We start from the raw sequence: 72089 nt of genomic DNA, 5'->3' as shown, positions 1-72089 counted from the left end.
CAGGTCATAATCCTCCCTGACTCCTTCTGGGAACATGAGAGCTTAAATAATGAATTTCGAAGTCTCCTTTGTCAGGCACAGTAATGTGACACCTCTAGCTCTCCTCAACTCATCCTCTGCAGCCAACTGATTCCCAAGGAATAGCAGTGAACTTTCAGATTCTCCTCCAGTACACAGAGGGCCAAGGAGCATCCACCAAGGAGCTGTTCTTACATTTTCATTTGCCTCCTGTCCTGCCCACGTCAATTATGCAGCTGTAATAGAGGCAGCTAGAAAGTGACAGTGTTGTGCCCCAGAGCTTGCTCCATTCATAGATGTGAGTGAAATCTGGGCTTCTTTCAATTTTAGCATCCTCTAGATTAAATTAAAGGGGAGATATTTGTGTTAACTTAGCTAACCTGAGGAAGGATTTAGAACAATTTGAAACCTCAGACAAGTTCAGAGAGTGATTCTGCAGTTATGCCTCATAACCTGAAGAAGACAGTGCAAAGGCTTATAATAACAAGACTTTTACATATAGAAATGCTGATTCTAATTTCCCCTACCTTTACAATGGCATGGGACATCAAGGTGAAAGCAAATACTATTTTTGCATAATTTTTCTTGCCGTTATGACAGGGACAGACACAGGGAGAAGGGCTGATGGGGCTATAGGTCTGATTGCAACATATACTGGCTGGCATGCAGTCTCTTAGCCACAGGTTTGGGAGTGGCTGCTCCTTTTCCCCACTTTCTTAGATAGTGGTCACATTCCACTCAACTCTACACTACTAAAATTTGGTTGAAGACCTTTCTGCAAATGAGAACAAAGGGCCGTACACATTTTCTTCGACCAGTCCCTCTTTTGTTTTGTTTTGCAGTGAACAAAATTATTTCTATGGTTCCTGTCACATTCCAGAGATCATTTTGGAAACTTTCTAGAGAGGGATTAGAAAGTAGAAATTATCTTCTTGTGATCAATAGAACTTGCATGCTCGAGGGTGCCTCAAAGGCTTTTGTCCTCGTTATATGAATTAGTGACTAGTTCTTTAAGAGGCTTCAATAAACTATGTCCTCAAATAAAGGCAAGTGTACAGCATTACTAATTTCCTTTGTACGAGAAGGAAAAACATTAAGCAGTGGTATGAAGGACACCTACAGTATCCCTCCTTTATGACTCATGTCCACCCATCTTTACAGCCTTTTATTATGCACTTACTGTTTGAAGTCTTTTTTGCTCTTCCCTTTCCAGAAAATATTCACTCTCTGAATGGCCTGGCTTGATTTGTTAGGACAAATTAATCTAAATCACTGCTATTAGGAACATGGTAAACTTCTACTCGTGTACAAAAGATGAAAGGTAACAGCTAGGAAGTGATTATTTCTATTACTGGGTTTCTATATCAAATTTCACACAAAGCATTCCTGCTCTTAATAGTTGAATGTCCGAAAAGAAATCCATGGTAACTTCATCAACATTGTCTGAATCTTTTCACAGACTGGATGCTTTTCAAGAAATAATATTTTAATCATCTTTCTTAATGAAGAAGAGAAGATCAGTACAATGTGCCCATTCTGTTGCTTAGGCACTCAAAGTTGGCACTGGCTTCACATTAGCGTTGTTCACTTGGTGACTGCAGGATCCTGAGGCCCCAATCCAAAAAGTAATGAAGCACTTGCCATAAACGTAAGCCTGAAGGTAATTTTTCAGACTGTCATGTGTTCATTGGCATAATCCTGCTCCAAACACCCTGCAGAAACAGTATGGGAAAACAGAAGGGAAGGGAGACAAAGTATGGAACAGCTGACAGTACATAGCACCTGAAGTGGTGGTCTCCTGAGCAAATCCATGGGATGTGAATCATTTACATCACTCTCCTTAACTTCCTGGGCAAAGCCATTGGACTGAAGTGCACTTCATTGGGCTGCTGTAACCGGCAACTCTGAGCACAATAAGCCCATTCAAGGAGGGATCCTGTTATTTGTTCTGCTTTTCTTCCTGTGACAATCAGTTCAAAATTACACAGTTAAAATAATCCCTGCATCCACTGAGAGAGGCAAGTGGGAACTACAGACAGATGTGGAGCACAGGAATTTTCTAAGCCCAAGTTCACCCTTGGCCAGAGTCTGGCAGGCTGTTCAGGCACCCATGCAGCAACCCCAGGCACGATGACATGTGTGGGCAGAGAGGGGATTCATCTCCCTCCAGTTTCTCAGGATCAATGGCCAGCAGAATCTGATTTGCCCTGTCTGCAAGTCTTCTGGTGTGAGAAAATAAGAAACTTTGGCTGAAAGGACTGCAAGGCTCCCTCACTGAGAAAATTCTATGATAATTGTCAGGACCTTGTAAAGCTTACTTTACCCAGTAAAGTAGGCATGTGCCCATGTACAAAAAGGAGGATGTGAGGGTTTGGGTGCAGTAAGCTAGGCACACCTCAATTTGTGGGGACAGGCTTAAAAAAGAAACTGTTGCATTTTATTTCAAGTTAATTGTGTGCATATTTCTCATCAGTATCCCATCATCAGTCTAGACTATTGGAAATGGGTTTGGGTTTTTTTTCCTTCAGCTGCATTCCTATTCTTTGCAGAGGCAAAATCACTCATGAATCTTAAACAGCTTTTGCACGGAATCAGCTTAGCTAATGAAAAAACAGAGAAGATTGCCATAATCTTTTGAATCTAAGGAGTAATATAGAGAACTGATTCTATCAGGATGAGGAAGAAAGGAAGACATGAGAAAGATGGCCAGGTGCATTATGAATTTTTTGCAATATATTTCTTTAAAATATGTGGGGGAGGGAGAGGTGACAGTATTTTAACAATACCATTATTTTACATCATCCTTCTCCTTATTACTTATGGACAGGCTGATGCTGAGATTTAGCACAGGAAACAGTTTTAAGAATCCATATATTCTTGGCTACAGTTCATGCCCTCAGACTGTGCCAGAACACCAACTGAATGTTAAATATCTAACCCAGCTATGCATTTTTAATGCAGACTTTACCATTATGTTGAAATAACACTAAGCACTAATGGCAAGTCTTTTTCTTTTTTAACACAAATACAAGGCAGTATCCAGAAACTGTATTGAAACAGTAGGTGTAGTCAAAACCAACATACACTGCAAAAACTTATGGTTTCTTCCCAGAGACAATGTGTCATTCACAATGACAATGGCATGAAATTAGATGTGACCACACTCATGAATACGGTTTGCTGGACTGGGAGCTTTTCATTTAGAAGATTTAGGCAGGTCTGCAATTTATTCTAGTGCTGCCCATCTGTATGCCTCAGCTATGCCACTTGAGGTGTGTTTGCCACTGAAGACAAAATGAGTCATGGCTCTTCTGCCACGGCTCTTCTCCACAGACTTGCTTTAGAAGCAAAGGTGGAAGTCACATCAGCCTGTCAGCCCTCCCACACCAATCTGGTGGCCCAGCACCTCACCAAGTGAGGCTTTTTGGATCCAGGCTTTGTTCTAGGGTCTCTGCACAGCAATGCCCTGGGGTGCTTTCAGGCACTAACTAGGTCAGAGATCTCTGACCAAGCACTGCCTTGAGAAAATGTTCCTTTAGAAACTATGAGGATTGTTACATGAAATTAATCACAGGAGACATCTCCTCTTTCTTTGCATGGGTTCTCTTGTTCAGTTAAGCACTGATGGCTTCAAGGCAGGGATTCTTCCAGTGTTTGTGTGGATAGGGCACCTCCAGTTTCAGTGGCAGCTGCTAAGCACCAGTGCAACACACAATAATTAATATGCATTAATTGTATATACCAAAGAAATCAGCTGACTGGCATGTCCTATGTACCCACTTCTGAAAAGATGATTAGATCTTTATTATTCTCTTTGCTCTTAAATACATACACAACTGTATATACATATTTCTTCTCTATGGAAAAATTTAAAAAAAAAAAAGGACAATTTTAAAAATAAGGTATATAAGGCCTGAGATCTGAAAAGAATGAGAGGGATGTTCCTAAGCCATGAAATTTTCTGGATTTTGAAATGGTGTCTTCAATTTTTAAAATTATTTATGGAACAAACATACTAGGCTTTCATTACTGCCCAAGTCTTTGATTCATTATGCTGTTCTATTGAAAACAGAAAAAAAACCCTCAGTGTAAGGGGAAGAACTGGAGATCAGCTGCTACATAAGCAAATTAAAAATAAAAAAAAAGGAGAGACAATCTATATCCCTGTAAAAGATTCCACTATACCTAGTCTTCTTCTTCTGCCTTCCTAAAACATAAAGCTTAAAGGATTCTTTCATTGGTATTGCCTTTTGCAATATTCTGCTTTGGGTTTGCCTGGTACTAATTTAAAATGCTTAGCCCAGTAGTCAAGACCAATTCTGAGAAGTGATGCTTCCTCACTGCAGAAGGTCTTTCTCCAGTAGACAGGGATGAAACCCTGCAGGAGGAAGCAGTTTGAGCTCTGCAGCAGTTCACCAATGGCCCTGAAGTGGGACCCCTACTCAATAATCAAGCACCAAACAGAGATATTTCTGTTTCTAATGCAAAGAACATTTCTGGGTTTTGCTTACTCATTCTGTCACTGAGACACCTGAAAAGGATGGGTGCTCTGTTATGTACCAAAAGCAAACAGTATCACATTTATTTTCCTCAGAGAACTCAAGTTCTCGTCTCATGTCTTTACCCCAAAGTGTCCAAACACCATCTTAATTTCCTATTTCAGGTGGTAAAGAGCAAGTAAGGTGCTCCTGATGCCTTAGTTGTTTTTCTCTGGAACATGCTATGTATTTTGTCATTGTTTCCTCTGTCAAAACTTGTACCATGGACACACTGTGATAGGAAGAAGTACCTCAGTTGCCTAAAGAACCAGCACCTAGTTCTCTCCACCAGCTAAAGTTAGTTGAAATGAATCCCACTCACTGCTACTTTCTGGGCAGCTCAAAGATACCTGTTATAAGCTGCTCATGCTGTGCCAGCAGTCCTGCTTCAATCAATGCAACACCTCACACAGTGAGACATGACCCAGCTACAGGCAGAACTGATTTTCCTGTTCTCGAAATCAATGAATTCTGCCATTGATTTTCCTTAGGACCAAAATATTTCTTTATCTTCAGGATAATGATATAAGTATGGCCTTGATGGTTAAAAGCAAAGGTCTGTGCAGCCCAACAGATTAAAAAAAAAAAAAAAGAGCAGAAGCAAGGCTGGGATAGAGTGATCATCCCCATTCCTTTCCAGCAGCTAGAAAGTATGTTTTTACCTGAGCTTGTAGGTCTGTCTACATCACTCAATGCAAACTTTTTTTACCTAATGCCAACACATTTATTTAATTGTTGTTTTAATTTATTTTATTTGAGCTTTCACAATGTCCTGTGGCAATGAGTTCCACAGTGTCGTCTCTATAAAACATATGGTGCTTCCTGTAAACTGTCTAAGAAATCGTTCCCTCCCTGGCATTAAGATGTGAGCACTGCATTGGTTTGAATGGTAAAAAAAAAGTATGTTTTTATCATGTTATCTATTTATTTCCTAATAATTTCTAATGCCCCATTTGTCTTATTGACCACTGCTAGCTTTGAGGTGATTGTTTCTGAAGAATTATGTGTAATGATTCCCAAATCTGTTTTCTGAGTGGCAATAGCTCATTTAGAGTCCATCACTGCAAATGTATAGTTAAGGTTGTTTTCCTCCATGTGCATTACTTTGCATTTATTGACACTGAATTTAATCTGCCATTTTATTACCCAATCACTCAGTTTCTTGAGCTCCTTTTTAAAGCCTTCACAAACAGTTTTATCTTTGACTGTGGTAAATAATGGGATGTCAGCAGCTGGATACAACAATTGATATTCACCTCTTTTCAAGGAGAGTATTTAGAGGCATGCTGTGCCTGTGGGACCACACCAACAATCTTCCTCTTCTGTGAAGCTGCCCCTGCCTTTTAACATCTACAAACTGAGTGTCCAAAGTACTCAATACCTCAGGAGTACCTAGGCCATGTGACTTTTCCCTGCTCCTTTGCAGAGACTCATGTCCACCCACAACTTTTTTCTATACTAAAACTCCCTTTCACAAAGCCAAGCCTCCTGGTCCCAGCCCATCGCGGGGAGGTGACGCCCGTAGTTCCACGGCTATTTTTCCCGCTGAGGCTCACCAGAGAAGCTCGTCCCGCCCTCCCACGGGCGCAGTCCCCGGCGCCCGCCGCCCTCCCGGAGCTGCTGCCGGCGCGGCCGGGGCGGCTCAGCCCCTCGGGAGCCTCCGGCCGGCCGTGCCCAGGGCTCCACCTGGCGGCGACCCGGCCGGCACGCTCCCAAACCCCTGCTAAGACCGTCAGTCGTTCCCTTCTGCTCTCGCTGCCACAGTCCTTCCCAAGCCACGGCACTGTCACAGAAATGATGCAAGTCCCAGCATCAGTGGGATATGAATGTTTTTACAGGGAAAAAAAAAAAACCAAAAAAATGCTGCTTACTATTCTGTTCCCATCTTCTCTAGGAGAGGTGAATGAAGAAAAATGAGCTGAAGGTCATGAAAAGATATAGCTGATGAACAGGGAGCCCAGGACCCTGCCAGGGTAGCACACTTCACCTGGGAACTTACCTGCTGTAACTCAGAGCTCAGTGCTTTTGCTAGCATGCTGCTAACTCATGGTAGACTAGCTGCGTCTGTAGAGTGCAGAGTCAGAAACACTGAACAAGAAGTTGCTTTGTACTTTATTCTTCACTTGCTCAGAGAAAGGGCACTGAGAACAGGGAGTTTCCCTCACTCTGGGCAGCACTGTGTGTTGAAACAAAAGCCAGTGCTGAAAAAAATCACTGTCTTCTCAGGCTCACACCCGAGGACTAAGTCACTTGTTTGGCAGTCTGTGTTAAAAGAGAGTTCCACAGCAGAAGCAGCATCATGAAAACAGTTTGGATACAAATATTTAAAGTACAGCCATGGTTTAGCTCATCTCAGTTCAGCCCAATTCCACAAATGGCAGTGTGAAGACATAACGAGATTTTTGTAGCTTTTTTCCTCTTAAGATGACTGCATTAATTGGACACTTCTCATCTTACACAGAGAAGGGTTTCCTAGTTCTATACTTTTCCAGCATCTAGCACAAGGAGGTTCTTAGGTGTTAAAAGCGAGTGAGCTGCAAACTCAGTCTAGTGGCTTGAGAAGCCCAGCTGAAAGCTACATTTTGGAGCATTGAATGAGCACAGAACACAAAATCAATGAATAATATCACTACAGTATCCACAATTAAAAAATGTGTCAGATTGAAGCATATTTCCAAGCAAACAGCTTCCACATTTACTCACGTTTGCAGGCTATTGGTCTGAAAGACGCACGCCTGAGCTGCATGGAAAGGACCCACTGAAGTCATGGTGTGCAGGAGTGACTGGGAAGACTCAGAGCCATTCCCTTTTCCTCTGATCTAGCACGTATACTATTTGGCCTGGGGGAAACTTCAGGTGCCAAATGAGGCATTAAATCAACCTCAGTTGGAAAGCTTTGTTAACAGTTGCAATTCTAAGCCAAAAAGAAAAACCCTCACCTGATCAATATTCCAGGCCAGCCAACACCTGAATCATGTACATTGCACAATTTATAAATGTAAACTCTTTTTGTCTGTGTTCCTCCAACTGCTGCCACTGCACTTCAGTAGCGTGATCCAAAACCTAGTGCTTTTTTCAGCTGTGAACTAAATCCATATGAGGAATGCAGAAGAGCATTAATCTTATTTCCTCCATGTGTAAAGGTCTTTATTGCCCTTGAAATCTAGTACTTGAGCTGTGTGTGGTCCACGGATACTCAGCCATGATCACAGGCAGGAAGCCTGACTGCATGGATCATAAAAAGCACACAGATTATTTGTTAGCTGTGTTTTGTCATTGAGAGGGTGGCTGAGCATACCATGGAATCATAGAATGGTTTTGGGTTGAAAGGGACCTTAAGGATCAAAGGGACCTCAAAGATCATCCAATTCCAGTCCCCCTGCCATGGGAAAGGACTCCTATTAGACCAGGTTGCTCAAATCCCGATCCAGCTTGGCTTGTTACAAAAAATTACTTGTTATCACTCTCTTTATCTCTCACAAAGCAAAAATACTCTCAAACTGCATTTATCACAGCATCTTCAAGACAGACTCAAGGCTGTGCAAATTCTCTTTCTCTGTATCTTTAAAACATACTCTCTGTATTTGGTCTTCTAAAATGTTACCAAGAAGACTTATCAACATGGTGGGAGGAGAAGCTGACCATTAGCACTGAAAAGCAACTGCAAATTGGGTAGGTACAAGCCAGGTAAAGCAACCAGCTTGTACTTAAGGTTTAACATGTTTCCTCATCTTTCTCCCTGCTGCAGCTGCAAATAGAAGAAACCTGCAAGTTAGTTTAATCTTTGTTATAAAAAAAATGGGGAGTCTGTCAGGGTCCACACATAAGGACCCATGCACTCTCTCTGGATTGAAGTATTCTGGATTTGGTTAGCTCAGTTACAGATGGTGAAAAGTTCTTAGTAAAAAGATTTTTGTGGAAGGCAGAGACTATCCTTTTTGAGGACGAAGAAAATAAAAAGATTATGCGGCATCTCTTCTTGATCTTCTGTATGTCCATTATCCATAGGCTGGATACTAACTGTGCAGTCACTTGTGGATGCTCCACAAAAACCACTATGCTATTTCCACACCCAAAGGGAACATCAGCAGGGTGCTGCAGTGTCCCAAGAGGGACTTCGGTTCTGCTGGACATTAGCTTCAACATGACTGCACTGACAAGGTCCCTCACCACATTCTTTGTTCTACTGTCTCCTGGCATGTTGTCCACACTATTTCAAATGCATTCAGTGCCAGCTGTCTTACTCCTTTTTGTGAATTGTGTTATGGCTTTCTGTATTACTATTACCTTGCATAACCAAGAGAAAAAAGTCCTTGCCTTTGTATGACTGTTTATGTGTGAGTAATTATTTTACTGCTGTGTAGCTGTGTTGTATTGAGGTGATGCCAACTGAATATTTAGCGATTTAGCTTGTTACACCTGAGGTGGATTTTTATTGAAATGTGATGTTTCTATTGTGAGCTATAAGCCGCAAGTCCAAAATGTGCATCTTCAGAACTCTTCTCAGAATATTCTCAGAAAATTAATTTCAGATGTATTTGGTAGTTGTAACACTTCTGTAATAATGATAAAACACAGACATGCTGCAAGCTTGATCCAACCAGCATTTCAATCAAAGGAACTTTTTCTTTTACAGTTATGGCAGTCAAGGTGGGTCCATAACTTTTTAAGACGATTGAAGTGAAACTGGAGGTCTTCATGTATAACCAGGAGGATGCTTGAATGCAGCATTCAAATTACTTGGCACTACACTTTGGTTTATGGAGCACAATTCCTAAATAACCATTGCCAGAACATGAAGCGGGATCTACAGATACTTCTCATGTCACTATTGCTAGTCAAGTGACATTACATGTGTTCTTAACTGAGCACTGAACTAAATGTGACAGATTTGGAGATGTAAAAATAATGTGACTTTGCTCTCCATTTTCTTCATTGTTCATCAAAGAAGTAACAGAAACTTATTCTTTAAAACAGAAAGTGATACATAATAACAAGCTGATTCTTAACCACATTTCACTCCTACCATTAGTGTACTATCCTGTAAAAAAATTTAGAGGGTATTTATCAAAAAAACCCTACCAAAGCTGGCAGTGACTGCCTCGTGTCTCCAGTACAGGGATGGCAATTAGTATGTAGTCTGCAGGGAAGATCCAGTAGATAGAGCACAAGGCTGTACCTGCCTTTGCAGATCCAAAGGAATAAATCTACATGATGCCCAAGACAGATTAATGCATAGGAGTGTGCCTGGAGGTCCAGCTCTGCTTTGATGTCAACATTTGTGTTTTCCTTATTAAGAAATGCTTTTACCCCTCCTGGCCATAAAAGAAAGCTGGAAATGACAACCTGTATGTCATGAATTGTTGAGAGTTTTTTGCAGATTGAGGAGTTTTTGCAGGACAATGGCCATATTCAGCCGATACACAATCCAGCCTGCTTGTAATAATGGACAATGGACACGTTCACAAACAATGAATAATGGATATATTCAGAAATGGGGTCGGTATATCCTTGAAAAAGATACAAGAAGAAGAGTCATTACGACTCAGAGGTTTGTCAGCGAGCTTGGGAAAGCAAGAAAAAAGAGAAGTCATGGGTGGGCCAGACGACCCCAGCAAGACATGTGAAAAATTAGATGATCCAATCAGCATCCTATTTTAGACATGTAAACAGCTAGGGTTAACCAATTGTGCACCCTGCAATGGACAGAGCAACATCTGCTTGAATCTGCTGTCAGTGTCCAGCAGAGAGAAGGGCTGTACCTAAAGCTAAAAGGAAATCACAGGGACTTTTTTTTCCCCTAAATAAAAAAAGAAGACAGAGAAGATTTTTCATTTTTGAAAATTCCATTTTCATGGATTCCATAACAAGAGCACTGACAATCTGAAAATGTCTTCATTTTTCAAAGCTTACTCCCATAATAAGGCAACTAAATGGAATATTTCAGACAATTGGTTTTATTTTTGGCAACCTAAACTGCAAATAAGCTTCAGTGTTCAGCCAGAAAGGAAATTAACTGTCCTGTTGCATTACCACTATTGTAGGCAGGGGTGGGGGGAGAGAGCCAGACCCTGCACAAGCTGCCCCAAACAACCCTCACCAATGTGTGACCAGATTTCTCTTTGGCTGTGCAGGGGCTCCTCAGTGCCTCGATCTGGCCATACAGAGCTCAGTTCCCCTGTGCTATATTGATGTGTGGTGGAGGTAAATTTTCACTTTCTCCTCAGAATAGTCTGTGGAAATACTTAGTGGATAATAAAATAACACTACTCTCGTAGTCCTTTTCAGTGTCTCACCAGTGACTGAGAACTCATCACCAAAGGAGGCTGAATGAGTCAGGAAAAAACCACAGGGAGGGGTGATCTATCAAGCAGCTCTTGTCTTTTGCTTTTTGGGTGAGAAGATGCTCTTTCATCCCCTCAGAAGTTGTCTGAACTAGACAATCCTCACCTACTTCCTCCTCCTCCTCTTTCTCCATCTGTGGCAGTGCCATAGTCTGTCACAGCCACGGTGGTTTTAGCACCCACTGGGACTTGCTGAGAACACAGACAATGGACCAAAACGAGCACGGGGAAGGGGGCTGGGGGCCACAGCTGAGGAAGAAGGAATTCATGCAAATGAACCACTTTCCAGGTGATTCATCAGTCCTGCCTGTGAGACAGAACATCCCACCTTCTGCAGAGACTCTGGCCATCTATAAAAGCTTTTAGTATGTCCTAATGCATCTGCCCCTTAAAGTATGAGCAGAAGCAATCTCAAGTCTGGCATTGCCTTAGCTTTCCAGTACTTGACTCTGCAGCCTCAGCTAATAATGTTCTTTAGCCAGACTTTCTGGTGTGTGATGTTATGGATAAAAAGCAGACAGTTCACTTGAAGTGAGGCTGGGTTGGCACAAAGCTACAGAAATTTTGTTTTCCTATAACAAACTGCAAAAAAAGAAAAAGAAAAAAAAGTCCAACTATATATAGCCCAAACAATTTTCATAGCCTGTGCCAATGGCACATCAGAAAATACAGAAATATGTTTGAAATGTCTGTGGTTATAAAAACATGAGATGGCTTCTTGCAGGAAATTTATTTGAAGTGCATGAAAGTGGCTGTGTTAGATGTCATCCAGAGGAACTAAACTAGGGCTTTTCTGCCTCAAAGGCATAGACAGCTTTAGCAGCTGGATCTAAATTTTGGCTGAAGAGTGGGCAGTTCGTGGGTGAGACCACAGAAGGATCTGCAGTTAGCTGCAGGTCAGAAGTGCCCACTTCTCTGAAGTTTGAGTTCTGGTGCCACTACATAAGTGGAAATACCATGATTCAAAGAGCAACTTCAGAAGAAAAACCATGCAAACCATGCATTTGCCCTGTAATTGGATGGTTTACTTTGGTATGCAACCCAATTTCCCAGCAGACCCCCATGGGCCCGTCCAAACACTAACAGTGACTTGCTGCTCTCCTCCAAAGATCCTTGAGTCACAAGAGCCTCCTTCTACCCCTGCTTCTGCCACTTCAGCACTTGGCCTTTCTCTGGAAGGATGCAGCAAGGAAGCTCTTAATGGGTCCCAGTGGGGCATCACAGGAAGTCCAGGAGTGAGGAAGAGCATCAGGCACATAATTCATGACCTGCCTCAGGCAAAAGGGGGCAAACAACAACAGCAACAACAAAACCAAAAAAGCTCTTCCCTCCAGAGTAGAGTAATAGGAGTTCCCACAGGAGCCCATTAAACAAAACAAAATGCTGAGAGCCTAGGAATATTGTGCACTTCATTGTTTTCTCAGGATCCCCATGGATAGGACAGGAAAAGTTGCAATGCTGTCTAAGTGGAGGGAAAAAACCTGGGAGGTGTGTGGGCTCTGCCAGGCAAGAGGGACTTGTACCTCCTTGGCAAGTGGAGGAATGTCTCCTTTGTGTGCCTGCAGGTGATATTTTTCCTTCTCTAGTCTGTACATGGATATCTTGTGCTCTCCCAAGATTTTGCAGGGCCTCAGTGGACTGTTTGCTTGTTCTGCCATTTTGCCATCTGGCCAGCCTAACACGACTGTCCCTGGCAGAGGTTGAAATTTTGATGTTTTGTCTAAATTTGGAAGTGACATTTTCCTCAGGTTTTGGAATTAGAACTAATGAATTGCTACAGTGCAATCTGTTTTACTTTCTCTTCATGGAGTTTGACCTGAATTTTAGCACTGACAAAGATGATGTGTTGACAGGATAGGCTGCAAGGGTAATATTTCCAGTCTGCTCTGCAGATGTGTCTTGCCCCTGCCCAGAATCTTCTCCTGCTATTAAGACTTTTATTATCTATTGCCCTCCCTCCTCTGTTAGCAAAGACATTATTCTCCTCTTGGGACTACATTTGTTATGGCTCTGAGGACATATCTTCATGTCCTCCTGGCATTCCTATTCAGGACCTGTAGAGAAATTAATACAAACCATCCCAGCTCATCCTGAAATAATACTTAAGGTCTTGTCAGGCAAGAGAATTCAGGACCAGTTCACTCCCTTCACTTTGTGGGATAAGTATGGTTTGGGATATTTGACAGAAAAAATCACAGATTATTTTAATCTTCCTCACTATAAACTTCTTTAAAAATGCATGTATGGGTGCTGCAAAGACTGAAGTTTAAAGAAGACAGGAAAACTCTCAACTTCTCTTGTGCTTTCTAGAATAAGTCACCTGAAAAACAGGTTTTTGCAACCAGCCTTTAACTGATTTTAGTTTACTGGCTTTCCTTATAGATATTGGATGCTCTCTAAAGTTTCCTGAAGAGGGAAAGTGGAGAAGAAGGTGCTGATCTCTTCACCCTGGTATCCAGTGCTAGGCTGTGTAGGAATAATTCAAAGCTGGGCCAGGGAAGGTTTAGACTGGATGTTAGGAAGCATTTATTCACTGAGAGGGTGGTCAAACACTGGAACAGTCTTCCTAGAGAAGTGGTTGATGCTCCAGCGTTTAAGAGGCATTTGGATAATTCCCTAAATAACATGCTTTAATTTGGTCAGCCCTGCATTGGTCAGGCAGTTGGTCTGGGTGGTCACTGTAGGTCCTTTCCAACCAAAATAGTCCAGTCTATTCTATTATTCTATTCTATTCTATTCTATTCTATTCTATTCTATTCTATTCTATTCTATTCTATTCTATTCTATTCTATTCTATTCTATTCTATTCTATTCTATTCTATTCTATTCTTTCCCACCCTGAAAAGCTGCAGAAACCCTTTTATGCATAAAATCAAGGTTGCTCTTGGCTTATAAATCACAGGCTTTACTGTATGATATAACTGCAGGAGAATCCTTGCATGCAAATCAGATGGGTAAGACCACCACTTCTTATTCTTTGCAATCTTTTCATCATGGGAATGTCTCAGCTTGAAGTGGAAGATGAGGATGTAAGACAATTTGCCCTTCCTCACCTGGGCTGTCACAGCCCTGGTGTGCTTATCCCACAGGACATGCTGCCCTCTCCTGCTTGGCTTTGAGAGGCAGAAATAGTTCAAGCAGTGATCCCCTAATGCTGGCTCTGTCAGCCTGAACATTGAATTAATTAGTGGTAACTAAAGCACTGTTTCACAACACTGTTTGCAAAGCCTGTCACGTGAAAGGTGGTTAAAATCCATGTAGGGTGTCAGAGCCAGTTGGGAACTTTATGGGAACTTTTTCCTTGTGGAAATCACAGCAATTTTAGAGAAAGGTAAGATTGGCAAATCCATACACACTGAAATCTGTGACCAGCCCAGACAGATAAAAACCCTCTTACACATGCAGTATAGAATTTCTTTATTCCCACATAAATTATCTATGCAGTAACTGTTTTCCAGGATACCTCACAGAGCGGACTGCTGAATTGGAGAAAAAATATCTACAAAAAAAAGTGGCCTTAACAACATAATATTATAGTTAACTATGCATCCTGTTAATCAGGACAGACAGCACCCTTAGGAAAAACATACATATTACAACTTTCCCTAAATGTTTTTTTGCATCTATGAGACCAGGAAACTGGGTCAGCTGCAAAAACGTGCATTTGCTCTGTACACACAGAGCTCTGCACTACCAGGCTGGGGTTGTTTGGATTCAGTGTTCATTAAAATAAAATAAATTTTGAAAATTCTTCATGTTCTTGAAACATGCTGTTCCAATAGTCTTTAAAAGGTCATTTTGCCGTGTTCAAGATTACTGCTTTATTTAAAAATGAATTGATTACAGTCGAAAAGTAATTGAAAGTTCAACAGCAAGACAAAACATTTTACTATGATAAAAATGAAATGTCTTTATTGAGCTGAGACTAATAGACTGAAAAAAAAAAAACCACAAAAACACTAACCCAAAACAAAAATTACGTTCTTTTTTGAGTCTTTTAGAGTTTGACTTTTTGTTCTGGTTTGGTGTGGCTTACAATCTCAAAATCTTCCCAGCGTGGGAAGGCTGCTTCCCATGAAACTGTACCCAGGCTGTGAATTACTTCTAGACCAGGCTTCTCAGGAATGAGACAACAGATGCCAGCTCCACCCCATTACTGTAACATGAACATTTCCCTCCCAGCCAACACACTGATGGTCAGCTAAACCTCGCTGACTTCTGCCTAAGACTCACTTGGTCTGTCTGTGCTTTTTTTTTTTCATACAAACACACTGAAAAAAGCACATGTGGTTAAGAACACAGAACAAAAAATACCTTATCTCACACTCCCAATCTGTGCATTGAACAGTCGGTTTGGGAGTGGAGGATGTATGTACTGTACTCCAGGCATGTAACTTTTAGATAATTAATCTACACTACTTCTTGAGGCTTTTTCTCTTGAAAATATAGGAAGAGAAGTGCATCCTGAGGGGTGTTGGGTCCATTTCCCTCAGACATTTGCCTTAGGATACCTTTAATTGCCCATTGGCAGAGCCAGTCGCCTTCTCATTGGCAAATAAGAGTTTGCCATTCCACTGTTTCAAAGAGTATCTTCTGCTGCATCTCCTTAATGGATTGCGCAGTGAAAGCCCAACCCTTTAACTGCAGGCACCACTGCAGGACAACAGCAGCTCAGCATAGCACCAGTGATTCCCAGTAGCACTCAGTGCCTCCTCCTTCATCACCTGGATGATGAAGAACCATTCCAGGTCACCGGAAGTTCATTTCCATGCATCACCACAGACATATATTCACTACCAAGCTACAACCAATTTGAAATAATGAGCTGCAGGTCATGGACTTTATGTTTTACTCTGGTATTGATTCCTTGGGCTTTTCCCTCCCCTTTTTTTCCCTGGAGAATTGGTTTCATTTCTGTACGTAGGGATGCTGTAGCCTTCTTCAGTAGGTGGGGAGAGAATTGTTGTTCTCCCCCATGTTTGCAAGGATGGCCCTCATTAAGCATATTCCTTCTTTATTTTTAGCTTTCCATCAGGCAAACAGCAAAAAAAATCAAAGCTTGTTTATAGCCATGCTGGACAGTTCTCCATGTCAATTGCTGCTCCATTGCTGCCTGAATTGTTATGAAAAGGACAACCTTTGATCTCTCCAGCCCTTCCTACATATAACAGCTCCTGCTCCATTCAAAGCAAATTGCTCCCTATCATGGACTAACTAAAGATTTTTCATAGAAAAACCTCTGCAAAGGGCTATGGGGAGCTGGCAGTGGAGAAGAAGCATTATGAAATACAAGAATGGATTAAACAGATGGTGAAGTTGGTAAAAAAACACCTCTAAATTATGTGACCTGGGCTCAAACTGTTTGTGTCCTTCCTCTCTTGCAATCCTGCTGCTGCTGCTATGGGTTTTGGCTCAGGAGAAATATTTTTCTGAATCCGTTTCACCTTGATGGATTATGATGCCATTTTAAATGTCAATTGATAATAACTGTGCCATTCAAAAAATCATAAATGTTATCTGTTTAAACCTACAGTGTCCCTTTTATTAATATTTCTAATTTACGAGCAATTTGAGGAACCTACAGAGACCACAAGGCTGATAAATCTGAGGTGAAAGGGGCTCCAGAAGCAGGCTGTGTGAGTTTTACGCTAGATCACTGCCAGCTGCTGAACTCTGAGGAGACCAGAGCTCAGATGTCACTGGGGAGATTGGTAGAGTCCAGTAAGGCATAAAGGATGGAAGACAGCCCTGCAAAGACATGAGGCTCCAGAGGTGATGTGGGTGATTTGCAGGTGCAGGTGCACCATGTGTCTCTGGCTGCCTGAGCTCGCTGACTCGCTCTAACCAGCTGGCTGAGCACAGGCCCTGGGAGATGGGCTGCTGCGAGCTGCAGCATCCACGCTGCGCATAAACACCGACAGCTCTGAGTCACATTTGTGAAGGGAATTTAAAGGAGATGCTTCAGAGGCATTGGGAGGAATATCATCCCATTACTGCCTTTATCCAGTGGAAGTGACCAGTGGGCCAGGAACAGTCCTTCTCTATGACTGACGGGATAAAGACAATTCTTCTTCCTCCTTGAGATAGGCAGTATAGGACAAAAAATTCCAGTACTGATCCCAAGTTGATTTTAAATCTATGCACCCAGAATTTTTCACTTTCTGAAATTCTTTAATTTATAAACCTCAGGGGTTGAGTGGACCTCTAGATTTGCCTGGCACTGAGAGAATGAGTTGGGAAAATCAACATGGAACAATTTTGTTCTAGACAGCCGCCTTCTGCTGTAAAGGGTTTCCTTCAGAGCTCAGCAATCCCAGAGGAAGATGTGTTTCCTGCCTCAAGGAATTTATAGACTAAATTAGATGGGTAGCACAATAATTGTAACAAATGAGAGTCATCTGCATTTCCAGGTCAAGCAGAAATATAAAAATATCCCCAAACTACCCTGCAAAAGCCAGCATATTAGAACTTGGCAGAAAAATAACTTAATTCTCCGGTAATTTATAAGTAAATAATTTCTTGTTTTGAACTTAAATAATTTGTTCCATTTCAGCAACTCAATCATTTGAGAAAGGGGGTCAACTGAACTATTTTAATTTGCAAAATGTTCATTTGCATTTCAAGGGTGTATTTTTTGCCACTCATCTTTATTTTAACATAATACAAAGCAAGGAAATTCTGGGCGAGCAGTCATTCCAAAGGCAGTATTTAATTTTTTTTTTTTTAATTAATGAAATTGTATTTATCACTATTTTTCCACTCGTGTATTAAAAGTAGTAAAATGTTCAAGTCTTTTGGTACTACTTAAACATTTTGATATCAAACCTGCCTTTTTTCTGAAGAAACTTTTGTACACAAAACATGGGATTTATGCATCATTACACTGCTGCTTTCTAATCCCCTTTCAAGAGTTGTCACTTATTTATCCTATTTCCTCCTTCGTGCTTGTTTTGTTTTCAAATATAGAAGAACAAAAATATATTTCTTAGTTGACATTGCCTTCAGTTTCAATAAAAAAGTACAATACAATCAGACAGAACAAAAATAAAGCCTTCACAAGGACACTTTCAAGTTGTAAATTTGCATATGAGCATCTAATTTAAGCACACACAGAAAATCAACTTGTCACTGCAAGCAGCAGGGAGGTTTAAAGTTGCAGGCTGAGACAGAATAGTTATACAAACATGCACAATTTGATTTTGTGACATGGGACTACAGAATCATCTCAGCAGGTACCTGCACAGAGCGAGCTGGTGGCAGTGGAGGCAGGCAGTGCAGGCACTCTGAGTATGGGGTAATGGTGAATTCACTCGTGACCATAGAATAAGTGTTCATTCTATTCTGAGATGGAAACTTGGAGTCTGCCTGTCTCAACTGTCTTTAGTTCAGAAATTTTTTAACATGAATGCACATGTACTTCTGCCAGAAGGCTATGTTTCTCCCTTTCAAAACTGTGTGTGTTTAACACAGCAAAAGTGGAACTGGAGCAAGGACAAGGGATAGGAGGTTTATTTTTTACCCTGAGCGTCTCTAGGCTAATTTACTCAGCTATTTTATCCAAATATAGGGATCCTCTTATGAGCAGTACTGGGATCTATCAGACTTTCCTGTGAAATCCTTCTCTTCCTCCTCCTCCTGCCCCTGCAGCAAGATATGAACACCTAGGTTTTAATGACAAACAAAAGCTAAAGTTTTCCATTGCAAAGGAAAATGTAGCCTTGCTTCATTTAATAACTGAAACAGACAAATCCATAGGCTTCACTCCTGCACCTATATAGATCCTTTAGAAAAATGGACAGCAGGGAAGGCTTAAAACACAAATATCCTTAGATCTGATTTTCCTGTGCCTGAAACTTACAGGTAAAAGGTAGCACAGTAAACATCAGAGAATTCAACAATGTAATGTACACTAAATTAATACAATGAAGGCTGATCAAGGACTCTCAGCTTGAGGCATCTGGGAAGTAAGATTTGAAGCCATTGCTGTATAGGAAGCCAGAAAGCAAGAAAAGTGGCTCCCTTCTTAATGCCTCAGGCAAACAGAGTAGGGGAAATAGAGTGTTTGTAAAAGAATGTACTAGGTTGCTCCTTGTGCTTTTTCATGGGTTTTGAATCAGGAATCACAAGTAAAAAAGGGAAACCCTCTTATTAAATAGGCAGTTTTAATCCAGGATATGGATTCAGAGCACCTTTCTTTCCCTTCTCTCTGCATACAGACAGCAGGCTCACCTGTTCTCAGCCCATAAGTTACCCACTCTCTCATTCTGCCTGAGCAAAGAAGCAGGACACATCCCTCTCTGTGTGCCCAGCCGGGATTACGGACTCCGGCAGCAAAGCTGGAGAGGACAAAGCTTGGCTAGAGGGACATTCCTCCAGTGCAGGCATTGAAACAGGAGGATGTTCCCTGCTTAATGGAGAGGGCAACAAGAACTTCTGCACCCACGCAACAGCTGCCACCTCATCACATGGCCAGGAAGGCACAAGAAACAGCAGGGGAATATGAAGGGAACAAATGAAAACACTTCCCACTCTACACCATGAGTTACTTGCCTGTTTTGCCGCTGGTACTATTGGAGGACTGGAGCATTTGGAGGTTTCCTTAAGCTGCTTTTGCCAACTGGAACTGGACAGCCAGTGTTGTCAGTGTGAAAGACGCTCACTGGTCTATCCTGTCACCTGGGGAGAAGTTTGATTCATAAAATCAGATAATTAAATGTTCTTTATCACAACTGGCTGCATCATTTTGAACCTCTTCCATTGTTCTTTTTCTCATCAGCCCCCACTGTTTTTCCAGTATCTAGAATCTGGAAAAAGCCGAAAGCCTTTCATCTTATCAGGTGTGGTTTATTGCCCCTTGGTTACACAGTAATTTTGGTCTCCACTCCATGAAAAGGTCATATGATGGGATATCAGCTCAAGAATTGTCAGTTCGCTGGACAAATAAGGCAGGGACTGCCAATACAATTATAAGAGCCTGATAAGGAAGGCACAGAGAAGAACCAGCAGGAAAGGGAGAAATGACCATAGCAATTTAAAAGGTGAGGGGCAATCCCAGAAGAAGGCAAGAAATGCCGCTGGGGGGAGGGAGAGAGAAGAAACAGGAGTGTATCTAATCACATTCTTCCCAAAATAAAAATTAACAAGAAGATAGAAGTGGCTCAGGAGAGGAATCACAGGTATTCACCCTCATTAACCGGGGAATCTCCCGCTGTGCTAGATGCTTAATTGGGAGGCTTAAGCAACTGGTAGGATGATTATCAAGCTAGCTTGCCTCATAGCTTAGGATGGAAAGAAAATCATGTTTTCTCTTTACAAGTATAGGTGGGGGGTAGAAGACACTAATTCCTATTCCTACACGTGTTGCAAGGGCCATCTCTTTTTCTCTTGTGACTGATAAGATGGGATGATGTTGAAAAGCACCTGCTTGGAAAGTTCAAAGGGTTTTCACAATGGAAGAAAAGAGAATCTGAGCCAAAGTTGACAGCTAGGAGGGATGGCTGAAGGAAAACCTGGGAACTGCTGGTGAGGAAGCTTTTCATATGTGACACCTCCCTGTATGCGAGAGAAGTTTACAGGTTGTCTCTCTTGCTAGTAAACGGCCCGAAGGTCAAGCATTTGTCCTGCCAATTATTTTCTTAACTCCATAATGGTACAGATCCAGTGGGCTTTTTGCAGGTTTCAGCCCGAAAGCAGAAAAGGAAGATAACTATCCCACAAAGAGGATTTACCAACAAGAGGCAACCCTTCCCAGGGCATTTTTCTCCTGGCTCTGCAAGGAGCACACCTCCTCCTGGAGCGGCCATACGATGTTCAGAGCTCCGTAAACACGGAGAGAGGCAGGGGGAACGCTTAGCAGTGGGTGGGGTTGGTAAGACTTTCACCCCCCCCTTCTGCCACTGCCTTCCCCAGACTGAGGCAGTGCAGGTGATCAGCAGCGAGGAGCAGGCGTGTGTGCTGACTTGCGGGTGGCCTTTTTCTCCTCCCAGGCTGCCGCGGGTGACCCGGGCATGGGTGGGGAGGGACACGCACCATCCCAGCCGCGTGTCCCGCGGGCTGCTCCGGGACCCAGGGCAGCGCCGCAGCACGCCGTGTCCCACGGCCGCTGTGGCAGGAATATGACGGACCCCCGGGTGTGTGCTGGACAGAGGAAGCCCAGCCTGTCCTTTTCCATTGAGGAAATCTTAAAGAAACCGTCTGGCAGCACTGTCCCGAACAGTGAAACCAGGAACAGGAGTAGCTATGCTGAGACACCTCCGTCCCTAAAAGCAGGGTCACCGGTGGCCTTCGGTAAGTACCAGTCATAAAACTGAATGAAAATAAATGCTCCTTTCTTTTTGATCCTGAAGGCTGTCAGGCTCAGTCATCTAGAATTTTAATTCTTTAACTTTTATAGGAATTTGAGATTTCCCTTATCAGGTACAAAATCTTTCATTATACACGCAGAAATGATATTTTAAAAATAATTTGCTTTCAACCTCTAAGTAGATTGGACTCTGGGGTTTGGTACATTGTAAAGCCTCAATGTCATTGGAGAGGTGAGTATGCAACCTAAAAAGTTATTTCAGGTAGGTCTTTTCAGTGAGGAGTGCTTATTGTAAAAAATACAGCATCTTTCCTTTTAAAAAACAATACTCTTGTTATCTGGTAGGGGGGGAAAAGACAAATAAATATGTTCCGTAAGGACAGGTATTCAGACTCAAGAAGTGAGCCTGAGACTGCTGCAACTTAACAAAATTTTTTGAGTTTCACTTATACCAGGAGTTGAACTATTGTCTGGAATTACAGCCAAATCTTATATCAGCATCCTTTTCTGATAAATTTGACCACTCACCCTCAAGCAGGAGAAATGATCTGTAAGGGTAATGGTAGCTACCGGAGTGTTAGAACCCAGTTGCTGGAATAAGAAAAGAGAAAGCATATATGTTTAATAATTTCTTTTTATCATCATGGACAGTAGCTTCTTTCATCAACTAAATAAAAACAGCTAGGAAAAAATTTGCATGACTTTGATCTTAGCAAACCAGCAAGTGCATTAGACTTTTTGACTTCAGTTTTCACAGTTTAGTTACTCTGGCCTTGAGTGAACTTTTACTCCCACAGAAATTGCCTCCTTCTTTCATTAAACAAAGAACAACGTCCAGCATTTCTGGATTAAGTAGTTATTTATCTTTTTCAATCTGCATTTTCCATAAAAAACAGATATGTATACAAGCAGGTCCACTTAAACAAAAAATGACCTATCTTTTTGGCACAAAATTTTCACTCACCTGTCACTCAACTGCGTTCAATAAAGCTTAATGCTACACTTTATTTTTTGTAATATAGAGCGATACTTTCATGAATCAGGACCCCATTTTCCAGGACCCTGGATGAGCCACCCATTAGTAAGGGAGAGAGTCTTTTGCCAAAAGCCTGTCAGTCCAAGAAACCATTTGCATAGAAAGCAAACAAGACCTAATGGCGAGGCTAACTACTCACTACTGTAACATTAGTTACTGGGCTTGGACTCAAGCACCCTAACACTGACTCTTAGTCATGCTTTGCACAAGATTTGGACTTCTTTTTGTTCATCTGTGACACAGGATGACTTGTCTCCTCACTGTGTGGCAGTCAACCCACCACTCACCTCGCAGCGCTGGGGTTGAACATACTACTGCTGCCTTTGTGCCAGTAACTGCAGCTTTCCATGGAAACTTGTGTTTGGGAAAGAGAGATAAATTTTGCTGGTTTTTCCCAGAACCATAGGAAAACTGGGGTTTGGGGGGACCTGTCCAGGTCATCTGCTCAAAGAAAAAGCTGTTCCAAAGATAAAACGAGGTTACTGAATGCATTGGCAAGTGTTGCTTGCTTGTTTTGCCACTGGAGGACTGAAGCATTTGGAGGTTTCCTTAAACTGCTTTTGCCAACGGGAACTGGACAACCAGTCCTGAAAGAACTTGGTAGTTTGTAGAGGTGGACAAGGACGTGGCTGATGCTGCTGCTGGTGCAGTAGGGCCCATATGCCAAGGGTTGTGAAGAGGGAGAAATGTTGCTGTGAGCTCTGGCAGTGTGGTTTTGTGAGCTGAAAGTCCTTTCCCAAGGGCCCATGGCAGTCACTTTGTGCCACTGGATCCAAAGAGAGACAAATAACACCACTGAAAATTCAGTCAGCGCTTGTTCACAACATGGGCCACAGAACTGCATTTCAGCAGCATGAGAGTGTTCTCTGGGAACGCAGACAGGACCTTTTTCTATTAAGTCTTTTTCACAATCCAAATGTTGAGGCCCAGTTTCACTGTGTGTCTTAGCTAAGTGTGTCTTGGCCACTGCAAGCACGAGGGTCTGACAAGCCTGCATGCAGGATGCGGTGGGTTCCTGGGACTGCACTACTGCCCCGCCAGTGCAGCCTCACCCCACCCTGCTCCTCCTGAGCATACAGTCACTTTTCCATCTTGAAAGCAATGCAGGCAGAACCATCAGGCCTTGCCTTTGGGTTTTCTTCACCACCTTCACACCAGAGAGAGACTGTAGCTGTAGCAAGAGAATATAGTGACCCTTCTCTCCCCTGCTAGAAAGCAAGGCTGGATTCATAAACTTAAGGGAAGGTAGAATATTAATTAATAAAAACAGTATATGTGTGTGTGTGTATATATATATATATGCAAAGATTCATTTAATTGTTGCTGGAAATGGGAGAACAGGAAAGCTGTAGAAATCTTCCAAAATGTTGTTGTACTTTGTTTTTGCAATTGACCAAGGAATTAAAAAAAAAAAAAATGGAAAACAAAATTTTTCACTATTTGTTTCTTACCTAAGACTGTGGTATCTAAATTAATTACCCTTTGCTTTCCGAGCAGAACTGTGATTTATTCAGATAAGTTATATTTATTTCAGAAGTGCAATACCCTGTGCTGTACATCTTGGGATAATTGTTGTGTTCCATCTAAGTCATTCAGCTTCATGCCACATAACATTGGCATTAAAAAAAAATGTGTAAATAATCAGCCACATCTAGTATGGCTCAGTGCTGGCCAAGGTCAGGGAACTGAAATGAGCTAGGGAGCTTGCTGGAAATTCCAGGATGGCACACAAATCCAGCTGCTTTCTCGTAACAGTTCAGCAGCAGCAAAGAAGGAAGTACTACAGGCCAGGGGTTAGTTATATCTTACTAAGGATTTTAAGAACATTCCCCACAATCCTCTGTGGTACTTATCTGACCAAAGCTATGATTCATTTGAGAGACAGGAAGATTCATATGGCACCACATAGGCTGCTGTAAGGTAAATACTGAGGCCAGAAATTACCATCTGACGTAGACAGTCTCAGTACCAAGATCACACTTGTCCTGAAGTCTAAATCTACTTATGAGCTGAGGAGATGGGTAGGACCAGGGGAGGGAAGATGCAGAATGTCAGAAATGGTTGGACTTGGTGGTCTAATGTTTGGACTCGATGATTTTCAAGGTTTTTTCCAGCCTATGATTCTAAATGAGGGGTGCAAACCAAGATTCCCAAGAAAACCCATGGGTGCTGGACCAGATGACTTCTAGAAGTTGCTTCTAACAAATTATTCTGAGTCTTGACAAAAAGGATGTTGTGATGTGCAGTGCAAGCCTGTCACAGAATGGTGGGGCTTGGTCATGTACGGGAAGATCTCTGGGCCTGACTCCTAAATTCATTTGTGTTTGTAATTCTAGTGGGACTTGGAATAAGGAATGTGCAGTGTTCTCTGAAGCATTTGGCTTTCCAGTTGCAGTGTTAGTCATAGGGGAGTTCGCTGCACAAACACAACAGCTAGAGGACCTGGAGCTGCAGTTATTGAAGCTCTTGAAATCATGGAAAGACTCTTACCAAATTTAAAAAAAAATAATGGACAAGAAGACATTTTAGTATGTGTCTGTGCTTTTCCTCTCAACCTTTAGTCACAATGCTTAGAAAGGGTAACCATGGACTTTGCAAGGAACACAATTAAACACCCAGTGAGTGGTGATCTCTTCCTTTGTGCCAAATCTATAGTTTAAAACACAGAAGAATATCAGGCCTATTTCAGAAAAAAAAAATTGTTCTGAAATTCCTTGGAACCTGATTTTAATGTACTTGAAATTGCATCTGAAGTGATTGTTCATTACTCTCCTGGTTTCTGCCAGTGAGGTTTCACCAACAAGAGATCCTTTATCAAGTCAGGGAAAGCTTGGAATGAGAGTGTTACACCTGGGAAATTAATTGTGAAAGCTGTAACAGATATGGTAATTTCGTCATTCTGCCTGTGTTATGCTCCATCATGTTCAGGATATGCAAATTAATAGGAATACAACCACCACTTCACACACAATTGTCAATATGGTGATTGTTCACCTTTAGCAGCACTCCACCCATCTCTGTCACTAAAGAGAAATAAACTGAAGGAATCTAACTGAACAGATACCATCTGGCCAGTAAGACCAATTCATCCCACCTATTGCAAGGAAAACCAATAAACCTGGAAAACAAAAAAATAGGAAGGAAAGAAAAATATGTAGAAGAAATAGAAAAAAAACCACAATACAAATATGCTTCAATTTCTCAGTGATGGACTCTTCCCTGTTCACAGCTTTAGTAAGATCCTAAAATCATAAACCTTGTGCCTCCTCAGGTCTGTCTCTCTCCAGTGATTACACAACAAGGCTTAAATGGAACTTAGGTCATCTGAAATAACCTCTGCTTTCAAAGTGAAACCCTACTATCTTCCCTGAAATTGTCCATCCTTTCCTATGCAACTGAAAGTCAAGACAAAAAGACAAAAAGACCATTTTGAGCAACAAGTCAAAGTAATTTTCTGTGCATGACAGTAACAAGTATCTCATGTTGTGCTAGGCTGAAATGTCATTGCCTTCTCTGGGAGAAAAAACAAAACCAAAAAACAAAACAAAACAAAACAAAAACAACCAAAAAACAACACACTACATCCACTGGAGGAAGCTTTTGCCCCGTGTCAGTTTATAGCTGTTTTTCAGAGCTCCCTGCTGGAGTCACATGAATGTGTACCAAAAAAATTCAAGCTGACCTAAAGAGCAACCACTTCAGGCAGGCTTTTTACTTGGTCAGAACAACAAACATCAGAGAAGGTTGCAATGCAAACAGGATTGGGGCTCCTAACTCTCAGCTATGTGCTATAAACTCAGTATTATTAAATTCTGCCTTCAATCTTATCCTCCAGAAAAACTCCTTGATTAATTCAGAGGTTCATACTTCGAGGTTCATACATCTTTGATCTCAAACAACAGATCCTCCCACTCCTTTTCAGCAGTTCACAGACATTGGCATTTTCCAATCTGCCTGGGACTGTCTTCCATTTCCTCCCTGTTCTTTCTACTTCAGTCTGTAATTTCTCTATCTGTGCTTGTACATAACTTGTGCACATCACTGGGGTATGTGAGCATCTCAGGAAAAATACTGGGGAGGAAAGTTGTATAAAAAGAATAAAGACATGTGAAAAGTCTTCTATATTTTAGGAAATGCTAATGTCATTCTTAAAAAGCTTTAATCACTCCTCATAAGAGCACCTTGCTTGGGTACCCTTACATTTTTCAGTACTGTAGGATATAAGCATCATCACTTTTGTAACATATGAATTTTCACAGCATCACATCTAGCAAAGGAGTGCAGCTAGTCCTTAATTTAGGGATGGGAGACTAAGATAGAAATCCTGGGCTAGGAACCTATGCCAGTACTGACATCCTCTGATCATCTGTTATTTAACCCCTGCCTCATGCTGGTGACTATTCCCAGGTCTATCCTTCTCCTTTACCCCACAAATATTATTCAATACCTCACCTGTTTTCTCTCCAGAAAGCTCAAAGTTAGTTGATACTAAAGGAATAAAATGAGTTCCATTTTGCACAGTGTGCCTCAAACACAAAGGTGGGCCAGGTTTTTAAGGTCCACGTGACTGTACACATGTAATTGTGTTTAGAAGGTTACTCAGATTGGTGATATTTTAAATACATAACATTTGAACAATTATTCTTTATTGAAATTAGGCTTTGGCTAATTTTTGGAGCTCTTATAACTTTGCTTTTTTTCATGTAAGTGTTAACCCTCTATAAAATTCCTATAGTGAGAGCTCTTAGTGAGGGCAGAATCAGAATTAGGTACTTTGTCTCCAGATGTTATGATTATCATTGCTCCAAAGCTGCTTTCAAATAGAACTTGTTTGTTTGAGAAAATAAATCTCTAACAAGTTTAAGAAGTTAGGTATTTTGCCAATGCCAGACATGACAACAAATATATATTATATGTGTATGTGTGTATATATATATATATGTAAAATGTATTTTAAAAAGTGGAGTGTCTTCCAGTACAGCCTGTAGCGGTTCATGCCTGCTGCCATTTAGATATGAGAAGGGAGAGGGGACCACCCACAGGTGCAGCAAGCTTCAGGGCCCAGATGGGAGAGACTGCTAAGGAATGCAGTCCATTATTAGATTAGGATTTTAATGTTCTTTGGCAATAATAGCAGACAAACCTGTACTGTCATATTTGCTCCCAGGCCATTCAAACCATGAAACCTAAATTCCACAATGGACACCTTATGTTTATGCGTTGCCTTTTACTCTGGCTTTCCAAGCAAAGAAATCCAGGTGGGGAGGAGAACTAGAGCAAATTCTGAGTTTGCTGTTAAAGCAGCACAGACACAGATGTCTTGTCTCTGGAGAGACAACTGAGCCATGATTGCAACCACCGAAGGCAGCTCATCAAACATTCAGCATCAGGGTTTATGGCAAGGCTGTAATATAGAAAAGTGGGGTATTTGGTGTAACTCTCTTGGGATGCCAGCAGGCACAGACAGCCCACTGCCGTAAACCTCGGGGCTTCCCAGCATGGCTCTGCAAGGTCTGCTTACATTCATAAGGAGGAGTAAGAACTCATACTACATTCATGAGGGCAGAGAAGTCATCTGGAAGATCTTTGTGGTGCCCCTACTAGACACCTGAGGTAATGGTGTTAGTAATAAGGCAACACCATGGCTGAAGAAAGATTGTGGCTTCTGGGGCCAGTTTCCTCAGCAGTTGAGGTCAGGTGTCCTAGCACATGACATCAGTGGTTGCTGCTGAGGTTACTGTAGGGTTTGTTTATAATGTCCATGCTCAAATCTAAGTTAATGCTACAGCTGCACTTAGTGAAAATAGGCCAGCACACGCGTCTCCTGTTTGTCCTGTCAACAAGAGTGTGCAGGTGATTTCACAAAGATGAGTTGGCTGTCAGTACCTTTCTAGATATCACCAGCATCACTTGTTACAAAGACAGAGAGGAAATGTTGACAGCCTGGGCAGGGCTGCCTTTAGAATTGTCCAGTGCCTAAATCAGAGGAGCAGGCAGCCCAGATGGAGAAACAAGGACGGAGGGACCTGAATTGGGGAAGACACTGACTTTTAGCCTATTCACTGGCCCATTTTCCTATAGGGTAGATGCACCTGCAGGGACTTTTAAGAAAGGACCAGACTTTTAAAAGCATTTGGCATCCAGCAAATTCCATGGCAGTCTTTTTGACAGATTTTCAGAGCAGCTCAATATCCACTTTGCTTCCAAGTTCTTCCAAAAAGGCAGCCATTAACTTGGATATGACAGGGAAGCTGAGATTTCTTGATCTTTTGGTTATGTCTCCTTATTTTTTACAGTACTTTTTAAAAAATCTTTTTATAAGGACCATTGAAAGTTTTAAGGTGAAAGGAAGCAGAAAACAGGCAAGATTTGGGGGTCAAATTCACCGAGATCCTGTGTCTGCAGCATGGGCTAACCTTGGCATTGAAGTACAGCACAGAAGGATTAGGGGCATTTTAAATATTTTCAGGTTTGACTGGTACAATATCCAGACCACTTTTTTCACACAAACTGGAAGGTGTACTGAAGGGTGGCTGCTTTATTCAAAGCTGGCTTGTGCTGTGTCCTTTGCAGATTCCAACAGCCAGAGTCAGTCTGACTGTGACTTACCTTCAGCCAAAATGCTTCTTCCCACCACGTGTGCTGCACCCATGGCCAAAGCAAGGAGAGTGCAGGCAGCTCACTGCAGAAGACCTATTGCCAACCCAGTGTCCTTCCTGGGTGAGGACACAGGACGTGAACGTCTGGAAGGCAAAAGAAAACATGAGGAAGATCAGCTATGTGGTTTTCCAGTGGACCATCCACTTCATGGTGAGTGCCTCTATATCCAGACTTTCCCCTTCAATGCCCCAAAACACAGATGTTATCTTACAATTATGTACATGGTGATACCAAGCAACCGACAGGAGTGTTTCTATTGTCTGAGTCACAGCAGATGGCTGTAGCTCTTGGGTGAGTCACAGAGACAGTTCTGCATTCTTGCCATCAGAAGACTGAAGAGCCACTATTTGAGCTAAAGTTCCAGTTCAGTCTTACCAACTCTACCAATGTTGGTGGTAGGGACTGCTTTGGGTGTTTTTTGCCCTCCTGCTTGGGGTGTGAAGAGTTGCCACGTTCTGAGCCTCACTGTCAGGGTTGTGCAACGCCCATTTCCTGGAAAATGTGCATTGCACAATGTGGGGAGAGAGGCAGGTGAATAAGCTGAGTCAGCTCAATTATTCTGTACACCTTGTACCCACTGCAGAGGTGATGAAGAGGTCATCAGCATGCACACAGGCAAACTGGCGACAGGCAATAGATCTGGCAGGATGTGTCAGGCACAATTTTCAATGCTGGCCCTGTTGGTGAATCTGCTAATTTAGTTAGTTGTGAGCATTGGTAAATAGTGGTCTATCTCCGAGCGAAAGCATTGGGCAATACAAATATCCTTTTCCAATATGTTGCACAGAGACTTTAGGCTAAGCAGGATACATGGTACCTGAACAAGAGAAGTTCCTAACAGATAGACGGCAATTAATTAGCAGCATGTGACAGAAATTTCTCTAAGTTATTTGTGTTTGAGGAAAAGTAAATACAGACATTCATACTACACTCCAGAAAACAGGTTTTCAGCAGCAGCAGAAAGGTTTTTTTGCATGGTTTGTTATTATTTACTCCAGGGAAAAGAAGGCATTTCATTTAAGTCCATTGAAGATGGCAGATGTGGGGTTACTCAGCTGGCTTTCCTGAGATTCACACATCATCCTTGCTCCATACTCTGCAAGCTGGCAGGAGAAGCAACACTTTCTGTGAAATACATTTGAAAGAAAATCCTTGTTTCTGCCACTGCTGCCATGGTGTACAGGAGTCTTGTGACAAGCTGCTGTCACCTCCTCCTCCTGCACGAGACAGCCATCAGTCTTGATGCAGGGAGAAGCCTTGTAAGATAACTGGAAATTTAGCTTTCCTCTGCCCTGTAAGCTGCACACAGCTCTTGACAGCAGGGCTAAATCACGTGGCCTCCTCATAGAAAAGCCAGGGCTGTATGCATCTGCCTCTCAGAGTTGCCTCTGAGTATAAAAGTAGAATATTCACATATTCTCTATATGAGGCAGTCTCCAGCCAGGAGGCTCACACCATAGCTGGGAGGTGGCTATCCTGACTTGGCACTTAGCCTCATTGACCAGCACCATGGTGGGTACCAGCCTCATCAGTAAAGCAGGGGAGGAAGCATCAATTATCTGCACAAAACAGAGCCAACATGAGCAGCCCCCTCTGATGACAGCTTGTATTTTAAAGGCATTTTAAACAAAATCCCTCTGTTCCCTGGTCACAGTGAGGTTTTGAAGCCAAGCAGAGGTTTAATGATTTGCCATTTTCTAGACTACTGGTTCCTGCAGTTGCCAAGCCTTTGATAGAAACTGGCTGGAGAAGGAAGGAGAATCCTAAAGCACTGGAATGATGTTCTCCCTGTAGGGTGCAAACAATGATGTTTCGGATCCTGTTCATACACTTTGTCGTTCCTAGCAGAGAGCTGGAGGCCTAGGTTTAAAATACTTTCCTGTATCTCAAGTTTCAGCCTCCTTTTTCCACTTTACATTACAGGGGAAGAGCTGGCAGTTCTTTTTCTCCTGCCTCTGGCTGTGGCAGGTATCACCTTTCTCAGACAAAGTCAGCAACAACACCTGCAGGAAGGGTAGACTGCATCATCCCTGGAAGCAGTCTGTAGTCCAGCTGATAGCAAATTAACTTCTGTTTATGCACCTGTCAACTGTGGGGGGCTTCAGACATGCTTTTGGCATGACAGCTGCAGGTCAGTTACAGGTCCTCTGACAAGGCACCTTGGCAGTCCCAAATGCCCATAGTGGATCCATGGATGTGTCTCCAGGACCTCCCTCACACCCACACCAAAAATGCCTGTAAACACTCAGAGGAATATCACCAACCTCAGCAGCAGGAGACCTTTCTGATGTGAAAAGACATCAGAAGCCCTTAGCGGGGCATTCCCTCTCCTCTCTGTCTTAGAACACATCTCTTGATGGTTTGTGAGGACAGGCCCTGGGCTCTATCTAGACACACACATCTGTTTAGTCATCAGGGAATAGAAGAAGTCAGGTGTGCTGTACAATCACCTTGGAGGCAGGAGAGCTGGGCTTTGGGGCTATTTTGTCTGGGAGGAGAAAGGTGAGGAGGAGGCTTTGACAACAGCGTCCTTCATGGGTATGTGGTCTGAGATAACAAGAGCATCCCAACTGTGACCCTGAGTATGGGATTTGGAGCTTATTTCCAGGAAACTGTAACAATTCCCTAAAATTTTTTTCTTCCCCACAAAATGGCTTCTGCTGCTAAGCGGTTTAGAAATGCAGTGTCATTTATGCTAAATAGATTTATACCCTTATCACAAACCACTTGCAGGAAGCAATGCCTCTTGTACTTTGAACTTGGAGGCTGCATTGTAAGCAAAAAAAGAAGAGGCCTCATAGGCTAGAGACACGCTGACACTGGCATTTAGTTTTGCTAAACCCTTATTTGAATTTGGGTGCCTTCATTCTGAATGCTGTATGCCTTCACCTGTGGCCTCCGTCTGCATGGAAATCTCAGCAGAGCCTTTTCAGAAAACCTGGATTCTTGGAAAGCAGCACTGATAAAACCCATTTTAGAAGGAGAAACAGCTTTGATAAAATTAGTTTTAGAAGGAGATATTTGAAAGAAGGCCTTACTTTGAAGTTGCAGGTACAGACTCTGTTTGGGCCAGCTTCTGTGAGATGAGTCATTGCAGCCCTTTGTCATGTGCAACCACCATTGCTGCCAAGGTGTTCAAAACACCAGAGCAAGCAGGGAAAACTCCTGTGGCTGTTGGTCACCCTCTCAGCACCTGTCTATGTAAACACCCAAATCCTGAGCTCCCACTTTCCTTTACTTCTCTCTGCTCTGACCTCCCTGGGACTCAGCTTGCCAGTTCAGAAGAGTGGAGCAGTGGAGCCTGAGAGGATAACACACCCCCATGCCTGCCTGACCTGCCTGCCTGCAGCAGCTCCTGGTGGAGATTGCAAAGTACAAGATCCCAGCCTGGTTTGGATCCTCCTAGTCAATCATTTTGCAATGAGTCTTTTACACCTGCTGGGTCTGATTGTATACATGGGGCAGGTGTGCCCTGTAACTGCCTCCAAAGGCAGTGCAGGAGTGTGCCCTGCATTGCACACAGATAATGGTTCCAGTCTTCTGCTCAAGCAAAGGAGCAGCTGCTGCCTTGGAGAAGCCAGGTAGCACCATCACCTTCAGACACAGGTGGATGTCTGGTCCCGTGGGATTTCTACTCTGGGCAGTTATTCAAAGACTGCATAGATCATGCTTCAATAAACAGAGCTGGCCCCTAATTCCCTAGAAATTGAGGGGTTGAGGCTGTGAGCCACATGTGGTTTAGAGGTTCATGTTCTTTCCTGCAGCTCATGTCTTCATTATTTGCTGGAGAGGCGGCTGCCCTAATGAGTCAACATCACCCAAATATTTCCATAGCAAAAATCTTCTGCACATTATTGACTGTGAGCTCAGGGATCTTTTTATTAATCTAATTGTTTTATTGTTATGATAGCATCTGTGATCCCAAGGCATATTGATGAATTCTGGTGGCAATTTTCATAAAGACAACAGAAAGTATAGAGATAATCTCAGTTCTGAAGGAGGTCCAGTATAAGTCATGTTCCCTCTGTACTGATGCCAGTTGCAGACATCCTGAGCTCAATGTTTATGTTTTCTCTGAAGTCATAAATTCACTTGTACTGTTTATTTGTGGGCGATATGGTCATATCTGTGAAACAGCATGGTTTATCTCTCATGGAACAGTCTTTTCCCCAGTATGCTGACTTACCTTAATGCATTTCTGAAACACCCAAGAGACAACGAAGCACTGTGCAATTACAATCCCAGATAAATATCAGCTGCCCAGACTACACCAATGGGACTGTGAGAAAGGGCACAAGCATCTCATTGTCCTGCAGAACAAAAGAAAACAATTTTAAATGAAAAGGAAAAGCAAGAGGGGAAAAAAAAGGAATGCTCATATATATAATTTGGCTGCCATTAGCTGTGTTACCAGCCTTTTGTTTATTTGTGTGAATAGTCCCTGCAGCCCTGTGTCTCTAAAGTGCAGTGTTCCTCTCTATACACTTGGAAATGCCCCAGACCATTGACCTTGTTTTAGTGGGTTTACTTGAGGTATTGTTGAAGGCTGACTCCTTGTTTTCTCCCTCTTTGAAGACTGACTACACCCTGGATATTAAATGAAAACCTGAATCCTTTACTCTCACCCTTCAAACTCCGTTCACATAGAAGTCTCACTGGTACAAGTAAGCACTGAATAAAGCAAAGCTGTCAGCAGCTGGGGACTATCAAAAATTCCTTTTGTGTTGTTTCTTCATGGGTTTTGGGTTTGGAGTTTTATTTATTTAAAGCAAATGGTAAGATTCAATGCTTTCCTCAAGCAGTCCCTTCTTTCCAGGGAATTTTGGATCCAGAGGGTACATTACACAGGACCCAGAGGTTAATTTGTTCCTTCTAGTCGAATCTGTATGGTGTGACCACTTGTACAGCTGATGACACATCATGATTAGTTTATTTCAAAGGTCTTAATGAGTATTTATTGGCTTCTCCAAAATTGTCCTAGAACTTTTTATTAAAGCCCTGGGATATGATACTGTTTATTACTGTTCTTTGAAATTGAGGGCCGGTCTTTTTCCTACTGTTTTAGCAAGTCCTTTATGCTTAAGGGGAAATAGCAGAGGCAGGGACGCAAATAAACATTTCTGATTGGTGTCTAGATGTTTGCAGGTACAAATAATCACAGAGAACGGGAATAAAGAAAAAAGCAGGCTGTCTGTGCTACCTGCAATAAACTCAGCTTTCTCCCTGTTGCAAATGGCTGGTTTCTCACAAGGGCTTTGGACCATAGAGTGGTGGGGAACTTGATTTCTTTGGTTAGAACCATTATTGGCTTAAGCTGGCCACTGCTTTTAAGGTGAGGTTTGACTATGGTAAACATTTACTGAAATGAATGTGTCAAGTGTCAAGCTTGAGATTTAGCTGCATGGGGAGCCTACACATGCATCTGCCCCAAATCCACATGGGCCTGAAGGAGTTCATGAAGGTGCAGGCCCTTTGGCCTAGGTACAGATCTGATGGTTTGCTTCATCCTTCAGATACTGTGCTGACCACTGGCTGTGCCAGAGCTATGCACACCATCATTTCAGGCAGCAGCATTTGTAAACACTGTCATCACTTTTCTGGCAGACAGGAAAGGTTAAATTCACCAGGGGCTCAAGGTTGATGGTGAGCACGATCCTCCAGAACAAACTGTCTGCATGAATGGTTTCATACCTGCTGTCTACTCCTTGCCAACTCCTCTGACAAGCAGACTTAAGAAACTCCCCTGACCACCACTGTACAGCCTGCTTAAACAGGTTTCTAGCCTGGTATTTTTGGATCACACTCCTTGAAGTCTGTACATCTCTGCCTTTCAGTCTTGATGTCAGGTGATTAGGCACCGTACTCAGTGCCAGGGTAGAAGCAACTCTATGTGAAGGAGTTTTGGACTGAAGGGAGGAGGTCAAACTTTAAAAGTTCAAGTTGTGCTTCTCTGAATTAACTTTGGCAATGCCTGAACAGGCAGCAGCTGGATGCTAAATGCTGTGTTTCACTAGCAGGAGGCTCTATCTGGAGCACGTTGTACCCATCCAATTAGGATCAGTCTCACTGGCTATGCCAGTCCTTCGTAGGCTGAAAAAACACTTTAATAAAGATTAGCCACCCTGCAATACTCATGCCTAAATAATGCAGCACAAGCTCTTTTGAAAGCCATGAGCCACCTCTTTAACTAGGAGAGGCACTGCCATGGGCACATCCCTTTATACAGATAGGCAGGTTTTGTCCTGATGCCATCAGCACTCTGTAATAACTGGAGGTTTTTGCTATGGGGCTGTCTGCCATGAGCAGAATCTCTCCACACGAAAACAACACTCAGAAAAGCCATGAGAAGGAACTGGCTGGGGGAGCCACATATCTGAATTACAAAGAAGAGAGAGAGAGAGAGATAGGAACTTCTCTGAAAAAGGCAAAAAAGGATGAAACAGAACTTTACCAGATATAATGAGGATCTTTTTCAACACACCTGAGTTTCTTTCTGAGAAAAAATGATACAGTCAACTTTGTTACACAGAGAAAAATATATTTCTGAGGATACATAGCTAAAGCCACTTGCTTGCTTATGTAACTGCTTTCCCCTTGTCAAAGAAGATACAGAATCTTTGGATCTGTCTGTCGCATACTGTGAGAGGGTGTCTGTCCAGAAATGACAAAGAAGATTGCAGCAAGATAAACTGATCCTACCAGTTTTCATCTCCCTGGGTTACCTACTTCAAGGCAAATACTGATTTCTAGCCCTTCTCTTTGAATTCCTTGTCCCTCCAGTGTATGGCCAAAGTAGGCTTGATTCAGTCCTAGCTGCTACTGGGGTAAGTGCAAAGGGGGGGTACAGTTGCAGAGATCTCCCCAAGACAGCATTTTTCTAGCTGGTTCAGATATGCAGCTAAGAAACAGGAGTGCAAGGTGTACCACAGGCTGTTTGCCTACTACAGAATGTAGTCCAGAAGAAATTTGCCCCAAGCACAGCATTATTGCAGCTGTGCGGCTTTTACTTTACAAACTGCAAATGTTAACAAACTTTTATGAGTAATTATCAGTATTGATTTTCTCATACCTCAAGTTTCTTGGAAACTGTGTTATACTGGACAGTGGAAATAAGCTGCAATATGCTAAGCTAAAACTGTGTATATAAGCAATTGCAAATCAGGTGCTTTGAGCTGCACTTAGTTTAAGGCCTTAATGCCGTAAGCTACCTTAATTTTTAGGGAAGGAATGATGGGGAGGCTTTACTTCATATGGTTATTTGGAGGTCAGAGATTACATAACCAAATAAGTTGTGAGAGACCTCTGGAGACCTTTGTCCAACCTGAAATCTAAGCAGGGCCAGATTTAAAATCAGGTGGCTTAGGCTTTTGACCAGTCAAGTTTAGAGTATCTACAAGGACTGAAACTTCACAGCCTCTCCAGGCCCACATCAGACTACCCTCATTATGAAAACATTTTTTACCTATTATGTAACCAGAATTTCCCTTGCTGCAACTTGTAGTCATTGATCTCATCCTTCCACTGTGCACCTTCAAGAAGAATCTCTATTTCTACAAAGTTCATATGTTCCAACTTGCTTCAAGTCTGACCTAATAATAAAGCAGATCTGCAAAGGACAAATGAGCCTGATACCGAATTTAAAGGAGCTATCCTGCTTTATCAGCATGGAGAATCTGGCCCTTCCAATGTCAACAGTAAGGCAATGTATAGACAGCTGTATCTCTAAGCATCTGAAAATGCTGACACGTTTAGCTGCCTCGTATTTTCAGGCTTGGTTTCAACAGCCAGCTAACCTGCAAATGACTTTCACAGAGCATAAAAGCACACTTGAATATCCCCAGCTTTTACATAAAAAATAGCTCAGGAAACTCAGACAGAGTCTTATTTCCCCAGAGACTCTAGAGCCACATTTGAAAAGCCAAAGTTACACTTCCAACACTTCCTAGTCTTACATCTTCCACCCACATTCTTTATTAGACTGTAATTCTGAATGCTGTTGTTTGCTATGGGATCTCTAAGCTGAGGTCCCAAGGCAAAGGGAACTATCAAAACTACAGTCAGAGAAAGTTTCATCTTGCAAGAGAAAATGTTAACATAGAGTCACAGATTTTTTGCATTTCTTAATAGTTTTTAGAAAAATTAAAAATAGAATGACTGATTACTTATTGAAAAAAAATACAGTTTTCTATATTCCCTGCTGGCAAAAGTCTTGATTAGTTCACAGGAGTCTATTTTATTAGCAATTTAATTTCATATATAGTCAAAATCAAATTTTGTCCTTCAGTCTCTACTGGCCCATAACTGACCTTGTGTAACTGTATTTAGTTCAATCTGATGAGTTTCAGCTTTGCAAAGTCTGGTTTCAGTAGGATTGATGCTTCTCAGCACTGTGCAGATCTTCCCCTTACATAACAGTCTTGTCTATAATACGGTTCACCTTTCCAGAAGGAAAAATGTGTAGGATTTAGAGTGGACTGAGTGGGAGTTTCTTTTGCTCATCACCAAGTTATAAGAGTCATTTTCATATCCAAGAAGCTGGTATGAGACACCAGAAACTCATGTGTCTCTCTGAAGCCATGTTCTCTAGTCCTGGACATTTCTCAGGTGCCAGCAGGACAGAATATAGTAAGCCATATATAAAAAGGGAGGTGAAAATCTTCCAAACAAGAAACAGCATTATGAACTGGGAACCCTGTCTTATCTACAGGGGATGTAGTGTCCTAAGATTTCTACTGTCAGCACTGATATTTCATTTTTCTTGCATATAGCCATAAACCCCCTTTGCAGTAATCTTTTGAGAAGGTTCAAGTAAATGTAATCTGGGCTTCTTAGGAGATGGTGCCCTTTATACCTTCAGCATAAACACACACAAATAATTCTCATTTCAGATCTCTGCCCCCGTAGTGCCAGCAAGATTCAGTGGAAATAACATTTTCCTCTTGAGACTGAAGCCAGTGCTGCAATTTAATGAGTAGTACTTTGATAGGCTGGTGGAAAGTCTAATGATACGGATTTAACTGTGTTGGACATCAGCTTTATTCGGCTGTTTCTGAGACATGGTAGTATTGACAGTCATGATAAATGACACTCCTCAGTTATTCTTGCATGTCTGGTTTCCTTTCAAAGTCCCCAAAAGGTTTAGAAAAGATGAAATATTCACAATGGTATCGTGTCCAGGCTCCTTCTTACCAAGCTGATGAACAGAATATTTTAATCCTTATTTTCTGTGTCAACGGAGTCACAATGAGGTTTTGATTACATAATGAAAAATGTCATTTTCTGGTTGGCACAGAGCCCACTTTATATTGGCATAGGTGTTTAGTTACCTTTTCACTATGTTAGCCCTCCAAAGGATGCTAAATGGCTGAACAAAAGAGGGGGAAAGGTAGCAAGTCTCTTTGAGGGGCTAAGCTAATCTTGTCTGGTTAATTGTTCCCATTAGAAAGAGTATGCCTCTAGTTATATAGTATGAATTGTTAGTTGTCATCAGACCGTGGAAGACCAAAAGCAGCCATACAGAACAGCAATTTTTTCTAACAACATGGTTTCATTGAGAATTACTTCAGGTCACTGAGTAGCAAGCTCATCACAGTCAGTAAAATAATATTAGAATTTTTATGCACCCATCAGATGCAGCTTTCCAAGCTCAGTAGAAAAAACCTTGTGGTTCATAATGCTGGGGTATGGCTTTTTTGTGCTGGTCACTCAGTGTCATCTGGAAGATACTCCATTTGTGCATCAGAGAAGATTCCAGCTTTGGAATGAGGCTGAACTCCACATTTTTGCAGCTGCTTCTTCCTCTTCCTTGCAAGACCTTCACCATCATTTCAGAGCAACTGAGAACTCATTCTAACTTACATCAAGTTCTATAGAGAGTTCATGATCTAAATAAAATATCCTGGTGTAGGAGAGCCTTTTCAAAACACTATAGGAGTGTTTAGGGAAGTACTTTTTGTGATCACACTGCAGCAGGTGAAGCAATGGAGCATTGGAATTCACAGCACCTAAACTTCTGCATGGGCTTTATGGCCTTATTCTTAAGTTCTTTAGGTAAAGCTTGTTTAGAAAGCCCCCACACCACAATGTCAGGAAAATACCTTTTCTTTGCAACAGCAGAGTTAAACTGCTGCCTATCCCTGCTGCTGTAGGAACAGTATGGGAAGAGACCAGCAGTCAGTCAGGGGTCAGTGGTTGGTCCACCACTGGAGGACTTAGGTGACAAACTCATTGCAGGGCTAGTGTAGTTAAAATATATAGGCGTTTGTAGTTGTTGACATGCAGTGGATCCATGGAATTAGCAGTACAAATGGACACTTTTGACTCATTCCTTTATTGATGAAGGAGTGCATTCACTCTGTCTGCTAGAGAATGTCAGGACCCAATCACCTATGATAAGTACATGTCTAGAAGGAGTTGTAGGTGCCATCCCAACTGCGGAGCAATTTACAGAAATTGCTGCATCTCTGAATCTTCTTGTGGTCCTGTAGCCTTTTCCTGTAAAAAGCAATACATCTTTCCTTGTTTTTCACAGCTGAGAGGAAAGGGAAACGAAGAATCCGGACAACGTTCACAGCTGAGCAGCTCCAGGAACTGGAGAAAATTTTCCAAGTGACTCACTATCCGGATGTCCATATTCGCAATCAACTGGCAGCAAAGATAAACCTCCCAGAAGCCAGAGTTCAGGTACAGTGTGTCTCCAAAAGGCTGTGTTCACTGCAATTCATCCATTTTTTGGAGTGCATTCTTAATAGTTTATGCCTGGGTGGCAGTACTAATGAGATACGTGACCTCTCTCTTACCCTACAGATGAGTCCACTGTCACTGATCTCTTTTTACAAATAGGGAAAGAAGTATTTTTTGCCCAGCTGTGACTAACCACATGGAATTAATCAAAGGGTTAACAGAAGCTCTAAGCATACTAAATGCATAGCAAATAGGAGTTACAGATGGTTATGAGTAACCTGTTGGACTCTGTAGCAACAGAGCAGCCATTTATGAAAATATTTATTGATCATTTATCAACCATTTATAGGTTAATATTCATCCAGTACAAACTGTAATCCACATTCATCTTCCACAGGGCCTCAAAACACGTGAAAATAGTTGCCAAAATGGAAGTGCTTCTCAGAGTTCTGTATTTCGATAGGACAGGCTATAAATGCCCTGGCTATAATTTCAGTGCACAGAAACTAATACGGTTTCTTCCAGTTGTAATATAATGTTGCTGACTGAGCTAAAAATTGACCCCAAATTCTTACTGCATAGGAAATCTGCTACATTAAAATATACATACCACTCTGTATTGGCATTTGGTGTTGCCTACCAGGCACTATAGTGATGATTTTTCCATGAGGCAGTTTCTGCACTTGCTGCAATGCAATAACCATTGGTGTACTTCTTTGCATATATCCCTCTCTAACAATCAAAGTTCAACACAGAGCTGTTTATTGACTATGACATGCCTGGGACTATTGACTAGCCATGATAATATTGCTTCATCATTAGGTGGCAGGGAGAACTAGACCTGCATTGCCACAATATGCCCATTAGCAATACCAGTACTCCAACAATGCATTTCCAACAGCAAAAAAGACAAGCTGAGCTGCCAGTCAGTGTTTTCCACAGAACAACGAATCACATGAGAGAATAAGGTATTTTTCTGTTAAAAAAAATTTGTTTATAGTCTGAATGGGGAAAAATAAAAATTAGTTATTGCAGGAAACATCAACCTGGGATGTAAATGAAAGAAGTAAAAAGTCCCTCATGTATGAAGTGCAGATGGCAAATCCCAATTCAGACAGTGTTATACATGACACAGGCAATTCTGTCTTTGACCTCATCCTGGCTGATAAAGGGAAATCAGCCACAGAACTAAAAATTAGCAGTAATTTAGGTTCAAGTTACAAGTTATAGTTTCAATTGACTGAATTTGTCACACAAATCAAACAGCACACAGAGAATTTGCATGTGCTCTTGCTACTTTGAAATAGTTTTCACAAAGCTAAAACCTTTGTGTAAGTTAAATCACCTCAGAAATATAACTTAACTATGGAAAAAGGAAGCGAACAACCATTTGGTAACCAAATTAAACCCTTCATAACTGTGAAAAATCTTGTGTCCTCCAGCCCAGAAAAAAAGTTATGATTGCTGTGAAACAGCTTAAATGGATAGATGAAACTGTACAACTGCATGTGTTACACAGAAAAAATTAAGAATCCTGTATGAGTAAACATGAGAAACAAGAAATGATAAAAAATAAATAAGCAAAGCAGGAGGGTGCAGGCCAAAGCTTTGGACAGAAAAATTAAGGATTAAAAATACCAATAAAAGTCAATTAAGAACAAAAAAAAAAATCCCCCCAAAGTGATCAATTATATTGATCTGTTACTTTGTAGAAACAGTAGGACTGTCAAAGATAATGCATAAATGGCAAAGATGTTCAGTCATAATTTCTGCTCTATCCTTGGAAATATGTCAGGTAACACTTTCTAAAAGGATAATGTTGAACAGCAGCTGCTACAGACAGCTGCTACTTAGATGTGTAGATTTTTAATCTACACACCTAAGTAACTTACCTCCAGTAGTTCTGAAAAAGCTGCTTGAGAAGTAGTTTAGGTCATCAGTGTTGATATTTAATCAGCTCTAGAGCATGAGAGACATTCCATTCCAGGGGCCTTGAAGAAATCTAATGTGTCAGTATTTAAAGGGTAAACGGGACAACCAGATAATGACTGGCCTGTCAGACAAACATTGATTTTTGGCAAAAACTGTGAAAAGAACTGTATATTTTGTTAATGGAAAGTTAAAGAAAAGATAACATATTTAATGCTTATCAGCAGTAGTTCATGAAAATAGACACTGCCAAACTCATCTTTTTATGGTGAGATTTATTAGTGACAGTTTTAAACTGAAAGAAGGTAGATTTACTTTGTGTATGAGGAAGAATTTCTTTATGGTGAGATTGCCAAGACACTGGAGCAGATTGCCCAGAGAAATTGTGGGTGTCCCATTACTGGAATTGTCCAAAGTCAGGCTGGATGGGGCTTTGAGCAGCCTGGTCTAGTGAAATATGCCCCTGCCCACAGCAGAAGCATTGGAAGTAGATCTTCTTTAAAAGATTCATTCCAACTGAGACCAGTCTATGATTCCGTGTATTTGGTTGATAAAGGTAGACAGAGCATGAGGAATAGGTTTAAAACACAATTAAATTAAGAACTCATGCTGTGTATGGAGAAATCATTTTAGACATAAGGGTGCTGGAGAGCTGGTTGGGGGAAAAAAGAGCAGTTTGGTCTGAGAAGTGTTAAAATCTTTGCCTTTAGTTAAATAAAGTAAGTCCATGAAGTGAGAACTTTATCCCATGTGCAGATCTTAGAAGGAGCACTTCAGAGACTGAATGTTGGCTGGAGTGCCCCCTTTGCCCTCTGTCACTTTGTGAGTGTTAAATGGTGCTGTTTTGCCATATAACTACTGCATGGTAGAAGGGGAATGGAAAGGTTCGTACAGACTAAGCAGTTTCCAGACACATGCAAACCCAGATAAACAAAACTGTCCTCTCAGTAACCCCAGATACTTCTAACTATCAGCAATATAGCAGCTAACTATCAGCAATATAGCAAAGGGCTCCTGACATTCCCATTACCTCTTGTGTGAGAGATGCAGAAATAACTGAGCTGCTCATTATTTGGCTTAAAATACATATGTATTTACATCCAGCAGCACCTGTCTTCAATAACCAACACTTTGTGTTCATGTGAACCACTTGCTTACATTGAAACAGCAAGTCCCTTAGCAAGCTACAAACTACAATTGAAGGGGGCTTCAGCTTTTCACAGTAGTGCAGCAAGATGCACAACTGCAGCTGCACAAAAAATACATTTATGCCTCTGCCAGAAGGCAGACTGGTCAAATCAGCTGACAGATGAAAGGAACTCCCCAGAGAAAATTAGTTGTCTGCTTTCCAGTGCAAATGAGATGGCTGACAGCATACTCAGATTGCTGAGTGATCCCCTTGGGTCTTTCACTGAGGTACCTTATGTGAATTTCCAAATGCTACCAGCTAAACATAGGTAGAACCTGTTATTACATCTCCACTGGTGACACACTTTTATTGCAGCCCAGCAAAACATCTAGGTGGGTCTTTTCTCAGTCTGTTCACTTGGAAACAGGGTGGAAGAGCTCTCTCATGAGATGTCACACCTTCTAGGGAAAACAGAATGCTGTATGCATTGACCACTGCACAGCTTTGTCCACAGAAGGATCTGCTCTCCCCAGAGAGCCCTGGAAAACCTGCAATACTGTCTTTCCTTGAACAGGGGGATCCTATTTCTTCTGTGAGCTAGAGTAGAAAACAAGGTATCATGATCCAGAGATCCCATATGCTATGTAAAGTGTGAAAAGTGCTCTGTCAAACCCAGTGGTTTACTTTAGATTCAGCCCCTGGTTCTGCTGAGCTGGAGGTCAATGTTTTCTGATCCTCAGAGTTTAGGGAAAGTAGTTGGCTGTGAGAAGTTCCTCCTTCATATTCTGTTAATTTCTGTACCTTTTCTTTCTTGCCTTTATCCAGATCTGGTTCCAGAATCAGCGAGCAAAGTGGAGGAAACATGAAAAGTTCAGCAACTTCGGTGGCCTTCAGTATCTGACAGAAGTTGATTTCATTCCTGCTCCCAAGTCAGATATCACAGTGAGTATTGGACACTTTGTGTCAAAGCCAGTGAGGGAGAGCCAGCTATCCTTCACCAGGTAATCACTTCACCAGTAATGCCATGGGACTATCCCAGAGGAGCGCTGGAAAAGACACATCTGGCAATGTGATGACCAAAAATCTCACCATCAATCCACTGATCAAATAACATATTTCTTCATAGAATTAAACCTGTTTCATAAAAATTCTGTGAGGTGTCTCTTGTAGGGTGGTCCTTCCCCATTTTGCTTCTAAATCACTTCCCTGTAAATCATACTTTGATTCAGAATGTCTTTATAATCAGAAATTTCCTGAAGAGGAGGACCTAAGACATTTGCAGCCACAAAGGCGTGTTCATTTAGAGACAGAATCTCTTTACAACATCCAGCCTTGGTTAGGCTGACCGGTACCTTTACCTATGCTTTAGCAGTCCAGGAGTGTTATTTTTTAGGCTGCCACACAGGCCCTTTCCCTGACAGCAGTTTTTCATGGCTGGAAAAAAGAGTGTTTTGGTTTGTGTCCTGGGTGACAACACACCACTGGGTTTTGGGAAGTCTGTTTTTCTAAACTTTCCTTCTTAATTACTGATCACCAGGGAAACAAATAAGGTTGATTGTAAATTTCATCTAAGTAGAAGTCCATATTGATTCACCTGAGACTACGCTTTTATTCTTGAAAGGCTCCTAGCTTGATGCCAAGAAAGCTCTCTGCTTCCTGTCCTGCCGTGGGATACTACTCACCACTGCAAGGCCAGCTGACAACTGCCTGGCTGCCCAGCACGCTCTCCTTCGCTCCCCACCACGTGGAGCTGCTGCCCGTCCCAAAGCCATACTTGCTCTTCAATGTCCTGCCCCCTTACAGCTCGCTGCTACCCCGCAAGTTGGAAAGGAGCAGTATCTGTGCCAGCTCCTCATAGAGGACACGGGGCAGGGGGGCCTTTGGGGATGCCTTTCTCCTCGTGTCCTCCGTGGAGGTGTGCGGTTCCTCTCCTCAAATAAACCAGCTGGGATGATGGGTGGCAGTGGTGCCATGTCACCATGCTGGAGGAGAGGTGCCAGGAGTTGCCACAGCCCAGTGGATGAGGGCAAGAGGCACCAAGGACCAGAAAGGAGCTCCTCATCTCCCTGAGGAGCAGCACACTCCGTGGAAACCCAACCCTTCAACCAAGAGCCTCTCCCCAGCAGGACAGTGCACCAAGCAGCCCTGTGAAAGGATTTCCTGGGATTTTACTCAGCCATGAGACATTGGATGATCCTATTGCATCGATGGCTGGGGGCAGGAAAGATGCCCGGGGATGAAGTGTACGTAGGCCTAAGGGCCAGCCAAAAGTGCTTTTCTCTGCAGGTTTTGGTCACTTTTCTCATACATTCTGGTCTTCATGTACTGGGCTGCTGCAAAGAACATGTTTAGGTCAAAAATCAAATTTTCAAGATACTTTTTTTTTCCAAGTAGTCAAATGGGGGGGAGGGGGGTTGATTTGCTGTCTGTGTTTTTGACTTGAATAAAGGGGAACAAACACAATCTGAGCTGAAATATTACAGTCCGAGCTCTGGATTTGGTACTGCAAGTCTCTGGGGGCAAGAGAATTCTTCAGCTGGTTAATTAAAATGCTTATGAGGAAGCCTCTCAGTTTTTGACCTAAATTAAGAAAGCTCCAAAACTCCCCCAGAAACAATAACAAAAAGAGACAGCCTGAGTTTAATCTGCTAGGTCTAATAGGATGATATGACCCCACAGTTTAGTTTAATTGTAGATAAATAATGAGATCAGCCTGCCCATTTACAAAGTGTCTCTATCCCTGTTATTTACATAATACTCATCCTCTTCCAACATATGGTGCTTTTCTCTCCCCTGCTTATTCAGGGTCCAATCCTGCTTCCACTAATGTCTGCACTGTGTGTACTGTATTTGTACTCTTATAGGTCTTCCACAAGCCCTTTCCTCATGCCTGCTTGGATCTGAATTCTCTATCATCTTCATCCCTGTCATCTTATCAGTCACCCGAAGGACCCTGAGTCAGATACAGGGCTAAACTTCAGCTCCAGCAAAGAGCTAAAACACCTAACTGATTAAAATCAACACAAATCCGTTGTGGTGTTCACCTCATGCAACTTCAGATGACTGCATTGTAGCCACACACACACTCAAGGACCTTGAGCTTACCTAAAAGAAGAAAAAGTGATCACACTAAAGTTTCTGAATTAGGTGCAGGTCACTCATTAGTGCAGTTTCTGGAATGTGAATTGTCCTTACTCAATGATTATCTGGAATATAGGGATCATAATTATCTAAAGCTAAGGGGACCTGATTCTGCACAATAGCCCAGGGACTCAGGCCAGCACCTGCATTGAGACAGCTTTTCCTGCATGAATATTTCTTTAGCCTAGAGGAAGATTCTGGGATGATCACAACAGGACCATTGTTCTTGGTTAGTATATGGAGGTAAGAAGCTTAGGATGCTACTTTTACATTGTTTCATACTCTGATATTTCCATATAATGCTAGGCTGGACACACCAGTCCTTGGGACATCCTCAGCTCTGCAGTTCTTCAGACATACAGGTTTGCTTTGGGCAAACATGTCTTAAATCTGACAGAGAGTTGCTTGAGGGAGAAGTCATCCAAGGAAGCTGACTGCACAAGACATGGGTATAGAAATGTAGTCACAGTTTCATCCTAGCCTTCTTCACCTGACATCAAGTGATTCAAGTGACAGGGTTTACAGGCCCCTTGAGGGGGGCTCCTGCAGTCTCACAGCTCTCCATGACATTCCACTTGCATTTCCCATATGACAGCTTCAACCTTTAATCTTCCCTAAAACCCCTTGTGACCTGAATAATTTCTCCCCCTGGCTTATGGCCCTGATTTCCATTTTCACATTGACTTTTTGGTAAAAGAAAGAGAGTAAGAGCTAGAAAGCTTTCCTGTTATGGTTGCTGCTGTTGTTTTGTGGGGGTGGCTAGAAAAGAGAGCTGGGGTTTTGAAGGGTATGTTTACTTTCAAAGGTTTCTCTTTTTTTCTTGTTTTTTTCATCATGTGTTTACCATGTGTTTTGATCACAGTCAAAAAGAGAGCATGCAAAGAGGGTGATGCCTGCTCTGCAATTCTATGCAGGTACATGCTAGACCTTGGGTCAAAAAAAGCTGTGATTCAAAGCAGCCAAACATCTGGTTCCTCATGCTTTTTGATCAAGCTCTATGTTCCCTTCCCACTCTATGCTCTAACCTGACTTTGCTGAGTGATTGTAAAATATCCTCTTTCTGTTCCTTCACATCTCCCCTTAGCCTGGACAATGGGTCTCACCTAAGGGCCTACTTCTGTTTTCTTACTCTGCTCACATTTTGCCTCTGTGTAGTTTGATTTGGCTTTGGTATGAGAAAACACTACCACTTCTAGCTCAGAAACCATCAAATGAGCCAATGTCTGTGCATCTCAGGGAGATTAACCCTAAAGACTTGCTGTAAATAAGGGCTTAATTTAAAAAAAAAAAAAGTCAGTGAATTAATTCAGATGGGCTTTTATTCAACCAGGAGAGTTTGGCTCTTCCAAGAAGGTCTCCTCTGACACTTCCTCCCTGCTTGTGTCCTTATGCAAACCTGCTCTCTTCCTGGGACAGCACTACCCCACTTCCAGGACATGTTCTTTCTTCTGCTGAAATCCATAATTTACAGTGTCTGTCCAAAGACACCAGCACAGAATGATTTTATTTTCAAGTGGCTAACAATAAAAACTCACCTTCTGACCTCCTGAAACCCTGCAGAATGGAGAGGGTGGGAAGGGAAAATGCCTTTCATTCCAGGTCTTCAGAGCTGGAGCTTCTGAAAGGACTCTGGAGTTTGATCAAAAATGAACCTGGTGTCAAAACCACAAGGTGGGTTTAGATTAAATGCTTTAAAAGGAAACCCTAACAGGTTTGGTCTTCAATAAGCTCAAAAAAAATGAAATCTGTGTCTCAAAGTAGCAAGTGATTCATTATTCCAACAGCTATTAGAGACATACTATACTGTCATGGGCATTTCAAGGAGAGGATGTTCCCTCATGGGACAGCTTGCTTTGGCTCTCTGACCCTTTCTGGAGCCATCATATCAAGTGGCACATGTTGGCCACCTGAAAGTTCTGAAACCTGTTTAAGAATTAAAAGAGTACCAGCCAGCAGCCACGTGCCAGGAATCTGTAGTAGCTGTCCCTTTCTCTGCATTTCAAACTTCCAAGTTCTTTGCCATCACATTACTCGTCTTTGGCACATGGCTGATGTTGAGCTTACAGGACAGAAATTCACTGAATCCTTCGTCATCTTTGATTAAATATAGATGCTGCTATTTACAGCCTTGCATTCCAGTGCTTCCAATAGCAGAAAAGAGACACTGTGTCTGTCCCTCAATAATAGGATAAGCAAATTTAACACTTTCTTTCTCTGCAGGAAGCACATTCCTGACTGTTGGGTGACCTTTCCTCTGCTTGTGACTACTGAAGCTAGGAAAACTTTTAGGGCTCTCAGCAATACCAGTCTTGTCTATCCCTAATCTTCCACTCTCTGAAGCTTTGCTTTACCGTCCTCCTTTCTTTTGTCTCCCACACACATTAACAGGACTAATGCCCTTGCTGCTTTTGCTTTATTCTCTCCACGAGTATCTTTTTGCTGCTCTGAACTTAGAGCTGTCCCATACAACACTGCCAGGATTTTCCAAGCAGAGGTAGGTAAAAACTCTTTTTAGGGGCGCCTGGCAGGGTAAACACCTCCTGAGAATGACTACCATAAAAATCTTGCTGGTGTAAGGACCTGCTCAGAAGGGCCTTTTTCCTTTGTTTTCCTGGAGCAGAAGTAAATAGGTGTCTGGTGTTCAGGGTCTATCATATGAATTCCAAGATTATCTTTCTTATAGTTACAAAAAAAGCAGGTCCCCACCAAGGGGTCTTAAAGCTGAGTCTGCATCACAGGTGTGAGCAATCTTTTATTGATTGCATTTTACAGCACTCCACAGTGCAATCTGGCTGCTCTCAGACACTAGGAATTTCAACAAATTTTAACTTTCAAATTTTGACATTTCTCTGTGTTATCTGTCTGCCTCAGGCCAATGTCTTAAATCTAAGCAATTCAGTCCCTGAGGCTGGGGAAATTACGCTTTTTAACTCAGGGTGACAAAATTTTGGTGCCCTTTTGAAAACAGCACTTGGAGCAGGAGCTTGAAATCTGGCACAGAGGTGGCCTTTTCTGTTAATTTTGCTCTTTGCCATCACTGTCACCAATTACTGTTATCTGGCCAAAGTATTAGTCTTTGAAAAGTATTGGTTGCACAGGTTTTTTCTGTATCCTTTAGATGATAGCAATTACATTCCTTATGGAGTCGATGCTCCCTAGGAGCGTTTACTCTGATGGCTCAGCACAGTCTCCCCCCACAAGTTCAGTTCTTGGCTTGCTATGAACAACACATGGCCCAGACTCTCATAAAAGCCAGCAGGGCCCTTTTCCCTTGCTTCCTGAATGCCTCACTGCCTCAATCACAGGATCAGGCTGGTGGGCAATCTCCTTAAGCCTAATAGTGAAACACATGAAATAAATAATTCCCTATGACCTCTTGCAAAATATGTGGGGTGCTGTGGGGCAAACACTGCCTTTCGATCTTTACCTTGCAAAAATCTGCTCTTCAGCTCTCTGCAACTTGGGGCTAGGAACGTCTCCAGGAAGGATGTAGGAGTCTGGTTCAGTCTCTGCTGTTACCAACAGGAAAATGTCCATCTACCTTGGCAGAACCAGAGACTGGTATGTGCTGGAAAAAACCGCCTCTAACACACATACTCACTAGCGAAAACTCCAGTCAGAGGCCTCTTCATGTTGCACGGGGAGTTATTCAAATGCAGACCAGCATTAGCATAGCATTCCAGGAGTTAATATCATTCCAGGCAATTTAGTGCTCTACAGTATTAAAGCTGCTGTCCTGACAAAAACAACAGCATGTGGTAGCATCTTATGTTTTCTGTGGTTTGCTGAGCTACCTCAGACAAGCTGTTTTAATAAAGTCAGATTTGTATTCATGTTATAGTGAATGATAGTGCTGAAGGAGCTATGAAGATTAGAAACTCCTCTTCTGGGAAGCCAAGTCTTCTCAGCTCGTGTAGGATCTGTTGCAGCACACGGCACTTGCCCAGGAAATGTTTTATCACACTGTCATAAAATAACTGCTTCTTAGTGTAAATGTTTACTAGGAACAAAATTAATCTTGTGCCTTCATTTTCCACGGGGAGGATGTGATCAGGTAGAATATTCCCAGTCCTGCTTCTCCCAGCAGACCAGTAGATCCTGCTTGGGCTCTTTGCACTCCTGGCCCCACAGCCTTTGCATTCCTGCCTGCACCATGACCCTGCCTGAAAAGGGATCATTGCTCATACCAACCAGACCTGTGCATCCCATCTTCCTCAAGGCAGAGAAAACTGAGGGTGCAAATCCTGGTGAGTAGAGGCTGTGATCAATAGGTCTTGGGTCCAGCTGTGGCTTTTGGCCTGGGAATTGCAGCAATGGGATCACACATTCAGTACTGGTGTAGCAGATACCCTCAAAAATGCTGGCTGTTCCCACCTCTGAGAAGAATTATTTTGAAGTGATAGGGGCTTTTGAACTTCAAATATGCCTAAATCTTGCCACAGAATCTGCCTAATTCAGGCAGTCCAGATGTGGCCACAAAACTATGCCTCTGCAACGCCTGCTTGTATCAGGCATGGTCTGGATGCTGTCCTCAATGTAAGGTATATATCTTAACAATACTCCTCTTCTTAGAAGGCTGTCTTCACCATCCAGCATGGGAAATAAGGGATGTCACACTATGTATACTCATTCAGAGTCACAGAACACCTGCTCCTGAGCCACACGTAAAGAAAGAAGGAGAAAAACATCTTTAAAAAATTAAAAATCAGATGAGGATAGCTTAATTTAAAAGGTAAACTCAAATGAAATCACAACAATCAATGGTAGTTCAACTCTAATTGAATTTTACCATCAGCAGAGCTGCTGTTGTTTTTCCCTTCCTCCCAAAATGAGAAGCTCTGGAAAGGAAATGTCCCTCATCAAATTTCACATTCAGTTGAATTAGTCTGGAAATCTTTTAAATAAAATTTTAAAAAAGCAACCTTGACAGAAAACTTTAATTCTGGCCAAGGCCCTTAAACCAACCACCCTGTGCCAGAAAGTTCAGTGACAGAACTGGAGGGTGTCAGCACTAATCATCTGCCCCTGTTTTCTGAGGGAAAATTCAGCATCTGTCTCCAAGCTGGAGAGAAGAAGCCCTGGAGTCCTCCAAGGAATTGGCTTCTAATTCTGATGTGATGGCATCAGCTAATTAGCAGCTCTAACAAACCTCACCTCCAGCCCTCTCTGGATTTTTCTTCAATTATGGCTAAGAGTGCAGCCTGCAAGGAGGGAGGTGAGGTGAGGGGAGTTGTCCACAGCTGCTGAAGGTTACACAGCTGTGTAGAATAAAAATGACTGCAGCATTTAATGACACTCCTGTTTAATTCTGACAAACAGGAGTATTAACATCCTGCAAATAGGGACAGATTAACATGGAGGATACTGAGCAGACACAAGCCCCAAAGCCCTTTCTCTGGCCCTTTGCACAGAACTAAATTTTACCAATAGCAGTTTTAGGGACTTGCCAGCCTTTGAACATGAGTGTGACTCATATGAGTGTGACTATAAATACATAATTTCCTTGAGGTTCTGCTTTATTAAAATTATAAACTATAGGGGTTTTCTTACTGCAGTCTTTTTTCATACATATCATACAAAACAGCAAATACTGTTTACCACAAGAAAAATAATCTCTTACATACCAAAGGCAGAAAACACTTTCATTGCTGTCCTCAAAAGAGTTTTCTGTTATGCTCAGAAAGTTTGGCTGGCTTTTTTATCCCCTGGTAGCATTGGAAAATTCTCCCACTGAAACCAGTGTAGTCCATTTTTCATTGAAATCACAGCATTTCCCAACTGCCATAAAATGACATTATTTTAGAAATGCCATAAAATCACATAGAATTTTACAAACACCATAAATGTGGCCATGGAAAGAGTAAAAAATGTTCAAAGTGTGGTTCCATCTCTCCCAAATAACTGTGACACCCCTGTCACAGTACAAAGCTTTGGAACAGTTATATCACCACACATAGCAATGTAAAGCACAGATGATGACACAAACAAATGCTCAGTGCTGACACTTAAAAGAGCAGCTGTAAAAATAGCAGTCCATGATAAAAAGCACAGCATCAGCCAGTGACTTTATGCAAAATATTATTTACTGTACAAACATACTGGGCTGCAAAATATAGCTAATAAAATAAGTGATTTCCCTGCCTGCTGCTTCCAAAATCACTCAGTCTCCAGCAGGCACAGTTCCCTAGGGGTGATGGAAAGTATTTTCTAGCAGTTGACAAGAAACTCTTGATGAATTTTTTTCTGTTTTGCTGGCAGTGGAGAGCCACCCTTGACAATCTGATTTTAACTCACAAAACTCATTACAAAGTCCGAGGCTTAATTTTTAAAAAATTAAAAGCAGTTAAATAAATCAAACAGATTGCACCTCCCTGAGACAGGACCTGTTCCTCCAGCTCCACAGTAGCCAAATGGTGTGCCAACATTTTCATGCAGCACAGAGAACTGGCATGGGTCATGCTAAATGTCACCTCACAGCAAAGTGACGGGACAGTTGAGGTGTGCTGAGTTTTGGCCAATGCAGAGCAATAACGTGGTGAGACAGCAGCCAGTTTCAGACTGCAAGGTTCTTAGGGACACCAGCCCAGGAGCTGCACCACAGCAAAGTCCCCTGCCCTTGGTGGGGAGGTGCAGATGGAGAATCCCCAGGTATCCCACAGCTGGTTCCCTGGGCTCTGTGAATGCTTGTGTCACACATACATCCTTTCTTATCCCCATCTCATCTGCACTTGGAATGAATAAAACCTCTCCCTGCACGGGCCATCAATTTTGAGACATATGTGCCAATAAAGATCAACTTGAAAAAGCTCTGGGAAGATCAGACAGGCCTCACAATTTCTCTATTGACAATGACGGGTTTTGCTACCCAAACACAAAACAAGAAGAAAACCTTCTGGTCATGCAGACCATGTGACTACTGAACAGAAATAGAAATCCTTTTCCTTGGCTGATTGCCAAATTATCTTGTTTCTTCTTAACAGGTTTGTACTCACTTTCATTTCCCCCTGTTCAAGGAAGCCTTTCACCAGAGAGCCAGGCTCCAGAAGAGGAGAGGGAGAGATGGACATGTTAGGAAGAGTTTCTTCCCACCAGCTCTTGCTACAGAAAAGCAGTCTGCATTCACCAACTACACAAATTTGGAAGTATTTTACATAATTTGGATTCTGAGTTCCTTCCACAGTGATTTCACTCTGGCACCACTATATGGACACAGATCCCCAAAAATAGGGGACAGCTTAGGCAAACACCTGGGCTCCCCAGAGATGCACAGCATGTCAGATGTGGACTGCCACTCGCTGCTCCAACTCAGCTTTTCTCTACAGAGAGCTGCCTCACTTGGGAAAGTAATCAAAGAATCACAGTATCATAGAGTGGTTTGAGTTGGAAGGGACCTTAAAGATCATCCAGTTCCAACTCCCCTGCCATGTGCAGGGACACCTTTCACTAGACCAGATTTCTCAGAGCCCCATCCAACCTGGCCTTGAACAGTTCCAGGAATGGAGCATCCACAACTTCTCTGGGCAAGAATCAAAATATGTGAAATGCACTGAAGTGGTTCATGGTTTCCTACATGGAAACAGGCTCACAGAATTTTCCTGGTGTAAATTAACTCTGACATTTCAGGCAGAGTCTCCTGGGAGCACCAAGAAGTGAGCATAGAATGAGGGGACAACAAAGCTTGAGAAATCCAATCCAAAACAAAGCAATATCCTTTCTGGATAGTCTTTCTCAGACAAACTCCATTTTCTCCACTTGGGAGTTTCTTTGTTAGTTGTTTGTTTTGGTTTTTTACTCTCCTTGTTTTAAATTGCTGACACATTGACAGATGCTTCCCATATATTTCCATCCTGTAGTGTATTAAATCTTGATGCTGAAACAGCTACAAGTCCTTTTAAGGGATTATTTTTTAAGGGGGTAAAGACACATTCTCCACTGGCACTGTGTTTAAAATTATTTCTCTTGCCACATCTTGCAGCATCACAATGAGCAGAATTCCAGCACCCTGTGTGGCACAAACTCCTGCACAAGACTCTGCAAATGGCTTCTTTTTCCCAAGCAGGAATAGCTTCAAAGCCCCAGAGTTTTCTCCTTAGGCTGGAAAAATACCTGAGCCAAACCCAGATGGAATCAACACACTGGGTAGGACCTATATTAAAAACTGAGAGCAACTTTTTTCTCTCTTATTAGCTGGGCAGTGCAAAGGCAGCGCCTGGGCTGATGACAGCAGGAATATGTTCATTAACCAAAGGCATCACGGTTGCCTTCCTATTGCTGAGCTCTGCAACTCCCACCCACAATCAATGCTGCTTCAGTAGCAGAGTTTAATCTAAGCTTTGCCCCATTTATCCTAATAAAGACTAAAGATTTATCTTACTTTTTTTTTCTTTGTGGCAAAATTCAGCTAAAATTCCTGGTTGCTTTATCACTTGCTCTAAGCAATGGTTGCATTGCCCACCGTAATGACAATACCCACATGCCAGTCAAAAATGCCATGGAGAAATAAAATCATGGTCTTCTGAGTGATGGAATTTTCCTTTGCAAAGGAAATATTTTGTTGCCCCACATCTTGGGTTTCCTGCCATGTGAAAGGCCGTTCAGCCTGATATTTGCCCATCAGCATTTGCAGAAATTGTATGCAATACATCCGTGTCTCCCCACATACCAAGAAGCACATGCCAAACATAGTCTGGCCCAAAGTCATCCTACTTCTTGATAGATACTGTTCCTAAATACCTCCTCTGGAAAGGCAAAATGCTTAGAGGGAACTGGCAGTCAGCAGGGAAGTTTGGTGCTGGGTCACCCGCAGTGAGCATTGTCAATAGCAGCATCAGGTGTGACACACATCTCCCAGTCCTTGTTTTCATGTTCCCTGAGCAGCACCACGCACTAGCTGTGATCCTGCCTCACGGCCTGCCTTCACTTGTGCCACCTTTTGCCATTTCCCAATACTGAAAGAGGTAGCTGCACAGGCCAGTGCATGGAACTGGACAGCTGCTTGTCTCTGCTTCCCAGGTGTTGTCTGCTCCTGTAGCTGATAGCACCACCCTGCTCTGCCCATTAGGTGAGAAAATGAGGAACAGGAAGCTCATTTCCACAACTGATGAATGCTGATAGCATAGGTTCTACTACCTGGGACCAGCTCAGGAGAATCCCAGCTCCCCCTGGGTGCTCATGAGAAGGTGCAGTTTAGCAGTGACCTGCACGTACCACACGCTCCATGTGGAGTTGCACTTAAAGCACCTCGGCAGTGCCCGGGTATGAGGAAATAAAGGTTGCAAAATAGAATTATTGTGGATTTACACAGAGGCTGGGGACCATCACAAGGCTGGAGGGAGTACCTGACAACCATGTCCTCCTCCTGAAGGATGACCTCCCAAACCCTCTGAGAAGACCCAAACTATTCAAAAGCTCCAGAAAGCTGCCAAGCCCCATAGACTGGAAACAGGTATCTGACAGACTGGGCAGGCCAGCAGCCTTTGCATTTACTTTTTTAATCAGCCACCTGCTACATGACCCCAGTTCTGCACTGTACATGTGAGATGGGAACAAAAAGACCTTCCTGCTGTCTGCATGAGACAATCAAGTCACTTAGCAGCAATTAGCCTCCCAACCAGCTTAGCTCATTTACAATTATACTATGGTTCCTGAAAGCTCTGGACTTCCAAGATGTTGTTTGAGGGAGGTCATAAACCAGTCTGGGGTTTGGTGGTGCTGAAATGGAGCATGGAGCTAAATAAGGGAAAATAATGTGGCCCATAAAAAGGTTTAAACCCCAAGTGCCACAATGGAATCCACGATGTGCCATTTTAGGGACAAGTGAGAAACATACCACCCTTTCCAAATCAAGTCATATAGCGTGAGCAACTAACCAATGTTTCCAACTTCTGCTTCTGTGTCTACACAGAAAATAAGAAAAATCTTCTTGTCTTCCTTCATAAAGAAAGGCATAGTTTTTTCCATTTCCTGAGAAGCAGCACTGTATAGTACATCCTTGCCATTTGCTGTAAGTGTGATGTTATTTGCATTCATCTGTCTGGTATTTTTAATGTATTGGAATACCAGGACCCCTGATGGTGCTGTGGCTGGCACTTAACCTCATGTATTAGGTACAAATTCAGGCAAAGACATGAGCCCCATTTCAGTTGCTCTAAACCACCTCATGCAGAGTCTTTCCTGATTGCAGGGGGAGCTAATTTTTGTAGGTTAAACTGACCCATTGCAAACCCACCACAAAAAGCCCTGCAGATGCGGGGATTGAGTATCTGCTCTCTGAACCATAATGTTTTCTTGTTTTCCTCTTGACAGTGTTTTTTCCCCCTTATCTGACATCTGTCAGGCTAGGAATTAAAACCCCACCAATCCCTAGCCACAACATCAGTAGCCCCAGTTCTCATCACTGATCTCCACCTGCAGGTTCTGATGCCCAAGGTGGTATGAGCAACTGCTGGGCTGATAAGGTCTGATCTCTTGTGCTGTCAACAGCTTGCTCACTGACTCATGATGTCCTGGGGGACAGGGGGGATGTGGATAAAATTCTGCAGCCAGTTGTTAATCTGCTTCAGTCAATGCTAAATTTGTACTATAAACATTTGCCCTGAGTGCATGAGCCATTGTACATGCGGTGCTTTTTCTTGCCTGTTTGTGAAGCTGAAGAAACTGTTTTGTCCCAGTTGACTCATGCAGTAGTGGAGCTGTTCATTTGAAGAAATGAGGCTCCCTGGGGATCCCTGGAGGATGCAAACTCTAGATGGTTTTGCTTATCTTTTGCTCCCAGGGTCCGGTCTCAGGGCATCTGACTGCACTGACAAATCTTGTAGTCAGATGCAAAACTTTACTGAAGGAGGGTAAAGACATGTATGAGAAAAAGATGGCAAAACCTGGTTACTTGTCAGGAAGCAAGTAATTTTGGGGTTAACCATATCCCTGACAAATGCAGGGCCAGTCCCTCTGTTGCTTTGAAGGCCACAGTTCTGCCAGTACCAGCACCGTTCAGTTCACTTGAATCCTGAAAACTGGGCCTGGGATCTTTTCCCAGTAAACTATCCTCTCTGGATTTACTCTGCTGCACCAGAAGCCCAACACACTGATCTCCCATCCCAAGCAAACAACAATTCTTGATCCATGTGCCTCTCAGCTGATGATCCTCTTCCAACAAGGTTTGAAGGTGTTGTAGCCAGTAGCGCTGGCATCTAAGGGAGGCCAGCACAGAGAGGGAGACACCAAACCCCTCCAGGCAGCCAAAATGCTGACTTTCTCTGCCTTCCAGAGAACCTGCCTTGCAAACCTGCTCTGTGTTCAGCACAATTTCTTTGCAGGCAAGACTGTGTAAACTCTCAGAAGAGGTCAGCATGGGGGCAATCCAGAGAGATGCCCTTTTTTTCAGCCAGTGACCCTGTGCTTACTTTCTGTGACCTGTCCTTGAGGAGAGAGCTGGGCAGTGGAAGGCAAATCACACCAGGAATTAGGACTAAATGAAGAAAGAAACAGCACAGAGCACGAGGAAAAAAGAGGACATACAGAGGGAGCAAAGCAGGTGAAAAAGTAAAACTGATAATGTGTTAACTTCCACCAGAATGAAAGATTTTTCTGTTTTTTTTCTCAAACAAAACCCTAAAAGAACAGCCTGGCAACATGAGATACTAAGCAGAATACAGAAGCCATCCTCATTTTCACCAGTGATAGGTTTCAGCACTTTTCTAAGCCCCTGTCTTACCACAGTGTCCCCTAACTCCCCTGGCAGCCCATCAGAAATCTTCTCTGGGCAACTTGTTCCCTGCTGCATGTTAGTGCAGAGGAAAACATGGGAAAGGATGATGCACTTGTATGCACAGAAGGAGTAATGGGCTTTTTGCTGGGGAGTTAGCTGTTTGCCTGCCTGCTTCAGCACACCAGGCATCCCAGAATGTGGAAATAGCACAACAACAGAATGGCAGCCTGTTCCAGGAAGAGCGCAGGACGTTTAGGTATGTTTATGCACATTATTATGACAGGGAATCTCTTCAATTCCCAGGAAAAACACGAGTGTTTGATTGGCTTTGAGGAAGTGGTGACATTTCTTCAGATAGGGTGGTAAGAGGGCCTTGTTTGGGAGCACAACCGTGGTTCGCTGGAAGTAGTTTAGATTGCCAAGGTTAATTAGGTTAAAAAGTGCCAAAGACCATTAAATGATAAAGTTCTTGTGTTGCATACATCATAGTTATCACATTGCTGCTAGCTTGCTGAAGAAATTGAGTCCTTTTTTATTGAGAGAAGGTACACTCCGTTTAGTACCTCTCACACCTTCTAATAATTTGTTCTTAAAAAAATAATTACGAAATGAAGCATAGGGCAAAGTTATCTTCTTATCCAGTGAGCAACCTTAGAACTTATCTGTCCGCATCATTAGGACAAAGTTCAGGTGGGATGTTAAGTAATGCAGCAGTAGAAGCAGAACTAACAACAGCTGTGGGGTTCCTACCTCGTTCCTGTCTCAGGCCTTGGGCTGACACCACATGGCAGGTGGGACCCAGAGTTTACAGTCAGCCACCTGATGTGCTTTGTGCAACTCCTGAGGCCTGGGTTTACTAGCTTTTATTCTTACCAATAAACAGTAAACCAGTATTAACCAATAAACGACAGAGGCACAAGAGGACGAGCGCAATCTCTTAGGAACCGAGCATGTGTTTTATGCTTTGCCATGGTGAAGACATTTAACAAAGTTGTTGCCCAACTTAGATGGCTACATGTAGTAAGCAGCAGTTGCTAGAAAGTGCTGCTTGCTAGAAATGGTAGAAACTGCAATATAAGCAATATACATGTAAGTATCTTAATGATAATTGCATCTAAGTTTTTTTGGTGGAGCACTAGGTGCCAATAGAAACAGCCCAGGCTTGCTTGTACTGAGAACTTCCCCCCAGGTAATGCCAGTGGTTTCCATCTGTGATACATCATGTGTATCATGTCTCAACTAAAAAGTTTATTCGCCCTTCATGATGCTTGAATGGCACCATAGAGAAATTTGGTTTTCTGTTGTCTCTGCAGTGATCTTTTCAGCCAGTTCTCACTACTACCCACTGAATAACTTGACCTGTAGAAAGCACACTTCAGAACTTAAACAAGCATGAACTCAAAAATACAAGTGGAGCTGTTGAGAACAGTTCTGCTCTTTCCTTACTGGTACCATGTCAATAAGGGATTTGCTGTTTGTCATAGGAAACTGCCAGGAAACATATTTAGATGCTGAACTTCTGAACTTCTCCTTTCACCTGTGTTTGAACTCTGCTAAATGATTTTACAACTATTATTGCTTTACAACCCATGACTGTAAATTCTTCCATTAGATTTTATTACTTAAGGATAAAAATGTGTGCCTGGGGTTTGCATTTATATTTAATAATATGTGTATGAGCTCCCACATGAAGTGACTGATAGATAAGATAGAAAGGAGAAAACGGCGGTTTGCATCTGAGAGCTGCGGCGTCCCTCGCTGGGAGCCTCTGACAGGGCTGCAGCGGGGAGATCTGAGACACTCAGCCCCCAGTCACCTCCCCAAAAGGCCCTTGGAGACCAGGAATGCTTCATGCTGGAAAAGGAAGAAAATACCAGTTTTGCCAGCCTCAAGCAATAAGAAAATTATTATTATGGCCTTATAAAATCTCTGGAATGTTTAAACGTACCATTTACAACACGAGTCGCTTGGTTTTGTTCCCTTTTCTGAGGCTGCTGGTCTATGATTTCAATCTCTCCTCCATCTTTTGAAGGGCTATGCTCTCCTTTCATTTTTTGACAAACTCTGAGACTATGCTATAATAGCAGGACTCAAAGAGCTTTATGAGGAAAACAAGGAAATTAACATTGTAACAAGTGGATTAAAAATTATGGGAATTGATATTATCAAGTTCTCAATGCTTCTTCTATACGCACTCACTGTCTGTCATATAATGAACTTTTTGAGAGACAAAGCTGTTTTCTTCTTTTGGTTTCTTTATTCCAGCTTACTTTTTGTGGGTTGTTTCCAATCAGAAGTATCAAAAAGAGGTGAAGCTTTCTAGCAGGCTCCGACTAGGGAAAACTCTGATTACTGGAAAGAGAATTTTTCTCTCCAGCTCCATCACTTGTCAGGGAGCCAAAACCTTGCAGGGTACAGATGGGAGCCCTGGGCAGGAAAGCAAAGGCAGCTGCCTGGAGCACACTGTGTGTTGGAGCCACAGACAAACAAGCAGGGAGTGCGGGGAGAGCACAGAGGCCCAAGAGCCTGAGAGCCAGACACACCACAGGCTAAGTCTTCTGACAAGGATTTTTCTGCTGCTGGTACAGGGCTAGTTTTGCCTCAGGACAGCTGGACATCATTCAAAGGCCTGCGTTTTGCCTCTTTCAAAAGATGTCTGCAGGGGCTCCAACCAAAAATACCCACTTCCACTGACAGAAGACCAAATGTCCTGCAAAGATCTCAAAGGGCTCACTTGAGGGGAAGGTCTAAAGCACAGAGGAGCTCAGCTTCACCCTGAGAAATAGATAGCTGTGAAAGGGGTGGTTGAAGGGTTTCTTCTCTTCCCAGAATAGTTCTCCTATGCCTACCAACATGTATGAGATAAAATCAGGTTGAAAAAAAGAAAAGAGTTTTCATACAAGGTTTAAAAGAGAATAAAGACTCCAAGGGAGTCTGCAAAACTCCACTCCCTGATTGAGGAAAAAACACTTAAGAAGGGACAGGAGTCTGGATGGACACTGAAAGTTTGGAGAGTGATTCAGGGTATTTCAAATTCATCAGCATGGCTCCTGTTTCAGATGATACAGAACTTGTATTTCACAGTTGTGCTCCCTGTTTCTCCACCTCATCTGTCTCCATTACTCGGTTGTTCCAAGTAAAACTCTAAAGGTTTTGCTCTGCAAAATGAAGAATGGGTTTGGAAGATCCCAAAAGACAAGAAATGTGCATTGATAGCATTTTTTAAATGGTATTATCACTCTGCTTTAACAAAGTTTAAGGCAATTAACTCCCTAAGAGCCTCAGGTGGCTGATTTCCCCGATTACTCAGCCAGAGGGAATGTCATTGCAACTGCAGCAATTAATTAATTAACTCACACCAATTGATTGGAAGAGTCACTCCATTATTAAGCTCTTGCTTCAGTCTCTTGTCACTTTTCTGACACTGCTGGGAGTTTTGTTAAGGATTTTCTGGAGTTTTGCTTCAGCTGGAAGGCAGATTCCTTTTAAGAGTTACAGTCAAAGCAGTATGTTAGCTATTTCCTTTTCCAAGGATGAAAAAGCCTGGGCACAGGTACTAGGTGATCACCAAGTGTGGTCAGATAATGCAACTAAGCCCTTAGAAACTGGGAAAAGCCAACTTTTGGGCTGCTTGTCCAGCTGGGAATAATCAAGCCCGCCCATGATTTCTCACCACAGCAGCACAGGGAGCAAAGTGATGGCATCGTGGCCAGATTCAGCTCTGCTGCTGGAGGCATTCCCCTCTGCAAACAGTGATTTTGTCTGAGACAGCAGGGTGGGAAGACAGAGCCAACCACTGCACAGAAGGTTTGGAAAGTGTGACGAGCCCAGCTGGTCAGAGTGTCCAGTCTGGGTAGGAAGGACATCGATTTTTCCTCAAGGATCAGCAGAAGGATGGGCCTTTGTCCTCAAGCTCTTTGCTCTTCCATGCTGAGCTATGATTGTGCTTTCTTACTCTGGGAAGTTAGCTGAGATGCACAGGCAGTTGTCTCCTGCCAAGAAATAGTAGTATCAGGACTGCATGCCATAATTTTTTTCTCATTCTTTCCCACACTGATGGCAGGTTTCAACTTTTTGGGCTCTTTCCCAATTGCTGTCAGAATTCTTTGGTGTGCTAACAGATTTCTTTGGGGTTTTTTCCCCTGCAGAAAAGGACAGCACAGGGAGCACAGGCAGGAGGGGTGTCCAATCCTGATGCAAGCACTGTCCCAGGAACATCACCACATTGCCAAGCCAAGATGGCTCCAGGCTGGGCAAGAACTATAGGGCATAAAAATACAGTGCACTTCCACTGGCTTCTGCAAGCATGCAGACAAAACAGCTTTCCTCTAAATTTTCTTCAGACAGGCATACTTTGTATGTGGGTGGCATGACTGGAGAGCCTGTATGGTGCTGTAGTGCCTGTTTCTCCTCATCTGGCAGCTGGAGCCCACCTCAGGATCAGGCAGCACTGCAGAAAACCTATCAGACAAACACCACAGACTGTCCTACAAGTCTCACGGAGGGTCACAGTCCAAAGGTGATTGCATCCAGACTGGACAAGACTCATCCACTGCTCCATGAGATCCTGTCTGGTTTGTGTTTCTCCTCACAGCCCCAGCTGTTCATCTCCATATCCCTGCCCTTACCATCCCTGGTAACTTGGGCAGGGAGGGTAGGGGGCCCATCCTCCAGTGTGTGAGCCTTCCTTAAACTCTTTGGAAAGCCATACTGAGAAGGGTCCCTAAAACTCCTGGAAATTATGGCCCTTGCACTTCAGGAAAATGACAAAAGCTATGTTCCCAAAGCCAAAGGAAGGTAACAAAGTGGCCTAGACACAAGAGCAGCAATTCTGTGTGAGTTCTGCTCTCGGCACAGCCAGGAACTAGGAACCACTTCTGTGTCTTAAAGCACAGCCAGAGCTGTAATTCTCTGTCCATAAACTCGAACTCTTGCTTGCTCCCTCTGTGCTGGTCCAAAAAGACAGGCATGAGTAGGAAGGACTGGGCCAGTCATGAAGGAAATGCCTCAAGAAGATGCCTAATGGTGTCAGCCCAACTTCACACAGAGATATTTGTGAGCAGTCTGTATGACGCTACAGCTGTGACAGTAATGATTCACAGCAGGGTTTAATCCAGGCTTCTTCATTGCCATCCGTGAAATTGTGTTAAGCTACTTGCAGCTTAACTCTTTCCTTGTAGACAGCACCAGGGACTAATTAGTCCTTTTAAATGTGCAATGTCAGTAAGTGCTGAACTCCTTACTTATGACAGACTGGGATCTGATTGATGTATGAAAGTCTCTTCCATGACAACAGCATCAGGCACTAGCCAAGGCTGCATTGACTGCTGGTGATGGTCCCACTGCAAAAGCCAGTTCAAACTTCCCCAGTTCCCTGCTTTCGCAGTTGTCTGCGTGGTCACTAAGTCTCCAGATTAGCCAGTCTGCATTTTTGTTTCTACTCCTAGTAACAACACCAAGCCTGTGTGAATAAAGAGGACCTGCAGTCCAGGAACAGCACAGGAGCCATAGTCACAAGGGGGCAGTGACAAGAATGACTTAAAATAACATCAGCCTGGGAATCCCCATCTCTGGCAGTGACCTGTTTTGTGTTCTTGGACATACATGTTCCTACTTCTCTTGACAGTTTCTCTCAAGTTCATGCTGTGTCTCTTTTGGTCTCAAACGCTTTTGGGTGAGGACTGTCTCCAGCTCTGGGCTTGTAAAGCTCTTAATGCAACATGATCTTGACCAAATTCTCCAAGCACTCTAGGTAAAAATATTCAATTCATAGGGCTGTATAAACATCAATAATTTTTTCCATCTTTTACAGAAGAATGGTTACACTGCCTAATTTGAGGTAGGGCTGTATTTCAGGATGCTATAATTGTACTTAATTGATCATTCCTTCAGCACAAAAAAAAAAAGGAGGCCCTGCTCTTTTAATCTAACCCATTCTAACCCATTCTTATTGTCATACTTGCAAACCCTGTTTGCTGCATTGTCAAAAGCTATATTTAAATTTTATATTTCTATATCTAATAGAGCCTACCAACATCCATCACAGAGCAGAATTCCTGTGCTGTTGCATGAGCACAGAAAAAACCCCAGTCTTTGCCCCAGAGAGAGATATAAGTGCTTATAAAAACAGTGATAATTCTTTCTCCTAACACTTTTGTGAAGTAAGCAGTATGATTATCAACCTCATTTTACAGATGGGGAAGTATGTCACAGAAAGGTTAAGTGATTTATCTAATAACATGAAGCATGTCAGTCACAAGAAAAAACTGGAACTCTTGATCCCAGACAGAGTTCTCTAGTCAATAAAGCAGATCTTTAGCAGTAAAACCAGAAATGAGGACCACAATTACTGACACAACTGTTTTTAAAATGCTCAGTTATTTTTGAGACAGAAAACTATGAAAGAAGAATCTCCCAACATTACTTTAATCTTTTGTCAATAATTCAAGTCCCTGAGCTGAGAAATCTTACATTTCCTAAAACTGTTCCTAAACAAACCCATGCCCCCTTGCTGTGTTCCTTCTTTTTTATGACTCAATTTTCCTCATTTCAAAATCTCACCTCTGAAAGTATTTACCTAAAGTAGCAAATGTTAAACCAGATTTTTGTTTCTCATTTTTCCTGGAGAGACCCAAGCAGTCACTTGTGCTCTAAGAAGTGTTTCTGAAATGTAACCCACATGGGTCCAGCCAGAGTCAGCCCCCAGGGCAAGTCTGGTCCCCTGCCTGTGCCTGATGTGATTTCCTGCAAGGAGGGAGGAGACCTTTTCTCACTGCTGCCACAGGTAGCCTGGGAGAGGGACAAGCTGGTGCTGAGCTCTGCACATACCACTCCTTTGATGAAATACCTTGAGGGTCCTGTTTGAGGTGTAGGACCTCTGGGCAGTGGGCTCCAGAGCAGCATTCCCACACCTGTTCTGGCACCATGTTTGCTCCATCTTGGCACTGAGCTGTGCTGCAGCCCCTGTCCCTGCAAACAGGCTCTGCATTCTCAGCCTCAGGTGTGCCACCACCACGTGGGAGGGATATTTATTCCTCCTTTTTCTGTCATCCTAAATTCAGCTGGCAGCGAAGCCACAAACACACTCCTCCAGCTTCAGGCCACAAAGAAATGTTTGTCTGTTTTCTGAACCATGATTAATATTTAACTTGCCCAAAGTAAGATTCCAGCCTAGCTGGCAGATGTAAAACCTCAGGTGTGTCTGTCGCCTGTCCAGCTGCCTGGCAGAATGAGGGCAGGCAGTAGCCCTGAAGTGCCAGCCTGCCTTTCCTGCGTGCTCACAGCTCCCATTCCAGCTGGAGAGGTTTCTCTGGGAAATGGGAGTCCAGAAAAGTCTCCTCTGCCACGTCCCCCAAAGGGTGCAGTAGTTTATTCCCTCTTTACCTTTTCACCTCTGCTTGACCTGTTTGTAATGTGGAGTTTATGATGTAATTATATCTCACGCAGCTGAAATTGTCCCTTGATCACCAGACTGATTACACTTAACAAGGCATAAACTCCCTCTCTCCTTCTCTGCCAGGAGTCCAATTTTAAGCTCTAATTGTTTTATAGGCCTTTTGCACTCCGGAGAAAGAAAAAAAAAAGAAGAAAAAAAAAAGAAAAATTAGTTGCCATTTACACATGTTGTAAAGGCACATTTTTCACCCTCCCATCCACACAAATGCCTCTTGGGGACTGCCCAAATGACTAACAACCCAACAGCTTATACACCTCAGTGCTTTCCTAATGATTGCTAGAAGCCTCAGCTTTTCTCTGTCTCAAGTACAAATTGTTTCTTAGAGGTGAGCAGCAAAGGCCCCTTTCCAGGGCAAGAGTTTCTGCTCAGGGTCACCAGCAGCTGCCTGCTGGCACACGGGGCTGGTGACAAGCCAGAGGGCACAGAGCTCTGCTCAGACCTCCTCCTGCAAGGGCTCACCAAGGGCACCTTGTCCTGAGCTAAGGGAAGGTATGCAGTGAGTTATTGTGGCTCAGCTAGGACAAGCTGAGTGATTTCTCGCTCTGTAGGAGAGTGGCCCTGAGATTTCACCAGCAGCAGCCAGGTTATGCACTGGGCAGTCCTGACATCTTCTGAAAGCATTCTTCTTTTGAGGGGTTTTCCTGCTTCCCATTTTCCTCTTTGAAAAAGGAGGACACACAGTGTTAGCTAAAGACACGAGGCATCATGGTATTACTGTCATTTACTATCTTGTTCTAAGCAATACAGCCCAATAGAGTTGTTGTTTTCAGGAGAAGATTTACCAAAAGAAAAGGGGCAATGGGAAAAGATGGGACCTGAGGAAGGGAGGGAAGAAAGTAGAGGAAGCAGGAGCCCATGGGGTCAACTTTCCCAGCATTACAGACAAGGATCATTACCTCTCAAGTTGCCCATGCTCTTTTTTAATAGCAGTATTCTGCTCACAGCCCATATCCACTGCTAGCAGGTGGTGTGCAGGTTTCTAAGATAAATTTTTGGTCTTTTTGTGCATGTACAGCACCTTGTACAGTAAGAGGCTTGCTACCTGAGGAGAGACACTGCTGAAATACAAGAGAATGGGGTGTGACTCAATACTAAGAATAAGAACTTGTATAAGGACTAGGTGGACCATCAAAATAAGGAGGTGAGAGATCTCTGCAGGGAGTACAATTAATGGCATTTTCAGAGTACAGAAGTCCATGCTGATGGTCTTCTCTGTCTCATCTGGCTCTTTTCCAGGTCTTTTGGCTGCTAGAGCTGGCCTATTCCACAGTCATCTCTTGTTTTTTCCTTTTCCCTTCTTCATTCCCCAAGCTCACTTGGCCCTAGGGACCTTTAATGCCCTATTTGCAGTCCAGACAAATGGTCTTTCATAAAATCCCAGCCAGATGTCCAGCTGGTGAACAAATCATATAGCTCAATTGATTTCTGTGGAGCTATAACAATTTATAGCAGCTGAGGCTCTGGTCCTATAAACTGCAGCAAGCTTGGAAGGGAACTGCAAAGGGTTGCATGCACCACAGTTAAGGATGAATATTGGTGTTTGGGGAACTGGGAAAGGTTTGGAGATAAATGTAAAGCAAAGCTGAGGAGCACAAGCAAAGCAAGTGGGCTACCAAGCAAGGTATACCAGGAGCACTGTGTGTTAGGAGCACTGGGAAATGACTGAGCACTTTGGGGCACACTGGCTTGCATTCCTGACACACACGCTAAAAATATTATGATGGGAAAAGAAAATGCACCAGATGCAGTTCTGCACACATTGGTAAGGAGGGAATTTCATAGAGCAACTTGAGAGTTCTTACTCTCAATTACTCTCAGTGGCAAAACAAATTCCTGAAGGCATAGATGTGGACATAACAAAGCAAGAGCAAAGCCTGCAAGCCATGCCCGGTGGCATGTCCCCAGTAAGGGGAGCATCAGGAGGGGTGTTGCAGCAAGATTCTTATTGTTCCATTATTTATTCTGGTTTTATTAATATCTTCATTTGATATGTGGAGTAGTTGGGGGGAAGAGTAGAGAGGATGTGAGAATCTGCTTTCAAAGGCAAGCAAGGAGGAGAAATAACAAACTGGGAGCTGGAGAAATTGAAACAACAGGAAGAAATTACCCAAATGAAACATTAAGCTTGGGGGAAAAAAGTAATTATCTGAGATCAGGGAGGGAGGAAGAAAATAACCCAAACCACAGGTGCTTAATGGCAAAGATAGCTGCAACACTGGAACACTAAGGGCTATAATAGAGGGCAAATTGCATATGACTTTGGCAAGACAATGTAAGTCACTTGTTTGTGTACAGAAGCACTGTATAGATTATGCAGCAGCAAGGCCTGCTCTTCTTTCTCTGTGGATGTCACACCTAAACTATTGTTCTCTGTTCTGGGCATTTCAATACCCAAAAGCTATTGACAGAGCAATATATATTGATTACCAGAATAGAGACAACTTATTACAAGAAAAGGTGGAAAGAGCAAATTTTGTACCAGTTCAGTAAGCAGTGACTAAAAGTAAGTAGGATCATTTCTGATAAGGAGGCAGATATAAAAGAGGGACAGCAAAATGACTGTAAGGAAGAGAAACATAAGAAGGGATAAAGAAATCAATTAATTTAGAAAGTCTCAGAAAACGTTACCAGGAAACATTAGTATGCTACTTGGTATAACAGGTTTCTCCAAGGCAAGGCAGTGCATCCTGGTGACCTGGGATATTGTAAGGTGCCATAAATCACTAAAAGGGTTTTGTAGGCAGCTTGTAGGGAAATTGACAGTTGCTAATGCCAAGTTTTCCTGATGTTTTGCAAACATTTATCTATGGTTTGGGGTTTTTTTTGGTTTGGTTTTTTGTTGGTTTTTTTTTTTTTTTTATGCAGACCATCCACACATTCTTTAAATGCATTATTTAAATGAGGTGGCATGAGCTTCTTATTGTTAGACATTCTTCAAGGGGCATCTTCCAAACCCCAAATCCAGACTTACCAGGCCTGCCTGTTTCCCATTACCCTTGAACCTGCTGAACTGCTATTGTTTTTCAGCAGCATTACAGTTTCCTAACCCATCAATTCGAGGAAGAAAAGCAGGACATCCCATTTTACTTTCAATTGCACAAGACAGCAGAAGGTTAAACTGAAAGTGGAGTGAAAGACAGAAGCAGGCTTTATTCTTCCCTTCATACTCCTAGCTCTCCTCTTCATTTTGCTATTACAAGAGGCCAGAAGGACAGAAAAGCCTATATATTTCTTCCACTTCAGCTGATATGATCTGTCCCCAAGGGATTCCTCTACTTTGTATTACCACAATTCCCAGGCCCTTCTTCCTCTGAGCTTTCCTTTTCCATTATTCCTCAATTATTGTGTCTGATAAAAAAATCAATTATTCCATTCAGTCTTCCCTAGACAGCTCCAATTTCGAAATGGACATGCCTAACCTGTTACCAGTGTGTGCTAAGCACTGCTGCTAAAGAGAAATCTCTAAAACCAACCCAGCAATCTGAAGCCACACACACACACACACACCCCGTTTCACAGGGGATTGCACACTGTTGTAGCAGGTAGATTTATTTTTCCAAACATAATGATCTGAACTGTCATGCAGGAAATATGAACTACATTTCCTTTTCTCTTAGTCTTGCCTCCTAATCCCCCCTCTTTTTTTTTTTTTTCATAATCATCTGAAAATTTAGTAGCAACTGCGTGCTCACTTACAGACAGAGCAGGGAACTCAGCATTAACTCAGCATGAACCCTGGAACTCTGGTAGCTCTGATTTGCTGCCAAGAGAAACAAATTAGGTCCTGTTCTGCTAATAGGACTGTGTGTACAGAACATGATCTAGTAAGCAATGGCATCATCAGAGAAATGGGAGAATCCTCAGGGCCATTTTAAGGGTGTGCTGGTGCTTCAGTGGCAGGATCCCATCTTTGATGTTGTCTTTGAAGAACACCTGGGACAACAGCAAACATATCTGAAGGCAGAAATGCAAATAAGTAGCAAATAATTAGTGTATACCCACAAAACACAAAATGTAGCTCCATCTTGACTCGTTATAAAGCACTTATAAATGCTTTGATTAAATCTTAGTCTCATTTTCCGTTTTTATAAATGCACAGAAAGCTTGGAGCATCAGAAGCTGTAACATGTGTTGTCCTGCACAGGCTCTGTGGCCCAGAACTATCTTCTCAGAAATCCTGCTCTACACTCTGCCACTCCCTGAGACAAGTGGCTTTATGTGACACAAATCCTTGAGGCCACAGAAGAATATCAGGTCACCCAAGTATTGCAGACACCTCTTTGCTGTATCATGGAAACAGAGGAGCAGAGAGCTCTATTTGCCACTCACAAATTGATGAATTATGTAATCCCTCTTGTATGAACTCATAGTTTTGCACCTGTGTAATTTTGCATGTGTGCTTGCCCGTTGCACACATGGGTATTTACCTTGCCAGTGAGGGCCCATCAATGTACTGAGAGTCCTGCAAGAGGCCACCAGTTAGGAAATTAACCTTACTTCAACAGTGGTCTGTGAAACTCAGTCCTGTGCACAACATCTGACAATGGCTGTGAGAGTCAATGAGCAGTTCTTCCTGCTTTCCCTGCTAAACCACTGGTTTTAGGCACTGTTCATCTCTTTTTCATCAGCCTGTTGACCATGACAATTGGTTGCACAGGCAGCTGTACTGTCCCCTCTCTGGAGGACAGTGTCCTGGTTTCACATGGGAGAGAGTTAGTTCCTTCCTAGTAACTACTAGAATGCTGTGTTTTGGATTTAGTATAAGAATAATCTTGATGACACACTCATGTTACAGTTGTTGCTAAGCAGTGCTCACTCTAAGTAAAAGACTTTTCAATTTCCCATGATCTGCCACTTGGGAGCTGCAGAAGAAGCTGGGAGGGGGAGCATGGCCCGGAGAGCTGATCCAAAGGGACATTCCATACCACAGAACATCATGCTCAGTACATTGACAGGGGGGAGTTGGCCAGAAGGGGCTGATCACTCCTCAGGGACAGTCTGGGCATCAGTCATTGGGTGGTGAGCGATTGGGTTGAGAATCACTTCTTTCTCTCAGGTTTAATCCTCTCTCTCTCTCCTTTACATTACAATTATTATTGGTATTATTAATATTTTTAAGTAGTATTATTATTTTTCCCCCAATTATTAAACTGTTCTTATCTCAATCCACTATGTTTATCTTTTCTTTCCAGTTCTCCTCCCTACCTGGGAAGGGGTGAGTGAATTGCTGCATGGTGCCAGCTGGGGTTAAATCACTACAGCAGCTGGGTTTCAGGTGCAGTGTCGCCTGCTAGGCAGCACAAATAAAACCATCTCAGGGTAACAGGTATGATAGTTCTTAGGTTGGCTGGGAGACCTTGGGCCCTGGAGGCACTGGTGGGGGGTGGCTTGTGTTAGCTGGAATGCAGATGGAATGCAAGATTGGAAACTTAGCAGTAGGCTCAGGGACAAACATTTGGATTACAAAATTAATCACTTCAAATTTCCAGGGAGAAAGACTTGAAAGAGCCCCACCTACCCACCACTTTTTATGGGGGGCGTGAGTTTCACAAATCAGCAATCATTTGCAACCATAACCTGCAGGGAATATTTCCTTCAGATACAGCCATCCATAAAGATTTTGCAATAAGAGACATGGGTATTTGCAAGCACCATCTAATTTTGAAAGCTGTCAAAACACCAGCATCAATTGTATTTAGTCAGAAAACTAAACTTTCCCACAGCCACCCAGCATCTCCAGCTCTTGCACTAGATTTCCCTGAAGACAGGATTCAAACTGTGCAGCCATAGGCCTGACCTTGTAGACATTCTAAGTCCTCTCATACTGGCCTTTATGTAGAAACATATATTTTTATGAAGAAAAACATTTTACAGAGCTTCAGAGGACAAGCTACAGTTGAGCTGCCCCATGGAAAGAGACATCATTTCAGCCACATCATCAACACCCTGTGGTGGTAGCTCAGCAGCCAGGGCTGTGCACTATGCTGATGCTGCACACTGTACAAAGCCAGCCTCTTAGCCTCATTCCTCTGGCCATGCCTTACTGCTGCCCTGGTGACTCTCCCTTACTTGGTTGTGTCTGTGCCCTTTAGGTCCTGATGTGACAGCTATTGCATGCAGCAGAAACATGGGAGAGGGAAGGAAGACCAACAGACCTGGAGAGACTGCAGTCTGGAATGAAAAAGAAATCAGTTTCCCCTTGGAAGAATATTGCAAGGGGAGTATGGAAGGGGAAAAAAATAGGTGATCTGCAACAGATATGCAAAGGGAGAGAGTAAAACCCATAAAGCAGTGAAACTGAAGGAGGCTTAGCAGACAGATCATAAATTCATATGCAAGCAGGCCATGAATTATAGCAAGGACAAAAAGCTGGAGGAACCTTGCCTCCAGCTGTGGCTGTTGCAAAGGCAAGGAGTTGCTGCTATTAAACGCAAGCTCATCCTCTCCTCCTGAAAGCCTCCTTTGCTGATGCCAGCAGCAGGACTCGGCTGAGCCCTAGAGCTGGGACAGGTTCTGGTGAAAACCATCTGCAGCAGCAGTGGGAATGGCAGTTTGCTTTGTCCATGGAAATCTGCCACAGCTGTACAGAGGAGACCTCTTGGGCGGAGAGCACCAGCTAGGATAAAGTCAGCTGCCTGGTTTGCAAAAGCTGATGGCCAACAGTTTACAGTTCCTGCAGCAGTAGATCCCTTTCTTCCAATCCCTGAGGTGCTCCAGGAGGTAATAACCCTTTCCAGCCAGATAGCACCCAGAGCTGAGGAGTTATATTCTGCTTTCAGCATCCAAGAGACAGAAACATGCCTGAAGTGAACAGATTTCAGAGGAGAGCAGTAAAACATGATAAAAGGGTCAGAAGAGTTGCTTTACAAGGAAAAATAAAAAGAACATATGTCTAGCTTGGCTCAACAGTGACTGTGAGAAGGTCACCAGATAGCTGAGAAAGATTGGAAGAACACAGTCAAGAAGAAGGGATCTGAAGGTGTGGAGACAGATTGGCATGGCAGCCCTCTCCCTTGGAGAGGCATCCCTTAAATGGGCTACGGTAAGATCTTCTTAAAGTCTCCTGGATTGAGAAATCCTCTGTTGTCATGGTGACTTCCCAGCATGCTTTGGAAATCCATGTAAATTTGTTGGGACCGATTGGT

General features: G+C 42.7%; 1 protein-coding gene across 1 annotated transcript; it reads left to right on the top strand.

Annotated features, from left to right (window-relative positions):
• Window positions 1-21015: 21015 nt before the first annotated feature.
• ISX (intestine specific homeobox) lies at window positions 21016-44498 on the top strand (the record flags this gene model as incomplete). The annotated part of the gene is made up of 5 exons (XM_084205451.1): window positions 21016-21187; window positions 28813-29049; window positions 39431-39582; window positions 43466-43582; window positions 44262-44498. 5 exons carry the CDS (start codon window positions 21016-21018, stop codon window positions 44496-44498), a joined length of 915 nt encoding a protein of 304 aa, XP_084061577.1.
• Between the last annotated feature and the right edge of the window lie 27591 nt (window positions 44499-72089).

This window comes from Fringilla coelebs (genome assembly GCF_963513975.1).
Source record: "Fringilla coelebs genome assembly, chromosome: 5".
Classification (NCBI taxonomy): Eukaryota; Metazoa; Chordata; class Aves; order Passeriformes; family Fringillidae; genus Fringilla; species Fringilla coelebs.
The sequence above is the reverse complement of the archived record's forward strand: the minus strand, read 5'-3'. Positions and strand labels throughout refer to the sequence as shown.